Consider the following 60,948-nt stretch of genomic DNA (forward strand, 5'->3'; position numbering starts at 1 on the left):
ATCTTCAATAAACTTTTCCTGTAAATAAACTGCAACGGAGTGAGGTCTCTTGTGAGCTGGGACCCGTCCTGGGTGGCCGTGACACTATAGTTTTAAAAATAAACATAAAATATACATAATCACACACTGAGAGTGGCTTCTGTTGCTGCTAAGTACACTACACAGGAATTGCATTAGAGAATTCCACTCAGAATACGACTGAGCACATTGCACGAAGCTATTATCTCCTGTTTGTGCTTCCTTTACTTTTTTCTTGGGAGTGGAATGTTTATGGACCTTAGAAAGAGCATTTAATTGGTTCTGATGGCACAAAACACTCCATTTGATAAATGACAATTAAATTATGGCAGATGAACAGGGGAGACATGAGGAAGGGCATGCAGCATGGACAGTTTTTTAATTCATGGGTTTCATGAAGGAATTTATTGCACGTCGTGGAGCTGGATGGCTGCAAAGGATCTCAATATCTCTCCAGAGATATATGACCTACAGAATCTGCACGTTTTCAAACAACCTTCCCCAGCCTAGTGCTCTCCAAATATTGTAGACTATGACTCCCATCCTCCTTGACCAACGGCCATGCTGGCTGGTGCTGATGGGAGTTCATGGAATAGTAGAGTCCTGAGGGTCTCGGGTCCTACTCCCTGTGATGTAGGAATCTCAACTAAAGCATCTCTAACAGATGGTCATCCAACCTCTGCTTAAAAACCTCCAAGGAAGGAGAGTCCACCACCTCCCGAGGGAGACCTTTCCACTGTTAAACAGCTCCTACTGTCCTCCCCTACAGTTTTTACACACATACTCTCAATCTGCCTTCCATGTTCCAAATCATGGATCTCCTCACAATCATTCACATCCTTTATATATATTGCTGCTACTACTTCCTTCCTGTTCAGTCCATTTCTTTAGAATAGGTTATACCCCTCAATTTCTACATTCACATACCTTCCAATATTTCTCCAATGAAAATAGGGATGTCCCATTCCATTCTAGGCAGCTTCCCACATATGTAAGAACACAATAAAATACTAGTCATTAAAATAACTTCCCTATACAGGATTTCCTTCAGATGGCTCAGGGTATGGATAACTCCAGACCCTCCAACATTTCTCCAGTGAAATGAGGGACATCCTAAGGAAAAGTGGGACATTCTGGGATCAAATCAAAACTGAGACAGCTTCTCTAAATCAGAGACGTCCCTGGAAAATAGGGACACTTGAAAGGTCTGCATTTGAGTCATGAATCTCATCCCACCAGATTTCGGTAATGCCAGATTTCGGTAAATGTGGCCTGTTAGGCCACATTTGCCAACATGTTGTAGTCCAAAACAGCTGGAAGGGGCCAGGAGGTGCTATTAAGGTAACATTCTATAGTTTAACCTATAAACCACCAGTAGGCTGTTTACATATGCCACAACCAGGCAGCTAGATCAATACCTGAGATAGCTGATGCAAGAAACAGTTGAGGGGGGTGGAATTCTGGACCTTTAAATTAGTGCTGCACTTAAAGTGCGGGGGGAATGTTCATGAATATTCTTGTTAGCATCAAAAGACACTTAACATTTCCTTTGGTGCCTTCTTCTATTGTCTAACTTTTCCAGAGTTTGGACATTCTTCCTAACACCTAACCTGTTTCACTCCCATCCAGCAATTTAAACTTATTAACATCATCACATTCCTACTTCCTCTGTCACGTCAACTGGTTTGACATTTTCGTCACCATCACTTGTATTCAGCATCATCAACATTCCTCAATATGTAACATGCAAAAGCAGCACAATTCAGAGAGGCAGTTGGATGTAGTCTTGCAGGGAAATCATTCTGATTGGTTTGTAATTTTTAATCCCTTCTGAATTGATACGGGCTCAAAGTCATTTAGATTCTAGGAGGAAAAGGTAATCGAAGTTCTGATCATCATGCAGAAGGCTCAGCTTTTTCTTTTTCTTTCAAAAACAAAAACAAAAAAGGTTTTTTAAAAAACAAAAACCTTTTCCCTGAAGTCAGTTCAGGACAGAAAAGATGATTCACTTCAGCAAGCAAATAATCCTGACGTAATCAATGATAGGGAAGATTCTGTACTAAACATTAGATAAGTGCCCACTCCTGCCTCATGCCATAATTTGCTCAGTTTTTCTGAGCTTCCTCAGACAATTCTCAGGAAAAGCTTCCGTTGCCAACATAGACTTGCAATCGTTTCCTGCCCCAGCTCAAATTTATTATCCTGAAGCAAAGCTATCCCTGCCATTAGATGACAAGAAAGAAGTAAAGGGCTTGGGACCCTCTGGGTTTTGCTGGCCTACTAATAGCCTTGGGCAGAATTACCAATGGTTAAGGTGATAGGAGTTAGAGGCTCACAACATCTGGAGGGCAACAGGTTCCCCATCTCTTCAAGCAAGCAAAAACCATTACGGTTGAGCTACTGCTGAGACCCAGCTTAGGTCAACATCCCAACCCAAATAGCTTAACTGAAATTTGCAAACATTTCTCTCTTTAGGAAAGCTTTTCCACCTTGAGATATCTGCTGTGCAACTCCTAAGCATCTGCCGTGGGATCCCTTCATGCTGGGGCATGTTTTAAGGTGCACAAGTCAGTGTGTGCAGGGCACAGCCAAGACTCGTGGGGTCTCACTCAATGTCATTCTGCATCAGCTAATAGGATGCTTTAGAACACCCTCAAAACTACCCTGCAAATATGTGGGGAAATCTCAGTAGTGTGGACAAGCTGTCCCTCTAGAAAGGTTATTTACCATTGGTGAGCTAATCAGTGAGAGATCCATAAATAGCTTATTTATTTTACAAGCAGGGCCTAGAACATGGGTAGGCAAACTAAGGCCCAGGGGCTGGATCCGGCCCAATCGCCTTCTAAATCTGGCCCGCAGATGGTCTGGGAATCAGCGTGTTTTTACATGAGTAGAATGTGCCCTTTTATTTAAAATGCAGCTCTGAGTTATTTGTGGGGCCTGCCTGGTGTTTTTACATGAGTAGAATGTGTGCTTTTATTTAAAACACATCTCTGGGTTATTTGTGGGGCTTGGGAATTCGTTCATATATTTTTTTCAAAATATAGTCTGCCCCCCCCCCTCCAAGGTCTGAAGGACAGTGGACCGGCCCCCTACTGGAAAAGTTTGCTGACCCCTGGCCTAGAACTAAACACTGAAATGTGGAATGTTCTTGTTCAGCATATTCCATTCCATTCTCCCACCAGCTCTCCATTTCTACACACAATCAGCATTCCACGGTTCCTGACCACTCAGTCCTTATTGCCTTATTGGGTTGCTTTTTTTTCTCCCTCACTCCCACGCCCCTCCCTCTCTCACACACAAAAAACATTCTTGCATTTCTGGAAAACTTTGTATTTCCTTGAGTTTCCTGATACCTCTCTCCTGTATGAGAATGGTGCTGTTTTGACTATATAAGCAGCAGCACTCAACACTGAACATCAGATCCAAAGGGAGCACTTTGTCTTTATAAAGCCTATACCCCATTTGAGAGAGCGGGACATCCAGCAACAAAAACATTCAACTGCAGGATGTGATAAATTATCCCAACCCAGTTGATCAGCTGGTTAGAATTATGAACCTAGAGGAGAAACGTGGAGTCCAGTGAAAGTCATGGACTGCTGAAGGAGATGAAATGTTTAAATTTGACTTTGACTCCATGTAAACTCTCCCCCCTCCTCTTCCTTTTTTCTTTTTTTAAAAAGAGTCTCTTGATATTTCTTTCTCCACCATACTTTTTAAAATACTCAATCAGGAAACATGAGAGAAATACATAGGTAAAACTGAGATTCAAGAGGATATATCAAATTAAAAAAGCTAAATTCTTTTCTCCCTTCTGCCCCTACAGCTCACTTTTAAATAATGAGCCTCATTTGCTTCATCTGATAAGTAGGGAGTACTCTTAGATAATAAAAAATATGGAAAGTACTCGAGAGGCGGAAGAAACATAATGTGACAATGTAGTGCTCTCGACAACTTTATAGAAAAGCGATTATACACCTTCCGACTTGGCATTTCAAAAAGCCATTCCTGGACACAGTTCCCCAAAGGTGAGAATTACATTTGGCAGGTTGACTTGGAGAAACATGGGAGCTTAAACTTTATCTCCCTGTGTTTGTTGCATTGTTTGACGACGTTGCAAAGCAGCCTGACTCAGCAGTTTCTCCTACTTATCGCGCCAGTGCCAAAGCAGAGGAGTGCAGTTATCAAATGAATTCCCACATCAAAATTCACCGGCACACCATGTTTTGTTCCCTTCCTCATCCAGCCCCAAATAAGTTCAGCTTCCAGCCTGCATTGTGAATGTCTGACTCACTGGACACTTTTCACAGCAGAGGGACAGCTCAGATAGGTTTGCCAGCTTCTGAAAATAGACAGTGTGTTAGTGGGCAAGAGCTGGAGAAAGAGCCTAGGATCCAGTATTGGGGGGACAGCAGGGAGAAATGGAACCCAGCATTTTGGGATGGGTTGGATGGAGAGATGCATTTGGGCCCTGTGCCTAAGGTTTCACACCCTAGGGAAAGGGCATGCTATCACAGCCTTATATCCAAGAGGTATTTTTCTGTGTGCATTCATATTCCGTATATCTACACTACTTGGGTTTTATTAAAACCTAATAATCTTTCCAGAAGCCCACTTCCCTGCTTTAGGCTCAGCCTCCCTACATACTCAGTGGCAGAGACCTTTGTCCATGGGTAGGCAAACTAAGGCCTGGGGGCTGGATCTGGCCCAATCACCTTTTAAATCTGGCCCTCGGACGGTCCAGGAATCAGCATGTTTTTACATGAGTAGAATGTGTCCTTTTATTTAAAATGTATCTCTGGGTTATTTGAGGGGCATAGGAATTTGTTCATTTTCCCCTCCCCCAAAAAATATAGTCCAGCCCCCCCCCCCACACACACAAGGTCTGAGGGACAGTGGCCCCCTGCTGAAAAAGTTTGCTGACCCCTGCCTTTGTCTAATGTTAGGTAAGGAGATAAGGATGGAGACAGGGGGCATATATCAGGGTAGTATGGTCAGCTGAGAGGTTCAGGGGAGCCTTCATTACAGAGGTGTTTATAAAATGTTTAAATTCCAAAACATAAGTCACATTTCAATGATTGGATAAAACCAAATGATCATGATCATTTGGGGGTTTTCCTTGGTAGGGTAGGGGGAACACCTGCTCCCCAATGACAGTTATGCTAAAACTGGATCTCTCCATTCATCTATATATGTGCAGCTCTGGCTTCTAAAGCAGGGTGTGGTCAACTTTTTGGAGGTTGAGGAACACATGATCTCAAGATGGTGGATGGTGGATACTATCTATCTATTCATTTTCTCTTCCAATCATTCTCTTTCTCTGAGATCCTTTCTTTTTTTTCTCTCGCTCTCTCTTTCACATACATCTTCAAACCCTATATCTGCACTTTCCTGTAACCCCATTCACACAGTTCCCCTCGTTCATATCTCTGCTGAAACAGCTTTCACTGCAAGACTGCTAACCACTGTCCTGAGCCACAGTCTTGGCCTTGTCCAAGGTCCTGAACTTTCCTTCCAGAATCCCTGGCCTGCTGCTCTCCATTTTGCTTGAACCATAACCTTCTCTTAATGGTGGACATTACTACAACTTAAATTGAATTGTATTTAACAGGATCCATTAACATTACTTTCAAATAGGACATATGGCTACCATCTACTAATTATATCTAAGCCAATGTTCAGAGGGGCCTCCAGGTGATATTATGATGTCGTGCCCAGCCCCCTAAATCCTCTGGAGAAGGTGGCATCTATGATCTAAGCTGTGTGGGGATTACATAGTTTATACTATATACTTTAAACTATGGCTTGTTAACAAGCCACTGTCAGGAACTGCAGTTGGGTCCTGGCTTCTTTGAACAAACCAGCTTGGATGTAGTGAGGAAGTCAGGTTAGTTTCAAAGCAGAAGCTTCAGAGTGCCTCTTCATAGCTGAGATTTGCTACTTCTGGGGCACAGTGCTAAACTGTTACTTAGCGTTACATGTGAAAAAGGCCACTCAATAAGCTAGACACGGCTAGCAGTTATGGGAGAGGAAGCAGGATTGCCAGCTCCTGCCCCTCTAACAGCAGCTTGAACTGCAAATATCAGCAAGTGAGATTTCCATGACAGTATTATCACTTGCTACCAATCAAACTGCTGTTGAAAGCACAGAATTGAAGGATCATTGTAAAGGTTTTCAACACCCAAGGACGACAGTGCCCTGGCATTCAAAATTAACAGTTGCTACAGTGTGTGAGATGGTAGGCTGTGCCTGACTTCATGGCTTTGCCTCCATGGGCATAAACATGTCTAGTGGAGGCTGGTCCATTAGGCAAATAGGGCACATCCCCCATCAACCTCAGTCTGCTCTCAGCCTCTCAGCTGCCTGTTGTCTTACTTGCAACCAGTCCAAGTGAAGGTACCACTTCTCAGCTCCCTTCTCCATAGTCCTTGAGGAGCACAGCAAAGAGATTAGTGACAGAACCAGAATTAGTTGGCTCTGCTTTTCATTGGCAATGGTTTCACTTACTGTTGGTCTCCTTGCCTGGTGCCCTACCAGTCCCAATGGACACCAACTATCACTGGATGCAGTAATATGCCCATAAATTTTTGGATAAACAATCTAGCCTCAACAAACACTTAGAACAGGGGTGGAGAATCTGTGTGTCCCCCCCCCCCCGAGGTTGTAGGACTCTCATTCCCATCAGTACCTAGTCCAGCAACAGGGGGGGGGGAATATGGGTTCCCCAACTTTGTCTTGGAAATTTACAACAAAATCCTGTACAGTTCTACTCAGATGTAAGGCATGTTGTTTTCAATAGGGCTTCCTCCCAGGTAAATGCGCATAGGATTGAAGCCTTTAGTGCTCTAGTATGCCTTTTCAAAAAGCTTCTCCAAAAGACTGAGCGGGGACTATGCTATCTAGGGGCATGCCCTCAAAAATAGGGAGTGCCCCATAGCAAATAGGGATCATTGAAACACAAGTCATTTGTGTTGCATTATCCAATTCTAAAAGTGAATCAGCCGCAGGACTTTGGGTTGAAAGAAGGGTTAAAACTGAGCAGACAACAAGAAACCATTTTACATAAAAATAGGACATCTTTTATTCAACTATACAGAGACCTAACCTTACTCCCGTCTGAGGGGGAAAGAAACAGGTAATGGATTAGTCATCCCATGATGGGAAAAAGGAAATCAAACTGATTCTATGCAGAACAACAATGATATGCATCATGGCAAAATATTTTGTTAAAATTGGATTAAGGCTCCAAACCAGTTTCAAATCAGAATTTCACTCTTTAATGTTATTTCTCTTGAAAGTTCCTGGGGCTTCTTACACTGTTTCCTGTGTCTGTGACTTCCCTTTTTCCCTCACCTGTTTCACCTGAGTCACCAGAAAGCTCAGCTAATCCAGCCTTTCCAGTCATTAGTAGCCTGGCAACCAACTTTTTCCCTTATAGAAGAGTTATGTGCTTGTCCTACCTGTTCTTTACAGAATTTCAAACAGAGCAAGCCAGAGTGAAAGATGCTGTGTTCAATGAGAAAACAAATGACCTAGAACCAAAATAGGGTTAGCTTCCTTGGCTGTCATATTGGTTCATGGATTTTAACAAAAGAATGAGAAAACTCAAAGGCATGTGCAATGCGGGGTGGAACAGGCACAATTAAAGAGGCCAAAGAAATGGTAGCAAAGAAGGAGGAAGAGATGCAAGTGGAGTGTAGCCTGGGGTAAAGTCTAGAGGATCAGACAGAGAGGTCTGGAGGACTGTATTCAACCTGCAGGCCAAAAGATGCCACCTTTGATATAAAGAGAAACCAAACAGCATAGAAGATATCCGGCTTGGCCAAATCTCTGCTGCACTGAGCCTCTTTAGGAGAGATAGATGCCATATATGAGAGAACTGGTCTTTTAACTCACGTTGCTCTGGTATCTTCCTACCAGGCAATTTCTATACATTCAGCAAACAAGAGCTATATAATTGGTTCTTTGTGCAGGACACCCTTATGAGGACACAGCTGTTGATTGGAGTAAAAGCTTAAGCTCCAGGTTAAAGGTTTAATTCCAGAGACTGCTTGCAAATTGTGCCACATCATCACTGCTCCACCAAATGGGCAGTTGTGTGCCCTGTATCACAACAGCACACCAAAACAATATTTAGAAGGAGCTGCTCATATAATGGAGCCAAATGGGAGGAAAGTACCAGTGGTGTAGGACCTTCAGGGACAATACCCTTCGCCTGTTCTTGCTGAATGCAAGAACCTCTTCTTGCTGAATGCAAGAACCTCTTTAACTACAAACATGAACTCTGATTTTGATTAAGTCAGATAGTGGCTATGGGTGGAAAGGACCACAAGGGTCTCCTGGTTCAACTCCCTGACATACAGAAACCTTTTGCCCAATGTGGGACTTGAACTCATTACTCTGAGATTAAGAGTCTCGTGCTCTACTGACTGAGCTATTTCAAAGTGGACTGAAGTAGCACAGAACTGATGTGCATACTGCAGCAGTTCCTCTTAATTGCATTTTTGAGCAACCTCATCCAAAGTGATGTCCTTTGAAAATAGAGGAAATACATACTTAGTTCTGCAATCTTGTGTACACTAACCTGGGAGTATGTTCCACCAAGCCCAATGGTGCATGCTTCCAAGTAGACACACGTACAAGATTACACTGTAAATCTATCAACTAGGAATCAACAAAGACTCTTGCAACCGAAGAGTGTGTGAGTGCTTGAAGATTGTGTTTCTTTTGAGCCCTACAGTTTACTAACATCACAAATAATTATTCTCATCTGGTCACAGACAATTTCTGATAATAGGCTCTCAGCAGGAGCCGTTTTCTGAATCCCTAATTGCTCCATGGAACAGAAGAGACCAGATTTACTACAATTACATTAAAAACACACACACAGGGCAAACATTTTGCGGTACCATCTACCTTTCAAAAAGATCAAACGGGAAAAGAACTGCCAATAATGAATTTGATTTGCAATTTAACCATCACATTAACTCTTTTAATTAACACTTGTAAACCATACTGCATTCAGATTAGAGTTATAGTCAGAACACTCCACCACCACCAATATTTGCTGCTCAATTGGCCCACTGAATACAAGAGAAATGGTCACCACCTATTGGTCTACACATTCTCAGGTTTTTCAAAGCAATGTTTTTGTCCTTGTAATGAATAATGTCTGCTAGTTTTTTAAATGTTGCAATTCTGCTTGTCTTGATTTTTAAGCAAGAAATTGCACTGATTGGTTTTTAAGGTTCTACTTCATGTTTTGATGTTTTAATTGCATTTTGTTTGTGTTGACCACCCAGAGGACTTAGTTGATTGAATGGTCAACAAATGTAAATAGGCAAAATAGAAATGCACACATTGATTTCATTAAATCCATGTCCCCAAATTCTACCCTCCATGGAAGGGTTCTTTGTCAGTCATCATTTTCACCTTGAACCTTCCCTGATAAAGAAAAAAAGGGGGGTTCTTGTCAAAGGTAGTTTTTGTAAATATTGATGTGACTTTATTTAAAGTCATTGTCTGAATTTTAATTGAACCAAATTTGATTCAGTTTACATCTGTATACCAATTCTGAGTGCTCAAGACATGGAAAGTGGTATATAAAATGTTTAAATAAATAAACCCATAGAGAGTATGCATGCCTGCAATTGAATGGTGGAGGGCAAAATGAAGACGGAAGGAAGGTTGCTTTGTCATGTCAGGCAACAAGAGGATGTGGTCTTCGATATTAGACTTGCAGAATATCTTCTGGTAGCATATGGTGCTAAGGTACCGTATTTTTCTGTGTATAACATGCCCCCGTGTATAAGACATCCCCTATTTTGGGGGACCCTTTTGGGGGTGGCCCAGAGTTGTCAAGCTTTTTTAGGGGGATTATCAAAAAACGCTCAGCCGCCAGACCGACAATGCCACTCGCACACATTGCAAACGCCTCCTATCCACTGTCCCCTTACCAGCAGAAGCCACCAAGTGCCCGCCCAACTACCACAGTGACAGCCAATCAAGCCCAGCCATTGCCGCATCCAACAATAACATGCCCAATAGCCACAGACACTCTCCGGCTTCCAGAAGCAACATATAACACGCCCCCCCATGCACTACCCGTGTATAAGACAAGCCCCAAATTTCAACATGATATTTTAATAACAAAACCTTGTCTTATACACAGAAAAATACGGTACATGTCTTTCTTGGCACTATTCTTCTCCTTTTAAAAGTCTTTTAAAAATACTTTTTCTTAGGCCTTTTCTAAGTCTTTAGTGGCAATATGTTTATGCGGCTTCAGGGAAATCCCAAGTTCAAGTCTTGCCTCAATGATGCATTCACTGTTTCCTTGAAATCCTCTCTTTCTCTTTCACTGACTAACTGTGCCTCAGTTTTCCATCTGTCATGCTCCAATGATAGTACTGATCCAGGGTCAGCCCAAGATATTTTGCTGCCTGAGGCAAGGAAGAAAATGGAAAACTGAGTAGACTAGCAGATGAATCTTCCTTCAGCAAGAGCAACAGGACAACATCCTCCACCGTACTTGAGGGCACCAGGCTTGCTTAGAAGATGTACAGTAGGCCACATGCAGCATTGTACTATCTGCCAATACCTTGCAATGACACCACTTCCCTCAGAATTTGCCACCTGAGGTGGTCACCTCACTCTGTCTAATGGGAGCTTTGGTCCTCTGCTCACCTACCTTATAAACTGGTTGTATGGATTGCTGAGATAATGTATGTGCAGAGGCTTACCTAGGGTTGGTGAAACTGGCCTCTGCTGTGGGCACAAGTCCAGTATGTGTGCACATGCGCAAAAATCACCAGTCAGACTATGGAGTGTATGGTGTATTTATGTGTGTTGTGATATGCCAGCACTGTCAGAGTGAGATCGAATGTGGGAGAAGCTCCCTGCCCTGCCCTTCTAACATCATGACACAAAAGCATGTGAATCTTTCTGCCCTTCCTCTTTGCCTTGCCCTCACCCCAAATGCTTTGAGTGCTAGGATCACACAAAATGTAATAATTTGTAATATGACTATAGCAGTAAAGCCTTCCCCCCGGGGGGGGCACCACTGATACAGCACAAGGGACTCTAGGCACACCTCTGTGTATGTGAAGTGTTCAGAATGCCATTCTATTCAAATTCTCTACCCCGCTCCTTACCTCAGGGCCATGGGTTTGAGCCCCCAATTGGGCAAAAGATTCCTGTATTGCAAGGGGACTAGATTGCTGTCGTGGTCCCTTCCATCTACAGTTCTGTGAATGGTCACATTGACAGCCTAAAGGCTTTCACGGTTTCTGTCTCAATAGAAAAGATGGGCAAGAGAGCTCCCTTGAGAAGCGAGACAAAAACTCAAAGGGGGTGTGGCATTTTGTAAAAATCCATCTTTAGTAGAAAAACACAAAGCCTATTACTTTTGCATAAACATCTGGGATTTTTAACAGAAATCCACAAGTGTCTGGGAAGGTAATAATGCTCTTGTGCATTTCATAAAATTGCTGTAATTACAAACGAATCCGCCCACACATGTAGTTTTGGAGTTTAGAAATGTTTCTGTCATGTGCCTCGTTAAGAGGCTTCTTCCTTTTAAACTTATGAAAGGCACTTTCCTTTGTAGGGTCTGCAGATGAGGTACGTGGCTCACAGGGATTCACTCATTGCTACAAAACGTGTTCTCCATCACATGTGCCTTGTCATTCTTTTCTGAAAGGTTTGATCCAGTAAACCAGATCTGTGCAGCTATGCTGTGTGACAGAATAGATTTAAGATAGCCACTGTCTAGAAGCATTTTTTAAAAAATAATTCTGTCCAAGTGCCCGGGTATGAAATCTTTATTTTGGGGGAAAACACATGAAAAGAGCCATTCTGAGTGGAAGCCTTAATCATAAAAAAGCCAACTATAAAGGAAAGAATTCTAATGCAAATGTAATAAAATTCTAACAAGTGTGCCTGGAGATACCTGTTGAAAGATAGGGGGGGCAGGAATGATTAAAGAACATAATCTCAGAATCAAACTGTGCATAAAATCGCAGTGAGTCGCATTAAATAAATACACGTAAGAGAAATAAGCCCATTAAAGGCATTACTATGTGTAACAGTATCACACACTTAGCAATGCTTGCCAAAGTTTGATTCACAGAAAATTGGGGAACTAGGAGCTGGGAAATCAAAATGCTGAGCCAGGTATTGTTTTACAGTTTGTAAATTTACTTGTTTACGGTGTGCCATTACAAATTTGCAAAAAGGGATAAGGCCACATCCATAAAATGTTAGTATGGTATCAAAAGGTAGATATAACAGACACCAAAGGAATTTTGTAATCCTAATAAATTATTCCTCTTGCTCTGCCAGCTGTCGTTCAATACTACAGTATAATGAAATAGCATTTGCATTGCTCTGTTTTGAGTTCCTCTTTCATAAAGTATCCTGCCTTCTCAGATCTTGAAGGAGAGGATGAGAAAGGGAAACCAGGGGCTGGCAATATTCAGACAGGCAATATTCATCACTTGTTGACTATAGCATCAAATGATGTATTGTTTGTGTGAATGAACCACCACAGATCAAGCTACACATATCAATGTGAATTATATTTCATTACTAAAAGCAAAATGTAAAAGGCTGTAAATTTCAGCTAAGACAATAAAGGCAATCTGAAATCTCTGCTCAAAATCATGTCACGATAGCTAAAAGGCTCTGCGGCATAAAAGAAGCAGTTTTCCATTTGAATGGTAGGAGTTAAGGCTAATGAATGTTCAGTGTGAATTTTCCACAGTGTTAGTGCAGCCACAGAAAAGGACCTGCTCCATGGGCCTAAACAATCTAAATTCATTGTGTGAAAGAATATGTAGCAAGGCCTCATTCATAGGTTTCAAATAGCAGGGAGGAATATAGAATCATACAAATATAGAGATGCGTGACGTGAAGAATAATAAAAAAAAGAGATAGAGATGCGTGATGTGAAAATAAGAAGGCTGGACCTCTGGTTAAGATGGCAACCGGTCAGATAGCTGGCTCCAGGGCTCTGCAGATCATGTGCTTTTAATTTAGTTTTAATTGGTTTTAACTTGTTTTAAAATCAATTATTTTATCAACTATTTTTAATTTGTGGAGTTGAAAGGGTTCCAGAGGGTCATCAAGTCCAACTCCTCGCAATGCATGAATCCTGCCCACAGCCGTTCTTGGGTGGACTTGGACCACCAACCTTCTAGTTAACAGCCAAACACATTGACCCATTGTGCCACCTGAGGGTACAGGAGAAGATGCTCCTGAGTTCAAGATCACATGAACAGTGAGTAGAGATGGTTATGCCTGGCAAAATCAGTTATCAGGAGTAGAAAACAGATAATAAGTATTTAGGAATGCCCTTAATATCATTTGTGAAATGTACATTGTGGCACTGACAAAATCGTGTGGCTCATCACAGTCAATACGATCAAAAAACGATGTGGGCAAATGAAGTCAAGTAGAATGATGGCAAAGAAGAGAGAAAACAAAAAATGTGCTAAGGAGTTCAGAAAACTCCAAAGCAAGCAGGGCATTTCAGCATTTATTAAACAAGCTAAGCAGTTTCATTTCAGCTCTATATTTTACCATCGAATGCTCAGCTACCGTCTTTGGCTCATTCTTGCCTATTTATACACAGATCAGGCTTGCAATATGCCAGGCCTAATCACTGTATATATGCTCTTCGACATTTTGCCTGCCCCAATAAAATCTGCCCAATTTTTCAATGCATAATAGCCTGGGGGGGTTGTGAAAAAAAGCTCTGCAGTTATTTTCCAGGTTATGATGTTCTTTGATGTTACGGTAACACTTCTGAATAAGTAAATATTTGCACGAGAACCAAGTTACAGTGAAAACCTCACTCTCCAAAAGATAAATCCAGAGTTGGTTTCAAGGCAGCCAGTATTGCTCCCATCATTTATCCATCAAAATTAAATCAACATGTAGGTGAAAAACCAAGCTTTACGGGAAAGATTTTACCTGTTCCAGATACATTTTATGGATATGCTAAATGTTCAATGTAGCTCGTATACCCAGGACGTAGCCTCACGGAATGATCTTAATTCCACATGGCAGATGGCTCTGCTCTACAGTTTCATAGGCCCCTTTGGAGACTTCTAACAAACCATCAAATACCTTTCTAGCCTGATAGAAGCCACATCCATATTACTCAAAGTGGATGATGCGACAGAAGCAATGGAAGCACTGGCTTTCTGCAGCCACCCAGAACAAGAAGAGGGCTCCTACAGAAGCAGTCAGAGGAGCCACCTTCCCAGAGGTGGGTTGCTGTTGCTTACTGGGAGGTACCAAGGAGGTTGGTGAGCTGCAAATGAACCAGCAGGAGTGCTAAATAAGCTCTGCCAATGCATTCCCACCACACTGAGCTCCCTGCCACCAACCTCTCCACTTCCAGGTAAGCAACAGTAACCCACCTGCTGGGAAGCTAATGGAGCAGGTCATTACCCAGCCAGCCTCTTCTAGAAGTGATAGTACTGCTGCCCAGTCAGTTCTTACCATTGTTCTCAGTTACTCTCTTGGCAAATGCCAAGAGAAATGGAACCAGAATGGGGCCGCAAAGGAAGAGATGCTCCTGCGCCCTTGGGGAATCCTGTAGTAAAAACAGTGTTGGGGGAAAAAACCCTATGTTATGACCTTCCCCTGAATCAGGCTCCTCCAACTCCCTCATCTCCTCCCACCTTCTCTTCTGACCACCCACTACATTCCATCTCCATGGGACTCATGTGGAGCCTCTGTGCTCTGTGACATCACTTCAGATCAGCCAATCAGTGCCAGATTCTTCAACAAGTGCAGAGTGGGATACATATTGCCTTTCAGCTTATATCGCAGGGACCCAACACCTTCCCCCGAGAATAGCTCTTCAGCCCCCTTATTGTGAAACCAGTTGAGAAGCTCCACTTTCCTTATCTATCAGGATTTTGTAACCGGCTATTCACAGGTGTCCTGTGCTTTGGGGGCTGCCACCGGGAGAGGAGTAGGATTTGGTACAACCCCCTTGTTTATGTCTCTCCTAAAGGTAAAGGGACCCCTTACCATTAGGTCCAATCGTGACCAACTCTGGGGTTGCAGTGCTCATCTCACTTTATTGGCCGAGGGAGCCGGCATACAGCTTCCAGGTCACGTGGCTAGCATGACGAAGCTGCTTCTGGCAAACCAGAGCAGCGCATGGAAACACTGTTTACCTTCCCGCCAGAGCGGTACCTATTTATCTACTTGCACTTTGAAGTGCTTTTGAACTGCTAGGTTAGCAGGAGCAGGGACCGAGCAACAGGAGCTCACCCCGTTGCGGGGATTCAAACCGCCAACCTTCTGATCAGCAAGTCCAAGGCTCTGTGGTTTAACCACAGCGCCACCCGCGTCCCTTGCTATGTCTCTCCTAAGGCCACATCTATTTCCAGCCACATCCTTTGTTCCGGGATTAATGATTTTTATTCTTTAAAAAATATTTTTATACAGTCGTACCTTGGATCCCGAACTCCTTGGTACTCGGACAGTTTGGCTCCTGAACGCTGCATAGCCGGAAGTGATTGTTCCAGTTTGTGAACGTTTTTTGGTAGCTGCACATCTGATGGGGCTTTTGCGGCTTCTGTTTGGCTGCAGGAACTTCCTGCAGCCAATCAGAAGCTGCGCTTTGGTTTCCCAATGTTTTGGAAGTCCAACGGACTTCCGGAGGTGATTCCGTTCGACTTCCAAAGTACAACTGTATACTGCTATTCATTTAAAAAGTCAAAATGATTTATGATAGCACATAAAACTATGCAATTCAAACCATATAAGAAGTTAAAAAGAGAGACCAGTGAACTATTGTGAAAATATGTATTCTTAATTGCCTGCATAGGCCTGAAGGAAGAGAAAAGTTTTCAACAAGCATTTAAAAGCTGAAACAGAGAACAGCTGATGAATCTCTATTGGCAGATATTGGACAAATGAAACTAAAGTCTCTGCTTCCTGTTGTTATCAGATGAGTCTCACCAAGTTGGGGAATGACCAGTGCTACTCCTGCAGATGTTATCAGTGATTGAGCTGGGATAAAAGGCTTCAGGTTGCTAGGGTACCTTGGACGTAAGTTGCTCAGGGCTTTGTAAATTAACTCTGTAAGAAATAACTCACTAGCACCTGAATGGTGACAGGTTCCTTGTCCCTCATTTAGAAAGCATCTAAGTTTCCCATTGCTTCAGCCTCAAAGGACCTGGACAGTTGTAGTTCTCCAATGAAGTCAAGGTTCTCAAATGGACCGTTTTTAGAGACCCCCTGTCCTACTCACCTGCCCCGTACACCGAAGAGTCCCAGGGTTAGTTATGGGAAGCATTACGCAAACCCAGGTTAAAATTTGTACTGTAGGTGTTTCAAAGGGGATTAATAAAAAATAAAAAAACTTGCCAGCAACAGCTCACAAAAGATTTGCAATGGAAATTGAAGCACCTGAATCCTTGACCTCTGGATTATTTATATTACTATGTTCTCTATGATCAAGACCTGCTGATTATTGCTATCTATATCAAAATGACATCATAAAACCTTTTCTGATTCAAATGAGATTTGGGTGGATTTAAATCAAAGCTCCTCACTTCAAACCCTTCTCAAGTGCAAAAAGGAGTTATTGATTCCCATAAACCAGGGCATCACTTCTACATCCCTTAAATTCTGGTGGCATAGGGAGACTGTGCGCGGGCTGCTTCTTCAGTATGAGTCACTGCCAGCAAATCTTTGAAATAACACTGTTTTCGCAAAGGGGGGAATCTATTTCAAAATAATAGCAAGACAAAATATTAGTGATCCACTCCTTGGAGTTTTGGAGATTAGAAAACCTCTTGCCCTTTAAATTCCAGCTTTCAAAGAACACTATGGAGAATTGCTGGAGTTCTTAGCTCCTCTATCTGTTTGGCTTTGCTCTAGTGGCGAGAGCATCGAGTGTGCGGCTGAGTGCCAGGCTGAATGCCTTTAAATAGAAGAAGCCAGACAGACATTTTGGGCTGGCTCCAAGATTTTGAAGGCCCACAAGCAAGACCCAACAGCAAGTGGGCAGGATGTGTTAAGCAAAGGACTGCTTTTATGACTGTCCACTGTCTCCTCCTCTCGCCCTCCCTCATACATTTACCCAGTTTTCTTCAGTCCCTGCACCCATCCCTAGGGATGGGCAGATCCTCAAAGTACAGCCTGGAGACAGCAGCTATTTCTGATACTGGGTTACTGATTAAATGTTGAACAAAATGGTTCCTTTGGTGGTAGCAGCTAGAAGCTGAATGTTACCAGAATGTTTGCTTTAACTTCTTTTATGTTGCTCCTCTTCTAAGATGTTGAGTAGTTTCCCCTGGGGAAGAACAGAAAACATACTCGGAATGTGTCAGTAAATCTGACAACTTTGTAAACAAATCCTCTTGCAGATATTGGTTTGGCCGTTTGTTTGTTTTTCTTCCACGTGGTACAGCTCTCCTTCTGTGTGCACCAAAACACAATAGACCTCAAGTTAGCACACACAAAAATGCCAGGCTGCCTTATAATAGCATTGCTTCCACAAACCCTTTCAGTTCACATATGTATGCTAAATAGGACTAGGTGAATTTAATGATAGAAAGTGCTGCCCAGAACAGCACAGGAACATATGGAACTGCCTTCTGATAGGCTAATTCATTGGCCCGTCCACCCAAGAATTGTCTATAATTAGCATTTGGTCTCGATTTTTTTGTGTGCAGGAATCTCTTAACTGGAGAGGTCAGGGGGGTGAGCCTGGGGTCTTATGCATGCAAATAATGTGCTCTGCTCCTGAGCTATGGTCCTATTTCCTTCTTGAACATGGGGAATGTTCTTCTGATATTCAGGAAGAGGAAAGGACAGACCCTATTACCTGAGTTACAGGGTGACATAGAGGGTGAAGCTTCTAGCAAAGGGTTTAGGCTTGAATGTGGGATGGATGAACCGGAAACAACAGCTGATTGGGATGTGTGGATTGTGGTCCATATAAAGGCATTGTTGCCCCATCCAACAGAGGTAAATGCTAATACAACAGGTGATCTATACCTGTACCCAGAGCTGAAAAGGCTTGAGCCTGGATATAATAATGCCTTGATAGCTCAGTTGGTTAGAGTGTGGCACTGATAATACCAAGATTGTAGGTTCAATCCCCATATTCCTGCATTGCTGGGGGTTGGACAAATGATCCTCAGGATCCCTTCCAACTCCACAATTCTATGATTCTATGAGCCAAGGCTAGACTAGACTTCTGGGTCCATGACACAGATACACAGCATGTGTGTACCTATTTGCACATGTATTTATTTCTATTGGGTTGGAGCCCATGTTTGTGGTTAGAAGGCTTCTGAGTGACTTATCAAGCTACCGTGTTAGATGATTGGCTAGACATCACGCACTAGGGAACCAAAAGTTCTAAGACGGAATTATTCAGGGAGCCAAGACACAGGGGCCATTATAGACTACTGAGCCCCAAACTACATATTACAGTTATTCATTCATGGCTATATTTCTTTAGAAGAAAAAGCACCTGTGGGACCTCAATCCAGATCAAGGCCCACACCAGCTTTCTGCCAACCCTTTCTCCACCATCCTGAAGGCATGCATTAATGCAAACAGCACCTTCAGATTCAAACAGCAGACAGGGAAGAAGTGATTTTCAGCAGTAAATTGGTGCAGGGCCCTGATCCATATTGGAAACCCATTCTGGATTAGGACCCAGTTAGGGTGGGTGGGGGCTGTGGTCCAAAAGATCTGGAGGGGACACGTTTGGCAAAAACTAATAGTGAATCAAACTTTAAAAGGTGGGTTTTGTTTCAGTTCAGGTTCATGAGTATATAACTCTCAAGTCTGGTTCTGGTTCAGACATATGTACCAGCTTTAAGAAACTGGACTTGTGTGGATGGTGTCTTTATGTAGCTTAGTTGCTAGGTGGCATTGGACTTATTTTATGTGGCTGGAGGCACAAGATTTCTATTCCATTCCATTCTGCTAAGGGAAACAATGAAATTTCCATCTAGCTTCCTGACTAGTGTGTCCTCTAAGCCTTCCGTGACAAATTTGGAACCAATTTGAACTGTAAATGGAATCATTAAATAAATAAATAAACTTTTACAGTCACAGTGTAACTCCTAGAAAATGAATGCATGATAAATATTTAATTTGAGAAATACAGTGGTACCTCAGGTTAAGAACTTAATTTGTTCTGGAGGTCCGTTCTTAACCTGAAAATGTTCTTAACCCGAGGTACTATTTCTGGGTTAGCGGAGTCTGTAACCTGAAGCATCTGTAACCTGAAGCATCTGTAACCTGAGGTACTACTGTATATATTTTTATTTACCTGCAGTTTACGTGCACTAACGCTATATCCTCCTGAACTTTCTCAGTTGTATTTGACAACTTAGTGGATTGAATGAATTTCAGTCCCAAATTGTTCCTTTCTATATCAACTAGCAACACAGTTTTAGTTCATAAATGCCATTATATAAATCTGTGCAGGCAATTCTTATGTTCTTATTTTCACTTTTACAGACATGAAGCTCATTGATAAAGTAATCCAGGTAAGAACCAATACATTTATGGGCCTTTCTTTGTTATTCTCAGCCCTCTGGGGATTAGTTTGAAGTAGTAATCTGAAAAATCAATCACACCCCATACATCATTTGAAATATAAGCTTCGAGAATTTTCAAACTATAGTTCCGTTAGATTAGCTTATTCTTTGTCTTCAGCTGAGCAAAGCAATTTGTATTTGGGATCAAAGTAAATGCCAGAGTCATGAAAATTACCAAGCTCTCCGGCTCCTGTCTGACTCTGCTGCTGCTATGATTACCTATGAAATACAGCATCTTTTGCCTGCCTTTCTACAACTGAAGTATTTGGGGGGGGCAGGGGACAAGCTCCTTCTACTCACGCTTAAAAGAATCTCTTGGATTTCTACTCAGAGAAAGTGGTTATATTGTTTGATATTTATGGGTTCGGATCAGTTTCAAGGCAGTCAAGAAATTTTACAACTGGGGTTGTCCTGTTCTGATGATTTTGGTCAAGTCCCCTCCCCCACCCCAATTCCCCCCAAAATGTGAAATTTCTGAAAATTGGGGACAGGCAGGAGAGCTTTGGTTCAGGAATATATTGGCAGCTTACATCACATTCAGAACAGCAAAATTCATTGCAGTACCTTTGAAAAAGCTCTCAACATTGAATGGATCTAAGTAAGGGTGTTCATATCCAACTAGTGATGTTCATTCTGCACCATCTGAGCTTGAGCAGACTGATACATCTATATTTTACTTATTCTTATTCCCTGAATTGATGCTTCATGTGGTGCCCTCCAGTGGTACTACGTTGCTGGATTACAACTCCCATCATTCTTGATCTTGGCTGGGGCTGATGAGAGTTGGAATCCAACATCCAACTGGACAGGGGGGACAATACATGGGCTACCCTTGAGGTAGAGAACTTCCTTCACTGAAATTGCATACCACAAAATAGTCCCACTTTAAAAAAAAAAAAATCTGTTTGGCTACTTTAGTTTTACTGTGCCAGGATGGAGGTCTGACCTTTGTAACTAGTTTTTGGATTTCAGTTCAGTTTTGGTTACCCACACCCACCCCAACCCATAGATTTGATCAGCACAAGACAGGAAGTTGTCTTCAATAGCCTCTGTTAGGCAGCATTCTGAATGGTTAGATTTTACAGTGGTTCTCAACCTGTGGGTCCCCAGATGTTGTTGGACTACAACTCCCATCATGCCTGAGCTCTGGCCTTGCTAGCTAGGGGTGATGGGAGTTGTAGTTCAACAACATCTGGGGACCCACAGGTTGAGAAAGGCTGGGTTAGAAGTACTAACAGAAGAGCTAAACTAGCAAGATTCAATCCGTTCTTGTGAGTTTTGCTGTAATTTTATTGCTGTTTTGATAGTGTTAGCAGCCTTGGGTTTGCTTTCAGAACGAAAGGTGGGTTGTAAATTGAATGAATAAATAATGAAAACTAAGCAAGGCAGACATCACGTCGTCTCAAATATATCAGTAAATAGTCATCACCTTAAACACTGCACCAGACCTTATTCTCAAAAGAAAGCTGAACTAAATATCTGTGCCACTTGACAAGGTGGTGCCTGAGCTTCAGGTCAAAAAAACTGTACCTCAACCAGGAATAAAGAGTAAGGGCACAGGTACTGGGTTAACTGAGGGCCACAACTTTTATTTCACATTTATAGCCATCAATCTGCAGCAAGAGCCTGAAAGTTGTGATACAACAGGATAGTCTTTCTATCTCCTTGCAACCAGAATATTCTGGATAAGGCATCCTGACCCAAACACAAGCATTAGACATCTCTGCTTGTGCCTGCCTGGCCACCTCTTGGTTGAGGGAGGCTCTTGCCCTGACATCATTGCATTTACTAGATTGTTGTTGTTTAGTCGTTTAGTCATGTCCGACTCTTCATGACCCCATGGGCCAGAGCACACCAGGCACTCCTGTCTTCCACTGCCTCCCAGAGTTTCGTCAAATTCATGTTGGTCGCTTCTATAACACTGTCAAACCATCTCGTCCTCTGTCGTCCCCTTCTCCTTGTGCCCTCAATCTTTCCCAACACCAGAGGTTTTTTTCCAGAGAGTCTTCTCTTCTCATTAGGTGGCCAAACTATTTGAGCCTTAGCTTCAGGGTTTGTCCTTCCAGTGAGCACTCAGGGTTGATTTCCTTCAGAATGGATAGGTTTGGTCTTTTTGCAATCCATGGGACTCTCAAAAGTCTCCTCCAGCACCACAATTCAAAAGCATCAATTCTTCAGCGATCAGCCTTCTTTATGGTCCACTTCTCACTTCCATACATCACTACTGGGAGAACCATAGCTTTAACTATATGGACTTTTGTCAGCAAGGTGATGTCTGCTTTTTGAGATGTTGTCTAGGTTTGTCATCGCTTTTCTGCCAAGAAGCAGGCGTCTTTTAATTTCATGACTGCTGTCACCATCTGCAGTGATCATGGAGCCCAGGAAGGTAAAATCTATTTACTAGATAGGGGAAGGGTATTTGTGCAAGATATCAGCACCCCTTCTTGATGTAATGTCATTGACTAGAGTAACCAACCAGTTGGCACTTTGCTGGTCTATCCAACAGGTTTGGAGATCTGGATCCTTATCTTTCTCACCCTCCCTTCCCGAACCAAGTTTGACATGGGTGGGGCAGCTACCTGTCAATCACCTGACATCACAATGATGCCATTTTTGCCTATGCAGTTTGAAATCAAGTTGTGTAGGTAATGGCACAGCACTTTGCAAGCCCTGATGATCAGCTGATAGTCACTGCTTGTAAAGCACCCTGCAGAGGGCTTTTTGTGTGCTGGTGATTGGCAGCGACATAAACCACTTTTTGGCCCAGCCATTTTTACCTGCCCTACATCTGATGCCATATAGGATGTTTGGTGTAGGGCAGATTAGCCCAAAGAGTCTCATGGGACAAATGGAGAGGCTGGCAGGCCTAATTAGCACTCTGGCATAGCTAAGATTGTGTTCTGACATATATCCACAATTGAGGTCTGAAAAACCAGTAAGCTCAATCTTCTGACAAACCAGATTCATCTGGCTCCCCTGACCTGCCAGATCCCCTCTGGTTCTGGCAGGTTCTGACATGGCTTCAGTGCCCTGGACTCCACTTCCTTATTCCTCCTGGCAGGAGGAGGTACATTTTGAAATCACAAGTTGACAAATGTTTAAAAATGCCTTATGAATTTGTAATCCACCACGGCATGATGTGACTTCACTCATGAACTGATTCCTCTGTGGAAGTCAGTTGCCTCCAAACTGTCACACAGACTTCATGTAAAGGATATAAAAAGGAAGTTACTGTCCTAGCCTTCTGCACAATAGCCGCACTCAGCAGAATTAGAGCACATTAAGGTTTCATTAATAACATGGCTTGCTGAAGTCAAGAAGCTGGCTGCATTAAAGAAATATAATTAGCTCTAAAAGCATAATAGCGTAAAAGTCATCAGTAGGCTCCTTGGCCCTCAGTGTACAAACAAATGTGTTGTTTTCTTAAAGAGCTATTTAAGAGGCTATTGGCTCTACAAATGATACCATTAGTTGGGAGTGTCTGCAAGATGCCAAACCAAAACACAACTGCAAGAACAGCCAGAAAAGTTATTTATCGTTCTTTGGTTACTTAGTGGAAACATGGTCTTGCATACAAAGAGCTGCATTAAAAGCTCATTGGGGGGGTCCCAACAAAAGTGCTGAAGCTGGCCTCAGTTCTTCCCTCATGATGTACCTCCATGGCCTTCTCTTGCAGTGTTGAGGAAAAGGATCCATGCCACAAGACATGTGCGGCCCCAGTCTTGTGACCCCATATTAGAACAAAGATGATTACCATGACTGTAACAACTATTGTGGAATCTCCCTGCTGACTACAGTGGGGAAAATCTTTGCCTGTGTATTTCTCAAAAGATTACAGTTCCTCATTAGCAGAGTCTCTCCCAAGCTTTAGAGCTCAGAGCTCAGACATGATATTTTATTTGCCACTCCCTCCCGACTTGCTGGTAGCTCTTGCCTGGCTTGTGGTTCAAGTGGAGGTGGCCAACCTCTATATATCTGAAGTGTCATTATGGAATAGGTGTCACATTTGTTCTCTTTTGAAAGAGGCAGAAAACTCAGCAACTGTGGCAGGAAGTTGGCTATATGTTAAAGCAATAATAATAAGCCAGGGGTAATGTTCTGGAAGTTAGTTCACTGAAAGATAAATGAAACTTTGGGGACACCAGAGAAAGCTTTGGTGCTTTTGAGCAAAAATGAGGTCTTCTAATGTTCTCCATGGTATTTGTGGGTGGTAAAACGGGGCAGGGTGAAGGTGGGGTGATGTAAAATCCACTATAATTGTTCCTCAGAAATGTCTCCACTGGTGTAATTTCAGCTCACTTGATGTTGAATGAAACTTGATTATTCAGTGGAGGAAGGAAGCTATGAGCTAAGAGAGAAGAGCTGGGTTGGGAGGGAGCCAAGCTTTCTTCAACAACACTGAAATAAAATCCAAACAATATTAGAATTGGATCCACAGTTGCATCCGAAACATATAGATGGTGAAACTGGGGTGGCTATTTTGCTGAATATTCTTCAGGAATGACTCAAGATCTCCAAGAGTTCGGGAACAGCTCAAAAGAGAGCTATTTTTCTGCTATCGTTCAGACTGTGGTTGCACATGGGGACTAGTGGTATGCTATGCCTGCATCTTGTCTTGCAGGCCACCTATGTTCTTCTGGCACACAAGCCCTGTGGGCTCTGGTTGTAGCATGCCTCCAATGTGTCCAAAAAGGTCAATCCAAGAGTGACAGAAGTTGAGAGTAAGGAAGGGTCCTGTAATAGTATCTCTATTCAGGTTCAGCTGATGTTGGAATCAGCTCCAGTGTTAGCTAATGTTATCTAAGCAGGTTATCTATCAGTAAAAGAAGCACCTAGCAGAACCATCAGAAGCTCGGGCATTCGAAACCATCAGAAGGGGGGCATCACAGACCCATAAATCCATTGGGTGAAAATCGTCATAAATAAAACTTCCACTGCTTCCATTGCTGTGGGTGGGAGGAGGTGGGCTTGGTGGAGTTGAAGCTAACCCTCTAAGCTTCTGTAATGACAGCTTTCTGCCTCCAGCCACACCTTTCCATTTTTTAATTGGTCTGAAATTCTTCACAGTGTAACATTTAAAAAGCAATAATAATCGTATCATCAGAGAATGTTTTTGATTATTATTATATTTTGCCAGGCCTGGGCAAAAGAAATGGTAGTTTAAGTAGACGGTAAAGACACAGTATGCTCTTGCAGAAGTGACAAAAATATCTTAAAGACAATTTATTCCTCTTCTGCAGTTTGTACTACAGTTTTACAAAGAGTGCCAAAGGTAATTAGCAGCAGAATTCAGATAAAGTATTCAAACTTTGGGATCCAAACAGTCTAATCTCTGGGCCCCAACTATGTTGAATAGCTCATTCAGATCTCTATCTGTACCATATAAGACACACGTTTCCTCTTACCTTGTAAATACCTCCCTGAAAACTTTGCCCGGGCATTCGCAATAGCAGGTGATCTCCAATACATGCTGTTCATCTGAAACGGGAATCTTTTCCCTTTATGTGCTATCTCAAGAGAGGCAAATGAGAAAGCCCATTGGAAAAGTATTCTCACTAATAAAATGTTATCTCAAAAAGCACCGTCAAATAATGCAGACAGAGCATTAATGCATAAACAAAGCTGTCACCCTTGGTGGATCGGCAGTGATTTAGCATTGCAAAAACAGAACAATCACAGCTGAGTGATGGGGTGGGGAGGGAGGAAATGAATTTGTATTTTATCACAGCAATTTCCTACAGATATTATCAAGCCAATTCAGCAAAAGGAGTGAATAGGTAGATATTGCTGGATTAGGGGAGCTCATTTGCAAACCTTCTGATCAAATCAACAGCTGCGGAAAAGTTTGTTCAAAGTCAATATGCTACACACCATAGTTTAGGCCACGAATGGCCACTTAACAGCCTGGGATCCAAATCAATACCCCAAAACAATATGGCATCCCTTCAGGAGCCTCCCCTGTTTTAAGGGAGGTGTGGTCAAACTCCCCCCACACACACACAATTAGGACATCTTTTAAAAAGTTTGTTACTGCTTCAGCCCATCTCTGATGATGACCTTATACCACTTGGGCATATCAGCAGGACATTTTCTGAAGATGTTAAACCAATTGTGTAAATGACCATGCAGATTTTAAATTTTATTTTCCCTAAAGGGGGAGACAGCTGGTGGAATCTGCCCTTTAAAAAAGCAATAAAAATATTGTTGAGCAGATCTGTTACAGATCTAAAATTCAGGAAGATGGCAATATAGCTTTACTGGAAGTCCTCCAGAATAGATTTTCAAATGAAAATTCTAACACTATGCACCAGGATTTCTGCTAAGTTCAGAAACAAGCCTATCTGCTACTGAAAGGATGGGGAATCTGTATCCGTCCAGATGTTGTTAGATTCCAACTCGCATCAGTCCCAGCAAGCATGACCTGTGGTTAGGTATGGTCGGAGCCGGACTTAAGACTTAAGACTCTACTATGAATCGGCAGCTTTTTGCTGGTTGAAACATTGGCTGCTTCTTGAGAATACAGACATTTTGGATCTGGAAGGGTTCGATAACAGATTTGGTTGGCATGCATATATATGGTATGACAAGGTAAAAGTGCATAAGGGTTTTAAAAACCATATTGTCAGGAAAGCATTATATAATGTTTGGATGCGGTATAAAGATTTGCTGGAAAGTAAAACTCCCAGGTGGTTGTCACCAATGGAAGCTAAAGAGGTGAAAAAACTTAATATGGAGTCTAAATGGCCAAAATACTGTGAAATTTTAGAACAAGATGGTGAAAAAGTTAAATTACAGAGTTATGAGAAATTAAAGTCCAAAGTACGAGACTGGTTGCATTACCATCAGATAAATGAGGCATTTAAACAGGACAGGAAAATAGGCTTCCAGAAGGAGAGGTCAAAATTAGAAACAGAATTGTTAGAACCCAATACTAAGAACCTGTCAAGAATGCATAATTTGCTGTTGAAATGGAATACACAGGATGAAACAGTGAAATCAGCTATGATTAAATGGGCACAAGACATCGGTCATGACATTATGTTTGCTGACTGGGAACAGTTATGGACCACCGGTGTTAAATTTACGGCATGTAATGCCTTAAGAGAAAACATAATGAAAATGATTTATAGGTGGTACATGACCCCAGCCAAGCTTGCAAAAATTTACCATTTGCCCAATAATAAATGTTGGAAATGTAATGAGACTGAAGGTACTTTCTACCACCTTTGGTGGACCTGCCCGAGGATTAAAGCCTTTTGGGAAATGATCTATAATGAAATTAAGAAAGTCCTTAAGTGGACTTTCCCTAAGAAACCTGAGGCTTTTCTCCTGGGCATGGTTGGCCAATTGGTGCCAAGGAAGGACAGGATGTTTTTCATGTATGCCACCACAGCAGCAAGAATCCTTCTGGCAAAGTATTGGAAGACACAAGAACTACCTACTCTGGAAGAATGGCAGACGAAGGTGATCGACTACATGGGACTGGCAGAGATGACCGGCAGAATCCGTGACCAGGGGAAAGAGACAGTGGAAGAAGATTGGAAGAAATTTAAGATATATCTTAAAAAATGTTGTAAAATTGAGGAGTGTTAAGATGTCAGGGAATAAGAAGTAGAGAATTGCAGCTGTAATTAATAAGTTAAAGAAAAAGGAATGCAATGAAAGTGAATTAAATAATTAATTAATTGGAGGAGTTGCTAAAGAAATGTAAAACAAGGATGCAGCAAAAGGGAGGTACGGGGAAGTCGGGGAAGTAAGGTGTACGAAAATAAGATTATGAAATTATACATGTTTATATGTTTGTATGTTTTTGTTTTGTCTATTGTTTGTTTTGATTATGTGTTTGGAAAACAAATAAAAATGTATTTATTTTTTTAAAAAAGGTATGGTCGGAGCTGCAATTCAACAACCTAACAGAGGGGTGCAGATTCACACACCCCTTGCTCTGCTGAATCCATTTTAACAGTGTCAACACAAGCAGATGAGCTGATGAAACACTCTGGTCACACATCACATCTGTACAACAGCAAAGGCTATGCTTGGGCACAGCAGTTTTCCCGAAAAACCAAATTCAGAATTGACAGGCTTCTAGCCCACACTGCTGCCAGCTCAATACAACTTGAAAACATGAATGAAATGTGTTCAAAATTCAAAGGAGAGAGGACCCCCCCCCCATTTTTCCAAGATCAGTCAGTGATCAGCTTTCCTGTACTAGGCACTGACCTCGATATCATTCAGACAATATAATATTTCAATCACACAGATCGCAATAAAACAAGAGAGAGAGAAATTCAGTACAATTAATCTCCAGTTTAGACTAAACTAAGATCTATTATCTGCTTAGGAGTTCCCTACATTAACTATCCTGATTTTTTTTTTCTATTTCTTTCACCCTGAGTTTTCTTACAGCTAAAGCATACTGTGCTGTTCTATAGGTCAGGGCATTTCCAAGACAGCCATTGAATGAATAACTGAAACCTAACAAATCAATTAAATTCCTCAAACTGATGTCACATTAATTCAATATTTGAGAAGGAATCAACTTCCAGAATTAAATAATATATGTCTCTGTGAGTAAATACTGGGTGGGGGGGAATCACATTAATTTCTCAGTCTCAGCAGTAAATACGGTTACTGCAGAATACAATTTATGACTTATTCATGTAGCTAGCAATATTTTATAGACTGAATTCCTTTTGCTCTTAAAAGTTCAAGTCAATATGTCTGCAGACGCTGCTGTGATTTACATATTGTTGTAAACGTGCTCCTTGAGAATGAAGGATTGCATTTTCCTCTAGGGATTTTCTTTAGCCTAGCACTTGATGGAGGATGATAGGAAGGGCCTCATTTGTGATGTCTGAGGGTTACACCAACTGCTGGACATTGTGTTCTCCCTCACCTGCTTGGATGGGGGTGGGTGGGAGATGAACCATTTTTGGTTGTCTGACATCTGTCAACATTTAATATGAGTTTTGAGCTTGCTGCAGTGGCTGGATGCATCTGTAAGCCACTACACCATGTGACTTAATCTTGTTTATGCATGTATGTATAGTGGTACCTCAGGTTAAGTATTTAATTCATTCCAGAGGTCTGTTCTTAACCTGAAACTGTACTTAACCTGAAGTACCACTTTAGCTAATGGGGCCTACTGCTGCTACCGTGCTGCTGGAGCACAATTTCTGTTCTCATCCTGAAGCAAAGTTCTTAACCTGAAGCACTATTTCTGGGTTAGCAGACTCTGTAACCTGAAGCGTATGTAACCCAAGGTAGCACTTTGTGGCCTAGGAAGCTGATGGGCACCCAGAGTGTTAAGCATTATGTGCACCTGGGGGTGGGCCGATCTGCCCAGGGGCGGGTCAGTCAGCCCACTGGGGTGCGCTGATCTTCCCGGGGCTGCCATCGGCACCTTGCTGGTCTGCCCACAGGGGTGCGCCAAATGTCATCCCCTTCACTGGAATGACACCTGTCCTTTCCCCTGCCTGTCTCCTCTAGCCAGGAGCATAGGCGGCGGGGCAACCACACGCCCCCCTGCCCATGACTCCCAAGCCTGCAGCTACAGTGAGCTGGGAGAAGTGGTGCAGCATCGGCTTTGCCGGTGGCCCCAATGGGCCGCCGCTCACTGTAGGCTTGAGAGTCACGGGGGGACACGCCAAATGTCACCCCCCTTCAGGATGACACCCAGGGCGTGCCGCACCCCCCTTCCTACACTCCTCCATGTATGGCATATCTGATTTAAAAATAGTTTAATATTTCAGAACAGTTTCCTCCCCAGGCCTGAAACAGAGTGAATATGTGTATCTAGTATTTGCCCTGCACACTCCACGCATCTGATCAAGTAGACTTTCACCTACAAAAACACAGGCCTCAATAAAGTTGTTAGGTTGAAAGGTGCAAGTTTTTGCACTCCTGTTCTTATTTGGATGCTTTGGGGGCTGTGACTTAACACTCCCTTGAAGCACCCCTCCCTTCCTTTGCCATGTCAACAAGAGAAGTCTGCCTGAAAGAATCAACCAATCACATTGCTATTTAGATCTTTGAGAACTAATCTCAGTAAATTACCTTTATTAGTTACAATATGTAATTGTGTGGGCTTTAGCTTTAATTTTTTTTAAAAAAAATCACTCCAGCACCCCTTACTGATAACAGTATTTTGATGCAGAAAGACCCACATATCTGAAACCTTGCAGAAGTTATTGTCCCTGCGAGGATACAGATAAACTACCACTCTAAACACTCCTGACCATCTGTGGTGTGACCTTCTCCACCATACTTTACTTTTAAAACAAAAAGGTCCCAAGATTTATTTTACAATCAGCTTCTTTCAGGTCACACAATAGATGGGATTGTTCAGTTACTACCACCCAGGCTAGCTGCTAGCTGGAGACGACAAGATGAATATCTGTAAGATTGCATTACCAGTTCTTGGAACCATTGTGCAGCTCATCTGAATGGTGCTATCAAATGATGCCCTAGATAAACTCTCTTCATTGCATATTAAATTGGACACATAGAGAGAATGATTTCCCCTATTATTGCTTGCCAAGCCATTTTACTTAACACAACATTAGTCCTATCCATGCATTTCCTTAATAAACTGATTACTCTTAGCATTAGAGGGAATAAGGTTATTTCCCCCTTTATTTTTATAGCTTGATTCCACTCCTACACAGAACAATGCTCCCCCCCCTTTCTTTTTCACATTTGGGATTACTAAAATCTCTGATAGACAGATTAACCTCTTGTGCACATCTATCTCATCCTTATTCAATGATACATGACTACAATGACTTTTGCAGAAGAAAGTGTTACTATTAAAGTGTCCCAGACTGCTAGTATAATTCTAAAGCAGAAGATGCATACCGCATTCTAGAAGCCTCTGTCTCCATAATGTCATTCTGGGCTGGGTATCCTGTGGCCCTCCAGATGTTACAGAATTATAATTCCCATCAACCTCAGTCAGCAAGGCCAATAGTCAGGAAAGATGGGAGTTATCTCAACATCTGGAAGACATTGTTTATTGCCTGCTTCAGAGGTTCTACTGTTGAAATTTGTTCAGGATGTCATGGGGAATTTGGACCAGGATCTTACTAGTGTTTCTTAAGCGTCTTGTTGCTAAAGTATTCCAGAGGTTAAAAACTGGTTTCTTGTACCTGTCACACTGATGGGGGCATGTCACTTTTTTAGATCAAGTTATCTGCAGTTGAATTTATCTTATAATTCATGGTGCAGAGTTATAGTATTTGGAGGAAACTACAGACAAGTCTATGTATTTGAAAACGCTTCTGCAGATATCGCCATTTTTGATACTGTATAAATATAATAGTTTGTGTTGAATGGATAATGGATTTTCTTTTTGATTCAACTCGGTGTGCAGTGGCTGCAAAATAAGGCAAATGCCATGCCTTAAAATGTAAAAGTTTCATTTAACAAAAAAGCGCAGAGATGTTATTAAGCTGGCCAATATGAAGCACCTGCATGTATCTTTTTAAAAAGTGCACGCAAGACCTCGCACCCTATGACTGCACTTCAATATTGGAAGGCAAGAGCAAGAGACAAACCCCTCATCCCCACTCAAAAATTGCTTCATAGTTCTCACATCAACCTCTACTTTTATCAGGTGGTTTCGTTCTGCCCATCACCCACCCCCACCCCCCAAAAATGTTGAAAATATTGGCACAGTTGTCAGAAAGACACTGCTTCCTTGGGAAATATGTGACTCCAGCCTCAGAAACATAAAGCAATGTCTCACATCAACAGCAGGCATCCACTGAAAGATTTGGGAAGGAACCCTGAATAGCAGAACAGCTGGAACTATCTCACTTTGGATGTGCCGCTGGGACAATTTTAGAGATGTCTGAGAGTTTGCTCTGACATGTCGCCATCCCAAGACTTGAAACTGCCCTCCAAAGTCTTCAGAAGCAGTAGCAGCTGGCAGGGCACGGCAGGGTGAGGAGACATGGCTTGCCTGGCTTCCTAACATGGTTGCTGTCACTGATCGAGAGGAGGAGGGGCAAGGCTGCAGGGCGGTTGGCACAGAATGGGCAGAGCAGTGGGAGAGTAAGATGTTGTGCCCACACTACACTGACCTCTCCACTGCCTCGTCCTTCCCCCTTTCAGTTATTGGCAGAAACCTTCATGTCGGAAAGTCAAGTGAGCAACACATCCCCACCCCACTCTGCCCTGCTGGCCACTAAACCAAGATTCAAAACTGGTTTTTCTCAATAAAACACGGGTAAAATGAACTACAGTTCCATTGGTAAGAATAACATGGCTAATTGAAAGCAGAAGTTTACAACTTCCTCTTGTGGCAGCGTCTGATGGGGAAAGATGGACTCATTAATGTAATGCTAAACCACCGTCTACCACAACACTTCAACCAGTGGCGTAGCGTGGGGGGTGCAGGGGGGGCTGGCCACACCGGGCGCAACATCTGGGGGTTAGGGGGTGCAAATCCACGGGTTAGGGGCGCAAATCCATGGGTTAGGGGGCACAAATTACTTGCCTTGCCCCGGGTGCTGACAACCCACGCTACGCCACTGACTTCAACACAGCTGTTGTAAATCATTTGGTTTCACCTGATGAAAAAATGCCAAACTTCATTTTTTAAAAGATGAAATTTCAGTAGCATTCTAGTCTCCATTTAAAAGGGAGACATATGTTTGGGGAGCAGATACAGCCCATCATAATTTTCCACACGTTTTAACAATGTCCTACGACAATCAAATTGTCATCACAGATTTGTGGTGATGCTAAAGTTTGGGATTTTGGCATTTGTAATGGCAAACCTAAGGATCCCCTCCCACCCCTGAGATCATTGTGAGCGAGAGCCAATACTACAACAAAGTTTCCAGCACCACAAACAACCCCCTTCTCTTTTCACAGAAAAAAATGGGAAACAAAAATGTCCACAAAACTCCCCTCCCTCAAGTTTAGTTCTATTTTTTCCCCCTTTGGGGACAGGGAGAGATGAATAATTCTAGCTTTCAGATAGCATTTGTGTGTTGTTTTGTTTTAGTTGTTGAGCAGATAGAACATCGATTCTTACTTTCATAAGCTCTTAACATTTCTTGAATTATCCACTGCAATTGCTCACCTGGGAAACCAATAAAAGGGAGGTAATACCATTTTAATTGCCTTTTAATACTATTTATCCCTTTGGTTAGAAAGGCGCAAAGTACCACATCACCCCAGAGCTCACTTTGCCAGAAGCAAGTGCTAGTTCATGGATCAATGTCAGACAGGGAAGAGATAAAGAGTGGTGCTCCACTCCAGTGATGCTCAACATCCTCATAAATGATGTGGATCGTTGATGTGTCCATCAAAATGTGCGGATGATACAGATTTTGAAAGAAATGCATGGATTCTGGAGATGAAATGCCAGTGTTAATCTGGAGCACTGAACGGTAGCCAAATTATATCTAACAAGTATAAATTAGAATATATGCGGAAAAGAATCTAAAGAACAGGTTCCAGGGTTTCCAGGTTATAATCTGAATATGAAACAGCAATATGAATCTGTTTCAGAAAAAGAAATGCAAACTTGTGTCTTGCTGGGTATGTTGAACTTTCCTTCTTATCCCCTTTATTCAACTGCTTGTATCAGGCACAGTCTCTGTTTTCTTGTACCTGCTAATTTATTGGCTCTATTTTGTATTTTGGAAGGATGGGGATATAAAAATAAAATAAAATATGCCATTAGTCTAAACTGGTGGGGTTGCTGGTCTTCAGGATTCTAATCTCCCTGAGAAATCTCCAGAACCTCAATCTCTACATTGGATCCATTTTGATTCTAGTGTGTATATGTATGTAAATGCGTACTCATGAACGCAAAATCCCAGAGGACTGCGTCACTTCCATCCAAGAATCACTGCCTTTCCAGATAGTAAATGTTGCTAAATGTTTTGAGCTGAATCTGTTCCATACAGCCGCATCCATTGTGAGATTAAACATTCTTCAGGTTGTTGCCACTCTTGTTTTGGAGTGAATTGGGTTGCAAATAAATAAAAATCTGCAGAACATACTCGCTTACGAAAATGTTCTGCTCATGCATAACAGTATATACTGTGTTAGTTTTATGATGTTAGCTGCCCTGAGTCCAGCCGGGGAGGGTACAAATAATAATAATAATAATAATAATAATAATAATAATAATAATAATAATAATAAAATTTTATTTATATCCCGCCCTCCCCAGCCAAAGCTGGGCTCAGGGCGGCTAACAACAATCAAAATAATCCAACATTCTAAAAACATTCATTATAAAATTAATTAAAATCAAATTGATGGCAATCATTAAGCAAAATTCTGTGCAGATTGCCAGAGGAGGGGGTCAGGCTGCGCCCTGAACAAAGGCCTGGTGGAACAGCTCTGTCTTGCAGGCCCTGCGGAAAGATGTCCGGTTCCGCAGGGCCCTAGTCTCTTGTGACAGAGCGTTCCACCAGATTGGAGCCGCTCGGGTTGCGAACGTGATCCGTGCAGGAGGCATGTTTACAACCCGCAGCGTTCTCAACCCACAGTGTCACGTCTGCGCACACATAAGTTGCGATTTGGAGCTTCTGCAAATGCGCGACCCCCAAAACCCGGAAGTAACCTGTTCTGGTACTTCCGGGTTTTGGCGCATTGGTAACCTGAAAAAACGCAACCTGAAGCATCTGTAAACCGAGGTATGACTGTAATAATAATAATAATAATAATAATAATAATAATAATAATAATAATAATAATAATAATAGAAGAAGAAGAAGAAGAAGAAGAGTTTGGATTTGATATCCCGCCTTTCACTCCCCTTCAGGAGTCTCAAAGCGGCTAACATTCTCCTTTCCCTTCCTCCCCCACAACAAACACTCTGTGAGGTGAGTGGGGCTGAGAGACTTCAAAGAAGTATGACTGGCCCAAGGTCACCCAGCAGCTGCATGTGGAGGAGCAGAGACTCGAACCCGGTTTCCCAGATTACAAGACTACCGCTCTTAACCACTACACCACTATAATAATAAAAAAAATTGGGCACTTCCTGAAATGAATGAATAAATCCACTCCCTTGGTTTTAGAGACTAGCTGATCACTGGAGGCAGTTACTCTCCAAAGATGACTAGGTGAGTGCTTAGAATCATAGAATCAAAGAATTGCAGAGCTGGAGGGGACCCCAACAGTCATCTCTTCCAACCCCCTGCAATACAAGAATCTGAACTAAAGATTGCAAGATGGTTATTGTGCTTAATTGCAAACTGATTGCTGTAGTTTTCAAAATGGAGCTCAAGTTGCTTCAGAAGCCTATGGAAGACAAGCCACTGGAGAATAAATGCATATAGATTACACCCTGTGGATAGCTCAGTTGGTAGAAGATGAGAGTCATGGGTTCAAGCCCCAGTTGAGCAAAAGATTTCTGCATGGCTGGGAGTTGCACTAGATCAGGCTTCCTCAACCTCAGCCCTCCAGATGTTTTGGGACTACAATTCCCATCATCCCTAACCTGCTAGTTAGGGATCATGGGAGTTGTAGGCCAACAACATATGGACGGCCAAGTTTGAAGAAGCCTGGACTAGATGATCCTCAAAGAACCTTCCAACTCTACAATTCAATTATTTTATTATCTGTGAATGTAATGTCTAATCATGGAATATGTGGCTTGAGTTGTGATCATTGGCATGGCAGTCAAGTGTATTAGCAGTCCACAAGAGCGTCCCATTCTGGCTGCTGTTGTTTCTTGCTGCTGCTGATGTTATGTTACTTTTATGCATTGATTGCAAAAAACAAATAGCATAAGACATGCATTTTATACTTACATTTGTGAACCGTTCTGTGATATGTAAACAGAAATAATAAATAATATTTTCATGTTTGACATTTGAAGGGCATGTTAGCTGAAATAGATTTACTAGAAGCGAGCCCCATCAATTTCAATGGGAGCTTAATCTCAAGAAAGCATTCTTAGGCTCCCAACCCAATTTTGCTTTATTCCCCTTTCCAAAACACTGTACCTCTAAAAGTAATTTATGAAATGCCTAGCGATCTCTTCCCTGGGATGACCTAGGAAAGGTGTCTTATTTCACAGTCTAATAGAATTCATTTAAGGTACCGGGTGAGTTACTGTTAGTGCTCCTTCCACTTCTAATACCTTGTGAGAGTGAATTCCCCACTTATCAGAGACTTCCATCTTGACTTTTATGCAATGGCTTTCTATAGGAGCTGACAGAACGATGCACTGAGCTGTGTGCTTTCCCTTTTTTAATTAGATTAAAATTTATGTTTTATTGTTTGGAAGTTCTCTGTCCCAGTTATGTAAAGAAGAAGGGGGGAATAAACGTGCCAATAATATACGTACATAGCTTCAAATCACACTTCCTGTTGGTTAAGGAAGTGTGGTCTATTGTGACAACAACATTTTGAAGGAGTCCTTATGAGAAATGCTGGCAATATCTCTAGGACTCAGGTGAAAATTGTGGTGGTGCTGGGACTCCTAATGCTTGCTCAAACAAGCAAGCATTAGCAACCCTGAATTCAGATTAGAATATGAGCCATTGAATAATAGGGGGTTTTTATTAATTGAAGAATCATGGCTCTAAATCGCACTGTAGCCACTCTAATTTGCCTTTCAATTCACAGAGCACTCCCAACAAGGGTGTGATGGCCTGGGACTCGGGCTCAGACTCGGAACCAGAGGAGACTCAGTCTGCACTGGATCCTTTGCTTCAGGCATCATCTGAACCAAGTCTGGGGCCTGATCCTGAAGAGTCCCAGTCTGCACAGGTTCTCCTGCAACAAATACCAGCTGAGCCGAGTCAGGGGCCTGAGCCTGCCCTGGCTCCAGATGCGGGGATTAGCTTGTTGCCTTCAGCTGGACCATCACTTACATCTGCTCCACTACCAATTTGGTCAGGGGAGGCTGAGGCAGCCCCTGGGTCCAGTAACCCACCAACATCTCCCGAGCTACAGAGACTAAGGGATGAGAGAAGGAGAGACCCGAGTACTCACAAGAGGAGTGCTCGACTTCAGGCAAAACAGGGAGGTGATTTCTTCCAGTAGCACCTTAAAGACCAACTAAGTTAGTTCTTGGTATGAGCTTTCGTGTGCATGCACACTTCTTCAGATACACTGTATCTTCAGATACCGTGTATCTGAAGAAGTGTGCATGCACACGAAAGCTCATACCAAGAACTAACTTAGTTGGTCTTTAAGGTGCTACTGGAAGGATTTTTTTTGTTTTGACTATGGCAGACCAACACGGCTACCTATCTGTAACAGGGAGGTGATTTGCCAGGGGATCAGGACTGGCCGCTACACCAACAAAGATAAAAGGCTGTTGGACCCCACCCCAGGTTGCGGGAGCAACATTGCTGTATGCTATAACCTGGCTGAGATTCTGTACCTGTCCTTTCCTGGTTTCCTGCCTTGGCCCCATTGGACTGACTCTTAGCAGAACCTTCGGATTCTGGACCTGTCCTGGACTGCATTTCACGAGTTACCCCTGGGCCCAGCACAAAGGGGAAGATGGCACATTTGGCTGGGAGCAGGGCTTGCCAACATGCCCCACTTTCTCTCATATGATTTTTCATGTTGCAATTTTTCTAAAGGCAGGAGAATCGTAGACCAATCAAATTTAGCTCTATTTGCCAGGGAAATAAAATGATACTTTTATTGGGGGTGCGCCAGGAAAACTCACATTTAAAAATTTTAATTATGCCTTAATAGCAAAGTTGTGAATCAAAGAAACCTCAAAAACATCCAGGATGATGACATTTCACTGGTGAGACATTACATGTAATGTAATGCTGTGCTGTCACCTTAAAAGATGTACAGTCCTATTTCAAAATTCCATTGGTATAGGAGCCTAGAGATTATAGGAAACTAAACTCACCCACTGCTTCCAAACTGTGCAATATTTGAGGCTAATACTATTTTAAAGACCCTGGATGCCACATTTGATCCCCCCCCAAAAAAAAAACCTCACCTGATGTCAGCCAAGTATATTTTAAATTGTTCCTGGGTACCATACTCAATACTTCAAAGCAGATTCTTATGACTGGCTAATATATAAACCCTGCCTTCAATCTGCTTGTGCACACTAAACACACACACACACCAAAAAACAGAGTCAAAATTGAGTTCTTTGCATGATGTACTACAACACTGATTGCATTTGCTTTGATCAAAGATGATTTTGACAAGAGTTATATTGCATTTGTAAATCAGCAAAATGTTCTTAAAACGTTATTAAAACAAGGTTATTGAATCTGATGGAGGAAGACTGATTTTTCTTTACTTAAAAAGCCAAACAAAACATCCAATCCGACATGGTCAAATGCAGCCTTTGGAAAGAGCATGTCATCTCCATGTGTTCTTTTGCTTTGTTCATGGCATGCCATTTCGGGAGTACACAAATTAGCCCTACTTCCACCACCTCACAGGAAGAAACTTCAGACCTCCATGCACAGAGATCTGTCTTAGTCAGGCTCCCTGTTGCAGGGAAGATTCTAAGCATTGTCAGCTGAACATTCTTAGAATCCCACTTCAGCCCTTCAAAGAACATGTGAACATCAGAACTGGAGCATTGGGCACAGGGTACAAATATCCACCCTCTCCTCCCCAGTTAGCCCTCACAGTTCTATGAAATGCCTGAATAAGGCTTGAATATCCTCCTGTTTTGATCTTTCAAAGTAGTGCTTTCAGACAGAAATACTTCCTGAAACCCTGTTAATTTTTAAAAGCCAATTAACGGTGAGGAGGTTTCATTTTTTTACAATCCTGCTCGCTACCGTTATTTCATCTGTCTTCAGCTGCAAGGATGCCCCCCCCCCCCCACTTTTAATTCCTGATTTTGCCACGTTCTGAATTATCTAAATTGCTGAAATCACACATGTGACTATCACATAGTGAATATTATTGATTGATTGATTGATTGATTGATTGATTGATTGAATGAATTTGTATACTGCCCTACACCTGCAGGTCATAGGATATGACAAAATGTCATATATATTTCACATATTTGGCTATGTGATTATATCATTAAAGGCAAATGAAGTCAATTAAGAGTGAGGACAATACAAACACTTTCAGAACAATCACTGAAAAGTCGCCAAAATAAAGTTGATGTTTGAGTCTGCCCAAAGTGATCATTAAACACACACACACACAGAGAGAGAGAGAGAGAGAGAGAGAGAGAGAGAGAGAGAGAGAGAGAGAGAGAGAGAGAGAGAGAGAGAATACTACCATGTTTGCCCAAGTTTTATTCCATTTATAAATTTGAAACCTGTGGTTATCACAAAAGAGATATAATGTGTCTTACAGGGGTTAATTCAATGGCTGGATACAAATGTTTCCCAAATTTTCCAAGCTTCACTGACATACAGAGCAACACTGTGTGTCAGAAACATATCCTTATTCAGTCAGTAGCAGTAACGCCTGGTTACAAGACGTCAAGAACTGGCATGCAAAATTTTCCCTGGAAACTCCATGCGGTCTTCACAGTGCGCAGTTACCTAACTATAAATCCTTTGTAAACATCCCTTTCAAGTAAGCCTATGGCTGCTTACACACTATACTTTTAAAGGACATTATTTCCTTCAAAGAATTCTGGGCAGTGTAGTTTATCCCTTCCAGATTTACAATCCCCGGCAACCCTTAAACTGCAGTGCCCAGGATTCTTTGAGGGGAAAATGTTTGTTCTTTGAGTGAGCTTTAAAAGTACAGTGTCTATGCAGCCAAAGATATTGCCTAAAAGGCCAGTGGAGCAAAATGTAATAGCAAAACAGAGCAGCTTTCTGAACATGATTTGCAATTTTAGAAAACAAAGACAGTACCACAACACCCTCAGTTTCTCCTTTCTTGTAATTTGAATCCACTGGTTCAAGTCCTGGCCTCCAGAGTGGGAGGAAACAAACTTGCTACATCTTCCATGTGACAGCCCATTAGATATCTGAAGATGGGTATCATATCTTCTCTCAGTCTCCTCTTATCCAAGATAAGAGAATGGGAAAGCAATAAATGGAGTGGCTTGAAAAGAGTCATAAAGAGCCATGCCAACTATCTTGTGGTCCCCGTGGCAAAACTATGCCATTCTCGATTCAAACATCAGTTTTTTTTCTAACCATACTAACCATTCTAACCCTGATATACCATACCCAACATTGCATTGCAATCAAATCATGCAAGCAGCAATTCCACAACGTGCTGTCAAGCAAAACAGTCTGCAAACCCACAGGATAATTTGTTTTAATGAGCAGATCCTCAACATTCAAATGCAAATTGCTAATCAAAACAAACTTTCCAAAGGAGGGGGGGGGTAAATTCGCACAACAAGAAAGCTAACGCTAAGCTCTCTAGCAGGTGTTGGGAACTTGTGGCCCTCTAGTTGCTGATGAACTACAACTGCCATCATCCCTGGCCACTGGCCATTCTTGCTGGAGCTGATGGGACTTGCAGTTCAGCAACATCTGGAAGGCCAAAGGTTCTACGGTATGTTTAGTATGGCTGGAAACAATAAAATCCAAAAAAAGCTCAACAAATCTGGGCAATCCTCCCCCCGCCTAAAAAAAGGTTCACAACTTTGTCAAATCTCCCCCCAAAAATCTCAACAACTCTGGGCCATCTCCCCCCCCCAAAAAAAAATCTTAAATTGGAGTCTTCAAAAGTAGGGGGCGTCTTATACACTGAAAAATACGGTAATTCATTGATCAACAGAAATTTCTTTCATTAAAGTAGGGGTAAAAGAATTTTGTGGAAATAGGAGCATGGGGTGGGATTGTTGTTGGTCATAGGTAGTAAGAATTTCTATACATTATATCTGTATCTTTCTAACAATATCCAGAAGAAAACTCCCAGTGATGTTTTTCAATCTCAAGCTGATTTGCAAATGTAAAGAACTGAATTTAAGATTGGTAAAAACTGAGAAACCGAGAGGAACCAAAATTTACAGATTCACTCATACCTAGTCTTGACAATGACTTCAAAGTACAACAGCCCTGGTTATGCATTCGTTGTCTAGAGCAATCTTTGAAGGGATAATAGGAAGGCACTGCATCACACCCAAGAGTTTGGACCAATTAGATCAATCCCAAATAGCACTAGACAAGCAGTTTAGCTACGTTTAATGGATTGGAGACACTTGAATTCTTTCAAAGGGTTGTTTTGGCCCTGAAGCAATCAGAGAAAGGCGCAGAAAGACTCTGGCTGTTCCAATCTGTATGATACTAACTGACAACAGCATACAACCAAAATAGCTGAAAGCAAGGGAGAATGAAGCCTTTAATAATTCCAGGAGTTTGGAACCAGTTGCTGCTGCTTTTAATGGCAAAAGCTCTCTGGTTAGAACAGCTGCACGGTGGGTTGAAATTAAACAGGTGCTGCTTTCATCGGGTAAGAAGATGCTCACTGTGAGCATTGCACCTTCTGAATCCCTACCACCAACTGCAATGTATGTGTTAAAAACACAGAGCCGCTGTCCAAAAAGAAAGAACTGCAAGTCTAATAATCATATCCTTTTCAGGCTAAGGGGATGAGGTGGAAATCACCTTGTGCTGTATTGATTTTTCTATTACAATGGGAAGTGTGACCATAAATCGAACAGGGGATCTTTGACAAGCAGGGTCTTTCTTTATAGGCTCCAGAAAGTAACTAATTCTGGTTGCCCAAGTAGGTGGCATTATTGTCACTGGTCTGAAATAATTCACACCCTGAAGCGATCAGCTTCATTTAATGGGCTTTAATCTAAGGCAGGATTGCCAGATTCCACATTCTTGGAGGAGGATCCTCCACCAACCAGCGGTCCCTGAGCCAAAAATGTGTTTTGCCACTGAAACTGACCTCATTGTTGGTCAAGTTCTGTAGCATGAGTGGTCAAATGCTATATAACCTGAAAGATAATCTCGCCCTCTATATACTCATCAATCACTGTGCTCTGCAGGTGAGCCTCTCCTGCAGAAACCATCTGATGAGAAAGTCCATTCTGCACAATGTAGCAATCAGCCCTTTAGCACTGTGGCACCTCTCCATATAATTGCCTCTCTTAAAATATTAGACAGGCATCATCTCTGTTGTCTTTTTACAGTGGTACCTCTGGTTAAGAACTTAATTCGTTCCAGAGGTCCGTTCTTAACCTAAAACTGTTCTTAACCTGAGGTACCACTTTAGCTAATGGGGCCTCCTACTGCCGCCACGCTGCTGCTGCACGATTTCTGTTCTCATCCTGAAGCAAAGTTCTTAACCTGAGATACTATTCCTGGGTTAGCAGAGTCTGTAACCTGAAGTGTCTGCAAACTGAAGCGTCTGTAAACCGAGGTACCACTGTACTGCCTACTGAAAACCTCCCTCTTTCAACAAGTTGAGATTCTTCCCAGTCTGCATTGGTACTGGAACTGTTTCTAAGATCTTTTTATTGCTTTATCACTTGTTGCATGCTACCCTGGGCTTCTTTGGGAGGAAAGGTGGGATATAATTTATTATTATTATTATTATTATTATTATTATTATTAGAAGGATGTTGAACCTGTTTCCATCCAGGCGACTGACTTCATCACCAATGACCACTGGTCATTCTGCCTAGGCCTGAAGGCTGTTGAACAACATATGGGCAGCCATCTAGAGAACATGCTCTATAGTAAAGTTGGTGATGCCAGTTAGAATTCAGGACTTTGGAATTATGAAGTAGCTCATGTTGTGTCTTTCCACAGAAAAACTAAATGGTGATATCTAGCCAAGCCATATAGCAGGCCCATTCAAACCAATGGATTTAAATATCTCCAATCCATTTATTTCAGTAGATCAACTCTGAATATGACTAGTGTTGAATATCACCCAAAGAGAAACGTTGCATTGTGTGTGTCAAACTTGCTCCTCTCACAACCTGCAAGTTCTTGTAGAATTACAACATAGGCTACAGTTTAGGCATAAGTAAACATATGTACAAGAATAAACTATTATTTCCCATAATGCTGATGATTTATAACAAATTAAATACCTGATGAACATTAGTTGATGCATGTGCATCGCTACGCCAGTAATCAATTCCAAAAAATGCCAATTTTCATTAAAGAGATTACACTTTTGTCTCCCTTCCTTAGACATGATGAAGGGTGTTCATTTAATCATAATGGCACATTGCTGCATTCTTGTCTCCCATTCTTCAAGTGTGGGAGTTCAATAGTCCCTCTAATGTTTAACAAAAAGAACTCTAACTGCAGTGATCGCACAGCCTGTTATTTATAGGTTTGGTACAAAATTATTTTTGTATAAAGAGGGTTTTCTTCCAGTAGTTATTTCTGATAGCTTTCTTAATATTTCGCTTTGCGTATAGACAAATTACCATCGATAAAACAAAACAACAATCCCAGGTGCATGTATTCTTCCAGCTATGCTCTGTTGTTCTTCTGCCATTCTGACATCCCTTGGGGGATATGCCTTGTATATTTTCTGGCAGGAGCTGCCGGTTTTTAAATGAAGGTAAGGAATTACATGCAACAACCCCCCACCATGTTTTTCAAACAAATTTATGGCTTTCCTTGGATCTTACTACAGAAGCTCATTTGTGATCCTGCAGGAGAATAAAATAAAATATCCAAATCCAAGAGATCGGAACTTCAAGCAGAATATAGTGGGAGGAGTGATTTAAAATGGCAGCATTCTTTTGAATGAAAATGCTCTCTAGAATCAGCCATTTCATCACCAAGAGCTGCAGCACGTTCATCCTTTTAGTAAAAGAAACATCATTTTCCTTCTTTAATTGCTGATATCCAAGTCTTTAATCTAAAATGTTGTTATTATTTTTCTCCAAATAGGTGACTTTCTCTTTCCTTGATGTCTGTATTTTTCCTTTGATTGCCAACACACTAGATTTTAATTGCTTATATTTTTAATTCTCATGTGCATAATTGCACTCCCGCAGTTGGCTGCTGTTGTTTTAATTCAAACAGATTGGGGGGGGGGATTGAGCAGAGTAATCTTAATTCGCCATTAAGGTATTAAGATGAGAGGAAAGTCAGCAAGCAGAGTGACTGCTGCACCGGGTCCTGCCATTTTGCAATAGCCATGGTAGGTGGGTGGGAGAGAGGGAGCAAAATACCTACTTCAGCCCCAGGGATGGTATATTGTCAGGTTGGTTCTTTGAGCATGGGGGGGAGGGGAATGCAAGAGCTTTGGATCCGGCAGATACACATTCACCCCAACATTCACTCTGGAGCCAACTGATGATTCCCAGGTAAGATTGAATTGAAATTGAAATACTTTATTGTCACTTGTACAACTTGTATACAGTGAGATTACATGAGCACCCCCCACTCGGCTCTCTTAGTCTTAATTCCCCTCGTTTACTGACGCACACCCACCAAACCAGAAAGTCAGTTGCCCTGTTGTTATCTTTTCATTCAGCAGCCTAACAGCCCACAGATAGAAGCTGTTCTTTACCCTGTTGGTGTGACTAATCATGCTTCTATATCTTCTGCCTGAGGGCAGGAGATCAAGAAAGTGCCTGCCAGGGTGTGAATCATCCCTGAGAATTTTCCTCACTCTCCTGAGGCAACGTTTTTCCGCTATTTCATCCAGCGGATTCATGGGACAGCCCACAATATCTTGTGCTGTATTCACCACCCTCTGTAGGCACTTCCCATCAGTTGATGTCAAACCAGTGTACCACACCGTGATGCAGTATGAAAGGACACTTTCTATTGTGGACCGGTAGAAGGAGATTCACCCTCTATTGTGTGGGCAGGGCCTACCTGGTCCAATCCCCTGGCAAAGCCTCCCCAGGTGGGATTGGGCAATTGGCTGAGGTAGGCGGAGACCTCCAGGTATCCAGCCTGGGGAGGGCGAAGCCAGGCTGTACTGCCAGGAGCCGCGTAGGGTCCGGTGGGCTGCACACGACCACACAAAAAGCAACCCCATTTGATGTGGGAAGTGGTCATTCACCCCAACCAGTGCCCAAACACTAGCCGGGGGGGGGGGGAATTATGCTTACAGGGACCGCTAGAACATTAATTGCCAAAAATTGGCAAAAAGAAATAACACCGACAAAAAAAAATGGCAAGATAAATTGTTGGATTATATCAAATTGGCCAGATTGACAGAAGCTATAAGGGATCAGCCCAAACAAAAATTGCAAAAAGACTGGGGAAAATATAGAGAATATCTTAAAAAGCAGTGCCCTCAAATTGATACTTGAACTTGTTTCGATTAACTTCCGCAAAATAAATGAAGGTATGTAAGTCAAAAACAGAAAGAAAAAGAGGTAGTAAAGAATTAAGAGGGAAACAGTTTACCAAAAATGAAAAGAGAACCGTGTTGAGGGTGAAGGAAGTCAATTGGGGGGGGAAGAAAAAATGAAGTATAGTGCCAGAGCTGCCCAAGGTCCCAGCTCACAGAGGACCAACGCCAGTTCTTGTTATATACAAAAGTCTTTATTAAGGTTCAGTTTCGATTCCAAAGCCGCGGCGCGCAGCTCTACGTCTCAACCCTAGACCGCTGAAGCTCCGTCTGAATCTCCTCCCCCCAGACACCAGTTCAAGACCCTAGCCTTGCTCCACCTCCTCCTTTGCTCCTTTCTCCTCTGGGTCCGTCTGCCCGCCGGGGTGTTGCCCTTTCTGGACTCTTCTGATGCTGAAGAGTCCCCGGATTCTTCCCCCTGCCTCAGGCGTGCTTTAGGACCTGACTCCCAATCCTCGCTCCCAGCTGTCCCGCGCGTCTGTGCATTTGAACTTGGCGCGCGCGCCCAACCGGCAACCTTCCTCCTGACCGTTACGCTGCTCCTTTCACTGCTTCCCCCTTCGGGGGGGCTCGCTGGATCTGACTTCCCCTCTGTTCCCTCACTCAGCGATAGGGGCGTGGTCAGCCCTGACTCATCCTCTCTTTCCCCTGGAGGGTAAGCCGGTCCTGACACATGGGACTCTTCCCCCCCGCTACGTTCTGGTGGGGAAACTGGTCCCGATCTCCAGCTGCTGCTTTGGGAGTCACCGCTGGTCCCTTGCCTCTGGTGCATCCCTCCCGGGACCCCCCTTGCTCTGGCTATCAGTGCTCCCTTCTGGGAATCTTCCGAATCACTGGGCAGGCTCATGGACTCTCTTCCCCCACTGTCATCCTCACCTACGCTGCCCTCGGATTGTTCTCCTTCGCTCTCCGCTTCCTCTTTCCCCTGTGCCTATGCTCCTGAACCCCTGACATATAGTATATATATTGATGCTCATTTGTTTGTATAAATTTTGTAAGTAACAATGTTTTAGTTGTATTTCTCTGTTTATTTGTTTTTGTTTTCTGTAAGTTTTAGTGTTGATTATGTATTATTATTTTTATGTTTAATGTGTGTATGTGTGTCGTAAAATAAATTTTTTTTTGGGGGGGAGAAAAGAAGAAGAAGAAGAAACAACAAACACTACCTGAGGCCTCCAGCTGGCCAACTCTGACATAAATGGAAACTAAAAATTACACACAAATCAAAATCTGTGATGGTTCAGGGGGGAGAAATCCAAAAGCCACAATTACTTCAAAAGTTCAGGGTTATTTTTCTTGGCTTTTGTGGTTCCAAACTAGACCTTTCCTATTAGGTACATAATGTTGACTTACAGCTGCAACACTCAATAATAATCTGCTTGTATGTCAGTCAGTGCAATAATAGATTTTTAGCTACCTTTGTTACTTTCTGGTATGTTTCTGAATGACAAATCCATTTGTCGCTGTCAAATAAATCCAGTATTCTTATTGAAGTATTTAAAGCCACTCACCGAGGAAGGTAAAGAAAGAAATCACATGCAATTGTGGTTTTTTAAATTACTTTTTAGGGGAATTATGCTAACAACCCCAAACTCTATCAGCTAATGGTATGATATTATATGGCTATAATATCCTTCATAGTGTCTTTCCACCTTCTAGGCATCTTCTATTGGTGTAGATGGCCAGTTGAAACAATAGTTTATACTGTGATGCAATGAGTGAGGTTGGTGGTGATAAAGCCCCTGTAAATGTTTGGTTAAGCTCCCCTGCTGAGTTGAGCCATCCATAGAAATTCTATTTTAATAAGGTGATGGAATTTTATTTGCAGAGGATGGAATAGCTCATCTCTGTTGTGAACAATTTTTGTTTAAAGTGAAATTTGAAGTGAATATTTGATTATGCATTTGGATTCATTGTAAAGTGTTTCTCTAACTAAGATGCTGAAGTTTGGTCAACAAACAAATGTTTGCTTTGGCATATCAGAAAAAATTAATGATAAAAACTGGTTTCTTGATGGGAAGACTTAATTGGAAACTGGTAATTGATGGTTGAGTGATAGTGGAAAACCTCATTTTGTCTAAAATTGCTGCTTTGTGTCAATTGTGTGTGTGTGTGTGTGTGTGTGTATTCCTCTCAACATCAGTTTTGTAATGTTTATTTTTGCCACTGCTGCTGGCTTTTGTCATGCAAATACTAATCTTGTAGGGAAATGTCAGCCTATGCATCTTTTATACAGGCTTGATTTATTTCATGTAATAGAGAGTAACGTGTCATTCTGTTAAAAATTAAATGTGTTTTTAAGGCAATGCTCAGGCTTATGCAATATTCTTAAAGGAACACATTCCCAATGCAATCCTTTATGTGTCTACTCTACTTAGAAGTCAGCCCAAGCCATTGAACTAATTAGAATTTCTTCTCATGAAATTGTATACAAGATTTCACAATCACTTTTATTAGATATCTTTCTCCCGCAATGCATTTTTCCAAAGCCAAGTCCTGTCCTGCACCCCTTAATATGTAAGACTCCAGGTCAAACTGGATAAAGCTCTTGAGAGACTTCTGAGAAAATAACCTCCATCAACAAATGCTGAATGGGTGTGAATAGGATAACAGAGACACACCCCATTCATTATTCTTTGTTTTTCTTTTGTAACCAGTCTCAATCGTTGATTCAAATTTTCATTTCTTACTTGTTACCAAAACAAAATACTTATTTATATTGTGAAATTGAAAAAACAGAAAAGATGAAATGGTCTGGCAATTTCCTACACCAAAAAAAGAGGAAACCTCTTTAGTCTCCATCTTAGTCCACTACGGGAGTATGTATTAATCAGTAAATAACCATGTGCGCAAGGTGAATTACATGTGACTTCCCCATCCAATCAGCATCACCCACTCCTCAGGAGGGTGCTGATTAAGCAAGAATGACCCAGGTGATTTGCCTTACCTATTGGATTAATTCATGCACAATTCCTAGAAGTTCGACCATGAGGAAGGGGTCCCATGTCAGTGTGTGGAGGGAAAGGCAATGGGGTCTTCTTAGAGTTCCTTGTGGAATGATGTTATGATAAAAATGTGCTAACTTGTATTTAGTAACTCATGTACATCCACTCCCATGAACCTACTTTTATGTGGAAGTCTAGCCACAGGGTCACTTCCTGGTGGAAAATTCTCCGTTAGTTCATCTTTAATAGTAGCCAGATTGGTGTGAATCTTTCCTGTTTCGTCTTGCAGCGCTACATACTGCTGGGCAGAGTAAAATAATGAGCATGAAAAATTATTCACCTTCATGAGTGAATAACGATTTCTGTTCAGGTGCCATATATTCACTTTCAGCTGCATGCCAGGGACACATATGATCTTGTGCAAGGTTGTTGAGAATAAGCATTCCCTTGCATTTCAAAAACCTGGTCAAGCAATCAGCACAGCAGCAAGGCTCACTTTCCAGAATCCAGATTTAACCCTCTCCACCGGAGAGCTCCATTCCTCACCCACACCTCAATTGCTGTGCACCTTCTGCAGCTGTTCATGCCAAGAGGTGCTGAACTGCAAATAAGGCTTCTAATTCTTCAGAATCAAAGGCTGCCTCGGTAATGACAAAGCAAACACAGGGTAATTTTAGTGGCTGCCAGTCTTGTTAGATGATTTTATACATCGCTTGAAGCCCCTGCATTAGTCTGTTTAGAATGACATGGCAACTTGTGATTAGATAGTAAATTTACTGTTTGAATAGGACGAGCGTCAGGAGGGTAAAAGGGGGAAAAAAGAAAAAGAGGAAAGAGGCCAACAGCCGAGTTCCAATTTCCAATATAGTCTGGCACGCTCCATTGCTCCTGAACATCTCTGAAGCAAAGCACTATAGTTAAGCTTTTGCCTGGTATGAAGGGCTAAAATTCACAAGAAGAATTGGAAGCGAATTATCACCAGAGGACCAACTATTCACATTATTTTCAGCTTTGTCCCTTGATGACAAAATATGCTTTTGGTACTTCCTGATAATGGAAGGAAAGGCAGAAATAGAGAAACAATTATTCCTACCTCCTAACTGTAAAAATATTTACATTTCTAAGAATGTGTGGTTTTTTTAAAAAATGTGAATTTTTCAATTTATATGTTACCTTGTTAGTTTTATCCTGCAGCATACTTGATGTCTGATGGCAGCATGCTTGATGTCTATCCCCAGACTCCTGTTTATCTCACACACAACTCAAGAGAGATGGTGATTTGCTCAAAGTCAAGCAGTCAGATTTATGGCTAACCTGTGGGTTAAACCACTGAGCCTAGGGCTTGCCGATCAGAAGGTTGGCGGTTCAAATCCCCACGACGGGGTGAGCTCCCGTTGCTCGGTCCCTGCTCCTGCCCACCTAGCAGTTCAAAAGCACATCAAAGTGCAAGTAGATAAATAGGTACCACTCTGGCGGGAAGGTAAACGGTGTTTCCATGCTCTGCTCTGGTTCACCAGAAGCGGCTTAGTCATGCTAGCCACATGACCCGGAAGCTGTACACCGGCTCCCTCGAACAATAAAGCAAGATGAGCGCCACAACCCCAGAGTCGGTCACGACTGGACCTAATGGTCAGGGGTCCCTTTACCTTTTTACCATTTTAACCTTGTTCTCCCCAATTCAAGTCCAACATTCTTGTCGCTGTGCTACTCTGGCTCTTTAATACTTGGGACCAGATTCAACCAGCTGGTGCCTTAGCATAAGTCAGTGCAAGGACTCCCATTAGCACAACATGGCTTCCCCTCTGGAAGGGAAAGAGCTTGGGTAGATTTGAGGGATTATTTGATAGATTATTCGGAGTGCATGGGGAGAGGGGAGTGTGGCCTTTTCATTTCAATGGGACAAGATGGAATGGGAAGGCAGAATCTTGATTGGAAAGTTGCTTTTATTTTATATTTTACATAACACGTTTATTTTTAAGCTGTCAGCATTAGGGGGTGTAAGAAAGTGGTAGGAGAAGCCAAAGAGAAGGAAAGGATAATTGTTTGTGTTGTTTTAATATTATTCTATGCTACTTTGCAAAATAAGCATCAAGGCAGCTTATGCAATAAAAGAATAGAACAAATTTCATAACAGAAAACATTAGCAACTCTGAAAACAATAAAAGAGAAGATTAAAAGCTAGCAGCAATGAGTTTAAACATTTAAAAAGCCTGGAAGAATAAATGGTATTCAGCTGTCACTGAATAGATAGTAATGTAGGTGTCGGGTGAGAATTTCATAAGCAGGGACCACCACAGAGATGAACCTGTTCCCTTTATTCACCAGCCATGTTTCCACTCACCCTGTTCAACAGAGATGTAGCTTGGGCTTTATTTTCAACCTCTGTCTCCTGTGTTCCTCACAACCAACCTTTCAACAAGCAATGTTGCATCTTCCTCCAAAGCATTGAAAAGAATATGGCCCATCAGCAAGAGCTCCGTTCTCATTTAGTCTACTGCAAGTTTCTCCTCCCTTGACTTCCATTCTCTTGCCTTGCTTCCCTTTTGATTATCCAGCCCTCTCATGCTAAAATCATCCCTCTGGCCCTGAATAAATCCCTGCACTGGTTTCCTGACTGCTTCTGGATCCAAGTACAACAGAAATCACCAATGAGGGCCTCTAGATATTGTTGGACTATGACTCCCATATTTCCTGCCCATAGACCACGCTGGCTGGGGCTCATGGGAGTTTGTAATACAACAGCTGGGAGGCACCATGCTGGCTATCCCTGTGGTACAGTGTTTTCTAAACATGGGTCTCCTGCTGTTTTTGGACTACAACTCACATCATCCCTAGCTAGCAGGACCAGTTGCCAGGGATTATGGGAACAGTAGTTCAAAAACAGCTGGAGACCCAAGTTTGAGAAACACTGCTATAGTACAAGCTCCTTGTCCTTGCTTTCAAAGTCTTCCATACCCTTGTCCCTCATCTCCCCAGTCTTATTCTCAATACACCCCTGCCTCTGACCTTCACTCCTTGATCTCTACCACCACCAGTTGCTAAAAGGTCTCCTGCTTCTTCAAAAGACTCTGTTATTTCTCCTTACTACCATCCCACCCTTCAAAATGATGGGCGTTTTACTAGCAAATGTAAAAATACCACCCATCGGGGTGTCTCTCCCCCCCCCCACACATTTTTGTAGACATTTTTCTTCTGTGTTATTTTTGATGATTGGAAATAGCAGTAAGCCCCAGCTACCCTTTCTCTGCCACAAAGGAAGTCAGGAAGTCTCGGATAATTCATTGCACTGCTATTTCTGCTACAGGAAGCCCATTGCTTTGTAGTTTTTGACCTAGGTTCTGCATTGAGATGAGCATTTTTACAACCTGAGCCTTCACTTAAGCTCATGAGTGGGGTAGCCTCTCTTCAGTAGCCCAGTCATAAATGAGCCAGAAGCTATGGGAAAGGTAAGGTACACAGAGGTTTTTACAACCATATAATTAGGAAATCACTAATGAGAGTATGGGAGAGATACAAAGACTTGCTAGAACAAAAGACTCCTTGGTGGCTTTCACCACATGAAGCATTACTGCTCAAACCACTTGGAAAGAAAGGAAAATGGCTTACATATGCTGACTTGTAAAAGGACCAAGATGGAAAATGGAAATTAAGAGATTATGATGATCAGTTATGATTAAATGGGCACAAGATATAGGGCATAATATTATGTTGGAAGACTGCAAAAGGTTATGGAAAACTGACTTAAAATTTACAGATTGTTCCTTTTCTGAAAGAAATTGTATGAAGGTGATGTATAGATGGTATATAACACCAGTGCAGCTAGGAAGAATGTATAAAAGCAGTTCAAATGCGTGTTGGAAGTGTAAAGAAAAGGAAGGGACCTTTTACCAAATGTGGTAGGATTGTAATGAAATTTAAAAGTTTTGGCGAAATGATATACAATGAATTGAAGAAAATGTTCTATCTAACATTTGTTAACCCCCCCCCCCCCCGGAGCATTTATGTTAGGGATTGTAGGAAAAGACCTGCCAAGGAAATTGAAAAATATCTTCATGCATGCGACAACGGCGGCAACAGTCTTAATAGCACAAAGGTAGAAGAACAAGGAAATCCCGACAAAAGAACTATGGCAAGAGAACTGACGGACTACGCAGAATTGGCAAAATTGACACATAAGCTATGGGACAAGGATAACTGTGACTTTAAAGATGAATGGGAACCTTTTACAAAGTACTTAAAGAAACAACAAAATGAACTGGAATCCTTGGCAGGTTTTGAATAAACACTCACAAACATTTTTTTGACAATGCCCCTTCCGAGCGTCTGGAGGAGGGGGGGTTGCGGGATGACGACCCCGCCCACGCTCGCTCTCGCGAGGCTGGCTCCAGCCTCGCGGGAGGTTTCAGGGATTCCCTATTTAGCATATCCTCTGATGCCAGCCAATCGGCTGGCGGCAGGGGCGTGGCCACAAAGGCCACTTAAGGTCGGGGCAGCCCTTGGCTCGCTCCTTCTTTCCTCCGAGACGTCGAGGTTTTCCCACCCGCCCGCCCTCTTAGGTTCCCACTGACCTTGCTATGGGCTTCGGCTGGTCGCCGCAAGGGGCCTGGTAGGAGTTTTTCCATTTGGCAAATGGTTAGGGGCCAATGCCTAAAGCCAATACCCTTCTTTCCTGTAATCAATAAAGTTGTGGCCATTTTCGCCCATTAACTATAAATTTCCGTGTCTGTGGTCTTCTTCTATTCCTACCGTGGGGGGGGGGGAGGGATAGCCACGCAATAGCTAATTGGATAAATTAAGGATCTATACAATTTTGTAACATGCAGAGAATAACATTTGTTGATAAACCAGAGAGAGGAGCTGAGGGAAGTCTGGGGGGGTAGGGGAGGGAGGCTACTTTATGGGGAGGGGGACAAGGGGGGATTAAGAATGATTTTATATATAAAAAAATGTCTTGTTGAAATTCCTAATAAAGATTATTAAATAAATAAATAAATAAATAAGGCAGAAGCAGAGAACTGGGGAGGGGGCATTCATTTATGTCTTCATTGGTAGTGACAATGGGGCTTCCAGAGGTCCCAGAATGCCTGACAAAATCAAATGTACATATTTGCTAGCTGTTCAGAAGTACTGCTTTGCCTCTATGCACAGTTTGTCTTCTTTGTGTGATCTCAGCCAATAAGGGAACACGTTGTGAACAAAGCCCTCTCTTTGAATAAGAGGGGATAAGAGGGAACATATTCATCTATTGCTGAAACCACCTGGCTGAAGTGTCTGTATTTCTGCAGTGGTTACAAGGAGTACCAGCCTTGTTTTATTTGGCAGTGAGCCAATGCCTCTCCTTCCCTTCCACCACGAACAATTTTGCACACTGTTCCACACTCCCTCCCAGAAGGAAGTCGCAAAAGGGCATGCTAACATTTGCAAAGTTGAACCCCTACACATCTGGATGGCACTCTTCGGTTTCCAGCAGCCTTGTGTGGCTGTAGAAATAGCTCAAGGAGGCTGACGCTTAAAAGAAACTCAAAAGCACAATTGCTTCATCTTTCTCCTTTGCATGAGCATTTTCCCCCCAAAAGAAAACAGACAACAAAACTATCGTGGGGGCGACACAAGCACTGCCATGAACCTTGCTTCTTCTATTAAGGTGCCACTAAAATATCGAAGAGACAGCTTTGAAGTCATGGCATCTGTGGCCCATGTCATGGCCCATGGCCCACGTTATCTCACCTGCTCTGTTACAAGGGACTTATGAAGCTCCTAGACAAGGTATGAGAAACCTGGGGCCCTTTGGATGTGATTGGACTCCAGCTTGCATCAGCCCCAGCTAGTATACCCAATGGCCTGGGATGATGGGAGTTTTAGTCCAGCAGTGTCTGTAGGGCAACAGATTCTGCACCCTTGTCCTAGACAAACCAGGCCCTCTCATTAAATAGAGTGCAATTTCCCTGAGAAATCCTTCCCTGGCTTAGAATGGAAACCAAATTCTAAACATGTGCAAAGAGCTCTGGAAGATGTTTTCCTGAGTACAATGGTACCCCGCAAGACGAACACCTCGGAAGACGAAAAACTCGCTAGACGAATGAGTTTTTCGTTTTCTTAGCCGCTTTGCAAGACACATTTCCCTATGGGCTTGCTTCGCAAAACGAAGCTTGCCCCGCAAGCTCCAGGGATAGCGGGGAAGCGCAGCGCGTCTTCCCCGCTGTCCCTGGACCCCTTTTGAACCAAGGGGCGGCAACGGGGAGAAGCAATCTTCTCCCCTCCCTCTCCCCTCCGCGCGCGCCTTCCCCTCTGTCCCCGGAGATTGCGGGGCAGGCAACGGGGAGAAGCAATCTTCTCCCCGCTGCCCCTTGCTTTAAAACAGGTCCGGGGACAGAGGGGAAGGCGCGCGGCGCTTCCCCTCTGTCCCCGGACGGTCTCCATAGGAACGCATTGATTGATTTTCAGTGCATTCCTATGGGAAACCGTGCTTCGCAAGACGAAAAACTCGCAAGAAGAAAAAACTTGCGGAACGAATTAATTTCATCTTGCAAGGCACCACTGTACCTAAGTTTTTTAATGCATGTTCCTGGAAACCTTGCATCCAGGGCACTTATGAGCATGCTTAGCAGTATACCATATACACAGAGTCTTCGGATGTATCGTTCCCAGGGTGTCTCAAATTCTTACTACTCAGATGTCCTGGAAAACTGCATGACCTGGGATCTCCAGCACCTAGCACCCTGCCATTTCATTTATCCAGGTACCAAAGGGAAAGAGAAGCCTCACAGGGAGGCCTCCTGGTTGCCTTCACTGCTAGGTATGTTTTGGGTGAAAGGAAGGTGGCACTGTAAGGACAGAGGCTCAATGGGGTTGAGAGACACATAACGGACTGCCAGTGTTTTAAGACCATGTAAAATGACTTTTGCCTAGCACCAGCTTCATATAATATAGGCAGGTGGTTAAAAAACTATTTTATTTTCTTGGGTTTTAATCAACACACTGTGGATGGTTTTTTGAGCTGCTTTGGAACTGCTCTCATTATACTATGTATAGCAATGTGTTGTATTCTCTGCTTTATTGAATGTGTACGTAGTCATTTTACAGCATTTATAATTAAGAATGAAAACAAAAGAGAGACACATAAAGGTCCCCTCATGCTACCAATAATTTTGTTGAGAACGCAATAGAGTTTCTGGATTTTGGAATTGTGCTTGGGGAGGAAACCAGAAACATTTTTCTGGAAGAAAAAACAACTTGCATTGCTAAACAATCCCTATACTTGTTCGCTTGGATAACTGTCCCATTGAGCTCAATGCAGTTTGCTGCCTAGTAAGTGCACTCCAGATCAGAGCCTTAAACACCCTTTGCACATGAGGGGAAGACCACATGATGAAGGGGAAACAGAGCCACACCACTGCTCCTGCCACTCAAATCATACAGCTTCCCTGGCCCTGCCTCCAATGTCTGTGTGTTGTGAATGTCTGCAGGAGTGAAGATTACACTAGAGGGCCTCATCTCATGTGGAAAGTCTATGAGCATAGGCTTCACCACTGTTCAATGTGTGTCCAAAGGAGCTGCATGACATTGTGTGCCCTTGGAGGCAGGGGCAGTGATGCAGCCCAGATGCCCAATAATCACTTGAAGCTGCCTTTGCGTATTTAACATGTAAAAGGAGCTTTACCTGAGCCCAAATCTGAATCAAACTGAGAGTTTGGCCTTTGGTACCCATTTCAGCTGCAGCCTGATAGTGAAGAGTGAGTGACAACATAGTCCGGGCGATTTCTTTTCTTTCTTTGCGCAAACTGGTTTGCTTAGCTGTGGCAGAGGCTTAATGTGTGCAAAATGCCTGGAAGACACAGGCTGTGATTGTCACAGCCATCTTTGGAAATCTCATCTTGCAAGGATCACATCCCTGCTAAGTGCATGATTATTTTTCACCCGCTCGAGAAATCAAGAAATGCTTTAGGCAAAATGACCTTTCATGGGAAACAGAGCTTGCTGGCGTGTATGTGTAGACAGAGAGGTAAAAGCATAGCTATGGATATTTCCACCTATGTGGTTTTCACAGCGCAGTGATCAAAACGATTGTTGCAGTTTGTATAAGCATCATTATCTGCAGCTGGCTTAATGGCTCATCATCATGCTCCCCTTTCACAAGCACAGACGCTTCCCGCCTAAGAGCTAACACAAATGAGTGGAAGACCCGCGGATTGTATTTGTTGCTGGGCTGAGCTATTTCTTATACTCAGACCATATTAGTATGGAGGAGAAAAACCAGAGAAATACCTTTTCCTCTCAAAGGGAAAAACAGAGATATCTGTCAGTTGACTTTTCCGTAAGTAAGATGCTCCCTCCACACCCTAAACTAAGAAGGAAAAGCATCTAAGGCTACAATCCTATACGTTTGACTCAAAGTAGTATACCATGACAATCAGCGTTATTGTTCTTTATTCAAAAGCACACATCAATCCTTTGGGAGATCAAGCATTACTGGGAAGCATGATCCTGATGGTGTACATCAGGTGTGTATGGGGTGTTAGGGGAGAGGATGGGGGACATGTCCTCCTACTGAGGATGTTTGTCCACCTTTGGTCTCTACCCTGCATTTACCTCTCACCTGTGGCTTCCATAAGCTGTCAGCGTGTGACAGTGGCCACAATCCAGGAATGGCTTTGACTGGCTGGCTAAACCAGGTGAGGGTAGCCAATGGTCTCAAACCCTTGGTGAGTCAGGGACTTCCCTGCATGTGAAGACAGGCTCTGATGGATTGAGTGGGCAAGGCCAATAGTGGGTCCAATGGTCAAGAAGACAGTTTCTGCACATGATACAGAGGGTAGTGGGAAGCAGATGGAGCTCATCAACCTGGGAAGGTAGCCTACCTTGGAGAAGGAATACTCCTAAATCTCCACTGTCTTGTGGGATACCTTCTGGAGAAGAAAATGCTAAAGAGTGATGAATGGTTGCAACAACAACAACAATATCCAACCACCACCACTGATTAGTTACAGCATCTCTGTACCTAGCAATAAGAATGCTCAGTGCTTCTGCGGACTACCTGTAGGGATATCTACACACCTGGTGGGTGAGGACAGCAATAAGACAGTACAGTCCAAGTTCTGCAGCTCATCCTCAAAAGCAGAGGGCTAGCCCAATGCCCATGTGGCATGATTAGCTCTCTCTTTTCAATGGATAGAAGGGAATATATCCCCACTTGAAGAGAAAAATCTGCGACAGCAGAGATAGATTGCTGGCCAGGAAAGGAAATCAAGCAGGGAGATTTGCCTCCAGCCTGTCAGATCCCTTTGCTGGATCTCCTTACCCAAAAGACATGGGGGAGCCCCAGGCCCTAGGACAGGGAAGAAACTGTAGGGCAAGGCTGATCTGGAGGGACAGTAGAAACCATGTACTAACTTTTTCATGATAAAAGTTACCTGCACCCATTTTTTCTAAGTCAGCCTAATTTACTGAGCCTCTGTGCTATAGCCCCTTCCTCGCTCCTAAAGGAAAAAAGGGGGGACTGATCTAGGCATTTATTACACACACCTCTGTATGTTGTAACAGGACATAACATCATAAGATCTGAAAAGAAGCAGATGGAACTGCCACCATTTTACATAATCTGAACAAGAGATATTGTGGGCACTTTGTTTTTCTATTTCTTCCTCTCTCTTTCACATACAGACACACAGGCAAAGGTGAAGCCGACTACTTTTACGGGAACAAGATAATGACACTATCGTGTAGGAGATTCTCTGGAGCAAGGAGTACCCAAGAGGGCAGGAGATAACAGAGTCATCCAGTGTAACTCTACAGATGCTATTTTGTGTGGAGCATAGATTTCAATCTCACAGAACATATTTGTTGTCCCACAGATACCTCCTGCACAATTCATGTTGGTCTCTGAGGTTTGCTATCAGTTTGTGCCACACCATCAATGGAATCCTGGTGCTTAATCAGATGGGAGCATCGCTCTACCATCCTCTAATGTTAAGATTTCTGGAGGCGTGTACTCTTTCCATCCATTCACATTAACTACCCATTTAGCATACATGCAGAGTAGGTAAGAAGAGTACTCTCCCCACTTTCTATCTATTAACACAGAAATCCTCTAGTGTTGCATCAAGTGAAGAGATGGCTACCTTTTGGATCACTTGCTTTCTCCCTAGGGAATACTGATAGTGTTTCTAGAGCTGACTGAAGATGCTTTCTCAACAGCACTTGATGGTTAGGAGATGTTTATTTACAAAGCAAGCCACCTCTGGCCAGGGAATTGTGGGTGGAAGCTGCCATAGGAAGCTATCAGGTGACTGGTCCATCTAGGCTAGTGTCCCTGCACTAACCAGCAGCAACTCAGAGAGGGTCTCTCCAAGCCTGGAGATTGAACCTAGAAGTCTCTGCATACAAAACAGATGCTCTACCATTGAGTTTCAACCCTACAACCAGGCTACCCCTACTGCAAGAAATGTGTACGCATGGCCCCTCAGCATCACCCCACAATTTAATGGGGTTTTTTCTTCTTTTGACTTGTTCAGGTCTGTAGAGGCATGAGGCTCACAGTGGACGCAGACACTTTCCCTGTCCAGTACCTTGGACAGCTCCTGTGAAACTCCCCGGTAAGTTATCTCTGCAAGGAACTAGAGACAGTGGAGGCCTTACGCTGATCAGACCTGGACTGTGGTAGAGTGTGATTCCTTTTCAAAGCTTAACAACAACCCCACATAACTTGATGGGCACTATTACTATGTAATGCAGTTCATAAGTCTGTTTACATCAGTAGCTAATACCAGAAGCAAATGCGGGGGCGAGGGGGGGAGAGACCAAATTTTGGTGTTGCACAGGGTGCTGCTGAAATTTGAGACCCCAGGGTCTGCCACTGCTCTCATATACCACATTAGAAGTCATGGCTTCCTTAAAGGAATCCTGGGAATTGTAGTTTGTGGCTTAAAAAAAAGAGAGAGAATATTTCAATTGAACAAACTAAAAGTGAAAGTGAATAAACAAAGCAAAACCGTGCAATTTGTTGAGTGCCAAGTGTTGGTAGGAGACCCCTGTGCCCCTCACTGAGCTCTAGTTTCCAGCGTGGTTTAATAACCAGTCCCACTTCATGGGGCACTTTGCAAGGTGCATATGTGGTCCTAGAGTCCCACAAACGAAGCAAATGGAAATTTAAGCATGCTGAGAATCCTCTGTTGGGTACCCTTAACCCACCCCTGAACTACAATTCCCAGAGTTCACTGGGGGAGAGAGAATTATTATTAAACCAGCTTTTATGCAGATAAAGTTCCAGAATGTCAGTGGACCCATCCAAACATATCGATGAACCCCAAGCTCAAAATCCATACCTGCTTTGGGAATCAGAAAGAAGTGCTGGGGTGAGGGATTGTTTTTGATAGTAAAGAAAACATTGCACGTACTGAGGCCGAGTACAAAAACTGTGATCTCTATTAAAAAAAACGTTAATTATGGAAAATCCAGGCATAATTCATGTTTGTAAAAGGAGGGGGCAAAACCCGAGAGCTAATGAGAAGCAAATTGGCCAGAGCAAGTTTAGCAGTGGCATTCCCTTTTAATGTTCCAGCTGCCATCCTTTCTTAAAGCCGTGCAGCTGTATCAAATAATGACCTGCAATTTGTAATATGGGTGTTTATTATTATTTTTTTCTTTCTATGTTTCCCCCCTCCCCTTAAATTAATAAGGTATCTCTTGTAATGAAACTAGTCTGCTGGGAAGGTTAGCTCAATTGCACCACCCACTGGGACAAAAGTACACAGCGTTATAAACCTCAATGCAATCAGGAAGACATTCATTCTGTGTTAGAATGTCTCTCTTTACACTGCCTGTGCAGTTTGCTGCCGTCGTTCCTCTTTCCTTATCCCCACTTTGCATAAGACACAAAGGAAAATGTCTCAAGCCACCGTCATCTGTATTCTTCTATAGCTGCAAAAGGCAGGTTAAGACACAGCGTGAGAGACTGCCTCCTGGATGTATTTCGATTGAGGAATGAAAAAGGAGAGCATTTCTGCTTTTATGGGAGGGTATATACCCTCCCCCCTTTTCTTCCTCACATTACAATGAAGGGCTTAAGTGATCTAACTGCAGATCATTTTTTATTTATTGGCGAGAAGGCTTCCCTTTCTGGCTTCTGTCATCTCCGATTAGTAAACACCAACGGCTCCAGGAATATGTTGTCTGTTCCGTCACCGCAACCCACAGAATCGAGCCATTTGAGAGACAGAGCGAGTGAGCTGTAGCATGGAGGGAGCAGAAGAGAGGAAGGGAAGCAGACACGGAAGTTCACCCTGTCAAACTTGGAAAACTGAAGGGACCACAAGGCATGCCTAATGAAAAAATCCTGCTCAATCTACACAGGTGGGATGCTTTCATGTCAAAAGAGCTTGCCCCTCCTAATATGTCTTGCTTCTGGACCATTTTAACACAAGTATATGTAACATGCATCTGTAATATTACCCTCTCACACCCCACCCCCACCCCCCGGAAAAAAAAACCCAATGAAAGGCAAGATTTCAAGGTCACAAAGCAGGGAAGAGCTTTGAAATTAAATGCTACAGTAAGGGGAATGGTTAAAGGGCTCCTTTTTATCATCCATGTGTTGCTCTCTGGGTTAGGGATAGGGGATTCAGTTTGCATTTAAATGCAAATTGATCTAATATGTGGACCCAAACACAGCTGCCCTTCAAAATTCATGCTTCTCCACATTTGGCAATGCAGTTCTCCCATGAAGTAATGTGTACAAAATGTGTTATAAAGGCAATTGCCCTTTTTCATGGAGTTTGTGTCAAAGCATGCATTGGCCAAGTCTGCATAAGCCCATCCTGCCCCATTTCTCCCTCTTCCAGGTCCAAAAGGAGCCACACATTGGCAGCTGGGTGTCAATCGGACACACCTAAAATGGTTGCCACTCGTATTGCGTGACCAGGCGCGACCAGGCGCAACAGTCCCAACTCCCAGGGAACATAGGAAAGGAAATAAAGACTCTGACAACGTTATGGAATTAAAATTAGGCCTGAATGTAGGAAGACCTTGGCTTAGATCTTGGGCTTGTATCCCTCCCAGCCCCCCAGCCGGGGGGAACTGGGGCTCAGAGGGTAAATGGGATATGGGAGTGCTCTGCAAGACATAAGTGTAACAGGCAGCCCATCCCATATCCCCGCATGCAGGGTAGTTCACTGACGACCTTTCAGTGTATGGCCAGTGACATCCAT

At 42.7% G+C, this 60,948-nt stretch overlaps 1 long non-coding RNA gene across 2 annotated transcripts; it reads left to right on the forward strand.

Annotated features, from left to right (window-relative positions):
• Nucleotides 1-14,853: 14,853 nt before the first annotated feature.
• On the forward strand, nucleotides 14,854-60,717 carry LOC309371245. 2 transcript variants are annotated; one of them, XR_014168962.1, is made up of 7 exons: nucleotides 14,854-15,046; nucleotides 15,992-16,092; nucleotides 19,531-19,559; nucleotides 57,407-57,785; nucleotides 58,258-58,338; nucleotides 59,885-60,094; nucleotides 60,583-60,717. It is a non-coding gene; the product is annotated as an uncharacterized lncRNA (long non-coding RNA). The 2 variants fall into 2 exon arrangements; XR_014168963.1 differs by lacking the exon at nucleotides 59,885-60,094.
• Nucleotides 60,718-60,948: the final 231 nt, after the last annotated feature.

This window comes from Podarcis melisellensis (assembly GCF_964234715.1).
Source record: "Podarcis melisellensis genome assembly, chromosome: 5".
NCBI lineage: Eukaryota > Metazoa > Chordata > Lepidosauria > Squamata > Lacertidae > Podarcis > Podarcis melisellensis.